Below are 60,084 nucleotides of genomic sequence, written 5' to 3'. Positions count from 1 at the left end.
GCCTGGAATGAGTTGATTAGTTGTTGATCCTACAGTCTGGAACACACCAGCCTGCACATGGTGAGGTGAGCCTGCTGCTGGGCATCAGAAGCAGCTTGGAGGAGTGTGAAGAGAGCAACAGTGGAACCAGCTTCAGCTGCTGTCAGTCAAAGCTCTGCCTTTTGCAACTTCATGATACAACAAAGGTCACACAGAGGTTCCATGACAGAGGCAGTGATGGGTTGAGGAGGTCTGCACAGAGCAGACATGCTGGATGGTGTGGCTCTGACTGGTCACTGGGTTTGATGGTAGCACTCAAATTGTGCATATTGACAGGGTGCTGCTGCCTTGTGTGTCCTCAGATACAACTGTAAAGAGTCAGAGGTTGACACTATAGGCACAGCTGCTTTGCTTATCACATGTTCTGAAGTAATGCTTTTCTCATGGCACTCATCTTTGCCGTTCCCTGAAAAGAAGCTCTCCAGAAAACACTATTTTTAAATGAGCTGCTGGCGGAAAAAATGCATTTTTTCTGCTTAAAAATGGCTTAAATTTTCAAAATCTGCCAATCTCTTGGCTCTCCATGGTGCCAGTAGCTGCACATTTTTGTGTACCCTGCCCTTCAACCTTTTGTTGGGGGTCAACCACAAGCATTTTTCAGAAAAAACTGCCTGTGGACTCACACCCATGCTATCAGGTGTCACCATTAAAGAACACCTCTCTTTGTGGCACTGGTCTGGCTTTTCAGGGGACCTCACCTCCTTTGGTTCTGCCCCTTGGTTTCTGATTGCAGATAGCTGTGAACCAGTGGAGCTGTGATGGTCATGAGGAGACACTGCCAAGGATGTCAGAAGGACTGCTGGGGCTAGAGGTGGTGCCTATGGTTTCTTACCCCAGGAAGAGATCCTGACACTTCCTCACCCATGGGACCTTCTCAGGAATGCAGTGAACATGGGGCTGGTTACTCCAGCCCTCACATTTCACACCATCACATGAGAATCCTTCACCCTGAAGGACAAGTTCTGTTTTGTACCTGCTTGAGGATCCCAGGAAGCTGTGGATGTCCCATCCCTGGAAATGTTCAAGCTCAGGTTGGATGAAGCTTTAAACAACCTGATCGAAGTGAAATGTGCCACAGAATCACAGAAGTTGGAAAAGATCTCCAACATCATCAAGTCCAACCCCTGGCCTATCATCAACCTTTCCAACTAGACCAAGGCAGTAAGTGCTACATCCAGTCGTTTTGAGAACACCTCCAGGGATGGTGACTCCCCCGCTTGACAACCCCTTCCGAAAAGAAAAAATTTTCCTGAATTCCATGGCAGGGGGAAAGGACGGGGGTGTGTGTTGTAACTGAATGATCTTTAAGGTCCTTACAACCCAAACCATTCCATGATTCTATGATCACGGGATCCCGGAAAGAAGGTAGCATCCCCGGAGGAGCGGAGAAGATGGCAGGTGTTGGTGGGGCAGCCTGAGCCACCCTCGCCCACTCGGGCACCAACCCCCCATCCCCGGCGAGCACGGCGGGTTGCGCCGCGCTGGGGGCGGCAGGAGGAGCGCGGCAGCTGCGGGGCCGGCCCGGCAGTGGGGCAGCTCCCGCCCCGCTCCTCCCCGACTGCTCTTATTCTGAAAGGAGCCTCCGCGCAGCCCAGCGCCCTCCCCGCCCGGCCCATCCCGATCCCCGCCTCCCGCTCCCCGCCGGCCCGGCCCCGCCGTGACCCCCGGCCGCTGCCGGGCGGTGGGCGGTGGGCGAGGCTCAAGAAAACACGCTGCTACGTGGGGGCTCGGCTCGCTCAGGTCTTGTTTCTTTAACTTTTTCGCGCTGGGGAGCGCGGGTCCCGTCCGGGCATCTCTGCGGGGAGCGCTCACTTCACTTTCTGGAAAACCTGGACGCAGACCTCATCTTCAGCAGTCATGCGCTGGGAAAAGGGGGGCGAAAGAGGACTTTAGGTTGGATCCCCTCCTGCCTCTGCTCAGTTCTGCCAGCCCTCCCGCTGCTGGCTGGAGCCTCGCAGGCCACACGCTGACGCACAGCCGACCCTCCCAAAGCCCCTGCGGGTCCGGCTGCAGGGCACGGAAGGGACATCGCCTTTGATGAGCTGTTTAACTTTTGAGTTTAACTTTTAAACCCTGCAGGCGGATGTTTGTGTGAAGTGGTCGCTGCCCCCGCAGAGCCGGGGATGGAGTCTGAGAGAAGGTGGAAGGAAACTGCAGGGCTGGCTCAGAGCCCACAGCGCCCGCACTGTGTGTCCTCCCCACTCGCTGTGACTGGGATTTAGCAAGCTGCACCGGACCCCTCCTCACCAGATGCAGCTGGTCACCCTCCAACCAGTGCCTCCAGCCTCGGTTCCTCTTCTCTCCTAGCTGCTCACACACCAGCTGATCCCCTTCCCAGGAGACGGTTGTCTGAAAGAAAGGAGAGGGGAAGACACGGTCCTGAGACAGGAGGATAGTGGCAATACATGTTTCCAGCAATGGCACTGGCTGTTCCTCTCAGACACAATTTCAAATGCAATTCCTGATCTGGAATCTCATTAGTGGTTCCTTGGGACTGATGGTCTTTGTGGGAGGTGAATGACCCTCTGGCTTCCAAGTGCAACAACAGAGTTCTGCCAAGTGGTCTGACATTCTATCTTTTCAGGGCTTTGCTCCAGAGAATAATATCCTCTGGGTCCCACAGTACTGGTTTCTGGCTCATTGCTGCTTATTCTCTTTGCAGTGAGTGATTTACTCATAGAACCACTTACTCCTGGACCTGCAGGGGCATGCCAGCTCTGGGCTGGGTTGTAACCCGGTTTTTGAGTCAAAAGCTGAGCGAGTTCCTGAACTTCCTAGTGCACCCGAGTCCCTTGTGAAACTGCACTGCTTGGGTTTCTCACCTGGCACTTGCGTCCATCCACGGGTCCCAGGTCTTCCTCAAACTGGACTCCCACGTCAAAATCCATAACGTAGTCCCGCAGGGAGGTGATGGTGCGGATGACCATGTGATCTCCCGTATGGATAATCTCTTTGTCGGGCTTCAGTAGGCACACTAACTTTCGCAGGACCACGTTGATATCTGGAGAATGAGAGAGAGGAGATGTGTGGAAGACCTGGGCCCCTCCTCCAGTAGAGCTCCTCAACTCTTTCAGCCAGGGAGCACCAGCCATGGTACCTCTTTTCCCGTACCACCACAGCACAAAAGCGGTGGTAGCAGACAGAAAGACCAGCGGGTTCCCAACTCCCTTCCTATTTTCCTTTTGCGACTTTCCAAACTTTTTGGAGACGCAGAAAGGATCTAAGGGGGAGTAGAACGCGTGATGGGGAGGGTAGCGTTACCTAAAGCCCGCAGGTAATTATCCATGTTCTCCTGGGAGACGAAGCGGTAATAGCCGGTGAGGTTGGGAGGCATCCCGGGGCAGAGGGACGGGGCGGACGGCGCGGAGGAAAGAGTGCAAGGAGCGGGGCAGGCGCTCGCTCCCTGGGACCGAGCTGGCTCGCCGGGCGGGCCGGTCGCTCTCCCGCGGTGCGGGAGCTCTGCGGGGCGGCCCGATCCCCGCGCCCCCCGCCGCAGTAAGAGTCCCTGCGCCGGGACAGCCCCTGCTCCAGCATCTCCGCCTCGGCTGGGCAGGACGTAGGGACGGCGGGTCACCTCCTCACCCCCCGCCCGCCTCGGGCTTCCAACCAGTGGCAAGGAACCCTCCGTCTCCGGGATGGGAACCCTTCCTCACACCGTGAGGTGCCGGTGGCTGCGAGCTTCGTCGGAGCAGTGCCCAGGCCTGCGCTCCCGACGGCGCGGACACCCCGTCGAAGAGAGGCGGCGGCAGGCTGGCAGCTCCGCCCTGCCGAGCCCAAGCCCGGGCTCCGGATGCAGTCTGCAGCCCTTCGCCCCCGCATCCCCCCGATCTCCACACCCTCCGCGTCCCTCAGCAGCCGCCCCGACGTTGTCGAAGCTCCCCACGTCCCCGGGGAGGCTCCCGCAGCCCTCGTCCTGCGCGGACCGCAGTGGGGAGGCGAGGAGCTGCCGGCGCGCCCCGCCCGCATCCCGACCCCGCATCCCGATCCCGCATCCCGCATCCCGATCCCGCATCCCGCATCCCCGTCCCGCAGCACCTGGCGCGGCGGCCGCGCGCATTGGCTGCGCCCCCCGCGGGCCGTGACGTCATGCTGCAGTGCGGGGCGGGGCCGGGCGGGGCGCGGAGCGCTGCCGGAGGTGCTGCCGTGCCTGCGCGCCGCCGCCGCGGGAGCGAGGGCGTGGGTCGCGCCGGGACCCGCCGCCGCCGCCGCCGCCGCGATGGGCGACCCTCGGCCCCGCGCCGCCGTCCTCCTCCCTCTGCTCTGCCTCTGCGCCGCGCTGCCCGGCAGCGCCTCCAACAAAGGTGAGCGGCGGAGCGCCGCGGGCACGGTCCCGGGCGGCGGCGGGCGCTCCGCTGGGACCCCCGGCTGCCCCCGCGGAGGGGCTCTGGAGGGACGCCTTGGCCGCGGCTCGTCCGTCCGCCCCCGCGGTGGCGGTGCGGCTCCGCGCTGCCCGCCGCCTTCGCCCGGCACGTTTTTGTCGGGGCATCTCCGCGGTCCCCGGCGGCCCCGGGTTTCTTCGCCCCTTCGGGCGCCCTCATGCCATCCCATCCCCATTCTCTACTTTGTCCATCTGTCATCCTACCACCGCTTTTTTCTCTCCATTCTTTCGTTTCCTAGGGCTCCCCTCGCATTTTCCCCTTTTCCACCCAGTTGTCTTGCTTTTGTTTAGTTATCGCTGGGTGGATTTATATTCCCATCCCTTCCCTAGCATGCTGAGAGAGAATATGTTGTTTCTCCACAGACCCCTGCAGTTCATAAAACACATTCCCTATCTCCATCTTCCAGCCCTAGTTCATCCATCTACAATCTGTCAATAGAAACTGTTGTACGGTTATGCGTTAACGATGCAGGTTGCTTTTATATGAAAGAGTGTTTTATGTGATGAAGATAAAAAACCCCCAAACGACCCCAGCGCTACAGCTGTAATGTTCTGAATGCAGATGTTCTTTGAGCACACGTAGGGTGAAAGATGCAGGTTTCTAGATCTGTGGCTGTAGCGACAAGTGTGAGATTCATCCGAGGGGAGTCAGCGCATCAGTAACCTGACAGGGTGGGAAAATCTGTAAACATTTGAGGGACTCTGGGGTCATCAGGGAATGTGACACCTTAGGGTGCTTTCCGTGTCTTGGAAGAGTCAGGGCTAGAGGGCGGGTGCACCGCAGAGCTGTGTGTACCCTGACATTGGCAGGGGCATTTATTTGTTCTGCTCTGCTTCCCTGGGGCCTGGTTGGCAAGGAAAGGCCCCTCATGCTCTGGATTCTCCCTTTCCTTTGTGAATTTGCACTCGGAAACACCTACCCACCTTTGGCAAATTATATTAGATTGACGGGAGCTTTCTTGAAGCTGGTAGGAGTCTGTATCCTGGTAGGAGTCTGTATCCTAAAAATATTCCCAAAATGTTTTTCTATTCTCCAACAACTCATTTCCCGAGAAATCAGATTGGTGATTCCCAAGTTGCAGGTGGATGCAGCAAAGGATTTATCTCTCTACCATCAGCTTGTTACCCCAGCAACAGGGCACATTTGGCATTTATAGCTCTGGGTCCCCACCTCGGTGGTGTGGCGCATGGATAGAGCTGTAACAGAATGGAATCTGTGGGGACAATGGAGGGGCAGGGGGAGACGCGGGCACTTGCACACAGGGAGGATTCCACCTGCATACTGAGCAGGGTGGATGTTTCTCTGGGTTTCCTACGCAATGCTTTATAATCTCAATCAATACGGTGGTGGAGAAGTGCCAACCCACGCTCTTCGCTGCCACGCCAGGCTGGGTCTGCCTGCTCTGCCCTGCTGGGACATCCCCTCGCTGACCTGTCACCCTGCCTGCTGGCCCACTAGCCACACCGACAGCACCCCCTGGCCCCGAAATGCACAAGTGCTTGGTTTACACAGGATGCTGCCCATTTTGAGTCAACACATGAGGCCATGCTAGTATGGCCTTTCAGAGGACACTGTGCTGCAGAGGATGGATTCAACATATTGGAAGTAGTGCCCTTGAGGGGAATGGCTCTGTATCCTACTCCCTACCAGCTCTGAGCCATGCTGTGCTCAAAGTGTTGCTGGGTTGTAATAAATCGTGGTCTCCAGGGGGTGGGAGAGTGGGGGATTATCTGGGAATGGGGGTTGTAACTAGGCCATGTAATATAATCTCTGAGGCCCATTTGGCAGGGAGTGGGCATGGGGGAGGGGTTTTTAATTTGTAATGATTTTTTTTCTCTCTCCCCTCCTATCGCCTCCCCTTCCCTCCCCCCCAACCCTTTATTTCTCCCTTTCCCTGCCCCGAAGCCTGTGTGATAAAGATTAATTTGCTATTTCTGGGCCTGTGACATTTTTCAGAGCCTCCTGCTGGCTGCTGCCTCCATGCCAAGCCTGGCTGGGCTCCAGCCAACGGGATTAGCAAGGAGGGGCCAAAGGAACATGGTGCTCACCATGGAGTGGGGAAGGAAGGAGCAAGGGACTCTCAGAATAGGTTGTTACATGCATAGGATGATTATGAAGAGGATGAAGGTGTACCTGGGCATATGTGTTTTGGTCCTGGGCCTTAGTCTAGAGGATGCAAGGCATGAGGGATAATGGCTGCGTGCAAGACCTGTCCACTGGATACACCCCAAGGGAAGATGTAGGCTGGATCCTTTCATTATGGCTTCATTGAGCTAAAGGGTTTAGCATCTGGAATCTGTCTCCAGGGTGAGGCTACTTCTGCCCCTTGAGTTCACTTTTTTTTAACTGCTCCAGCTTTTCTGGGCACCCAGATGTCTCTCCACATATTTCTAATAAGATAGTAATGAGGACACAAGAAGGAACACATTGTTTCTGAGGAGGTTTCCCATGAGTAGAACTAAATAAAGAAAGATAACTTTTTTCTCCCAACCTATTTTAGCCTTCTTTATTTCCAGAGAAGAAGGTGGGGAGGGGTGGTTGTTGCTTGCCAGGGGATGATATTCTTCTCTTTTCCTACTGAATCTGCAGTTGGTGGCTAATACATTCCTGTCCTCCATCCCTTACCCCAAACCCACCTCAGCAAACAAGCACAAACCATGGATTGAAGCCGAGTATCAGGGCATCGTCATGGAGAATGACAACACGGTCCTGCTCAACCCGCCGCTCTTCGCACTGGACAAAGATGCCCCACTGCGCTATGCAGGTAGGTGGGGAGCAGCTCTGGGAAGGGTGGAAGGCAGGGACAGACTTGTGGAGAGGCAGGGACACTGTGACATTCATCCGTGTGCTGGATCCTACCTCTCCTCAGGAAGCGATCGCCTCCAAACCTTGTTCCGGAGGAGGTCCCTAGTGAAGTCTGGAGGCAATTTGGGCACAGCTTGATTTAGGATGCTGTGAGCTGTTTCCTTAGGGAGAGAAACTGAGGGTGGAGTCAGCTACTTTTTGACGCAGTTCTGCTATTTCCAAAGATCACATGCACAGCGCTGTGTCTGTGAGTCCTGGAGAAAGCTGGTAGGGCACACTTCCTTGGCAGTGCTACATCCCCTCACAGTGAGCACAACCCCCAGAACAACAAACGAGACTTTCAAGCGTTGTATCCCTAGTGCTTGCTTAGGCCATGCCTGGAGTTTCCTCATTCCTCATTCCTCCTCAGCTTTGAGACAGTAAACATGGTCCCTGTGAGCTGAATTTTAGGATTTAGGTGACCCTCTCTGCAGTTCCCTGCGGTACTCTGCGCATCCTGCCTGTGTGGGTGGATGAGACATCATGGATCTCCATGCTCTGGTTGTCTATCTGCAGTATATGGCCTGTTTTGCCTCCCTGAGGGATGCGGAGGAGAAATAAGGTGCTCCTCCAGGACTGTGGCTGTGTAGTGCTAATAAATGTAGCTTGAGCCTGGCAACCTCCAATCTTTTGTGATGCTTGTCAGGACTCCTTGCCGTGGGAGTAGTCTCCAGTAGATGGCAATCTGCACCATTAATGGCTATAAGGGATAGCAGGAGGAACTCCTAGGGAACCAAAAACTGCTCAAAATGAAGGATGATAATGAGGGAGAATGAAAAGTGCAAGTTAGAAAGGAAGGAAATATGGGAAAGGAAAGCAAGGGGTGTAATGTGCTCTCCTCAGTCCTTTTCTTTCTCCCCTTCCTCTCTGTTTTTGCATGTACCAGGTGAAATCTGTGGCTTCAGAATCCATGGGTCAGGGGTACCTTTTGAAGCCGTGATACTGGACAAAGCTACAGGAGAGGGGCTGATCCGGGCCAAGGAACCAGTGGATTGTGAAGCACATAAAGAGCACACATTCACCATCCAGGCCTATGACTGTGGAGAGGGACCTGATGGAGCAAATACCAAAAAATCACATAAGTAAGTTCATGCAGGCATTGCTGCGTGCTACAAAATGGTATCTGTCACAAAAATGCAAAGGAAAATTGCTGTGGAAATGCTTCCTTTGGCCAGAAGTATTTTTCTCTAGCCACGATATGGTAACTCAGCATGTTAAGAAGACCCAAAGAGAAATGTTCACTGACTTTCACATGAGTGAATACAGAAATGAGGGCTGTTTGACAGAAGTTTTTAGGAGTGGTGTTTTATGTTGCTACATATAGTTAGGAGGACCAGATTTCATTATTCCGGCTTTTGGTCTTTCTGAGTGGTTGGAAACCATTGTCCAAGCACCTGTGTGACAACATTGCTGCATTGAAATCAAGGTGTCTTTCCTTGTCCTTGCTTTTGACAGCTGAAAATCAGAGCGGTGCACTTGAAAGGAATGACTTACTCTGAAATTTAGGTGGTGCATGGCTCCTAATCAGCCCATCAGTTCTTATTGATGTCTCTCTGCATCAGGGCCACAGTGCACGTTCGTGTAAACGATGTGAATGAGTTTGCTCCTGTCTTTGTGGAGAAGTTGTACCGCGTGGCAGTGACGGAGGGAAAGCTGTACGACCGCATCTTGCGTGTGGAGGCCATTGATGGGGACTGCTCACCACAGTACAGCCAGATCTGCTACTATGAGATCCTGACCCCGAATATTCCCTTTCTCATTGACAATGATGGTAAGAATCCTCATCCACTCTGCACATCACTCCCGTTTTCCTGCTCTGCTCCTTCTCTGCCAGTCCCATTTGTGGGCAGAGCTGTGCTATATGAATTTTCCAGCACTGGTGATCTATCCTGAGGAGAGCAGCAGCATCCATTTTGTGGGATGCTATAACTTGTTCCAGAGTGACACTGGGCAGGGTGACTCAACTCCCTTTTGGTTGTTTTTGTCATTGATCAAAGATACGAGAGATTTTTAGAAGGAGCACCTTAGAGGAGACGGCCTGTCCTCTACCTTGATCTCTTTGTTTTGCAAACCAGGGAACATCGAGAACACGGAGAAGCTGCAGTACAGTGCAGATCGTGTCTACAAATTCACCGTGACAGCCTATGACTGTGGAAAGAAGAGGGCTTCTGATGATGCAGAAGTGGAAATCCAGGTGAAGCCCACCTGCAAGCCCAGCTGGCAGGGTATGTAACCTCCAAACACAGTTACCTCTTCACTTTGCTTTTGCTCAGCTACTGCTCAGTCCTGCTCATCACAAATGTTTGTGTATACACATATAAATTTGTATGCCCATATATATGGATCAGTTTTGGCACCAACCTATCTCCATCAGGGGATGCAGCAGATGTCTAAGTCTGTTGCAAAGCCACTGAAAGGTAAATTCTAACATTGGAAAATCATTCCTTGGATTACTGTGAACTGCCATGTGTTTGATAAGGCTCATAGACTGTATTCAACAAAGATTGTTTTTGGGGCTGCTCTTCTTGAGGATATTTGGCTTTTCCAGTGGTGCTGTGTTCCTGTAGGTTCACCTTAGTCAATTAGAATTAAGGGAAATCAACACAGCTAAATACCTGCTCTGCCTGATAAGAGAAGCTAACCAACCATGGAGTGATGAGACACCAGGATTAGCTGTAGAAGCTGAGAACTTGGACTCTGTGCTTCTAGGAAATCTTCCCATGCATTGATGCCAGCTGCATAAAACTGTCTTTGCAATGTGGAAAGGGCCAAAAATCTGGGCTAGTCTGGAGATGCCACTTGTGTGTGTGCCAAGTGTTCTGGCCCTGTGTCCTTGGCAGTTCCTAACCCCTCTCTTTCACTCCTTTCCATCAGGCTGGAACAAGAGGATTGAGTACACCCCTGGTGCAGGCAGCCTCGCTCTCTTCCCCACCATTCACCTGGAGACCTGTGACGAGCCGCTGTGGAACATCCAGGCCACGGTGGAGCTGCAGACAAACCACGTGGCCAAGGGCTGTGACCGGGATAACTACTCCGAGAAGTCGCTGCGCAAGCTCTGTGGTGAATTGGTTGTTTCCTGGGCTGAGGGCGGCTGTGGCACAGCACCCTGTCCCTCCCTCTGGAGGGGTTCCCAGTGGTAGCTGTGCTTCATACAGCAGAGGTGCTGGGGGACACATTCCTCATGTTTGCTGTGGTCACTGGGGTGGGAGGGCACTGAGCTCATGGGCTGCATTGAGGGGCAATGGCATTCCTGCCCTTATCTCATGGAATCATGGAATGGTTTGGGCTGGAAGGAGCCTTAAAGATCCTCTAGTTCCAACATCCCTGCCAGAGACAGGGACACCTTCCACTAGGCCAGGTTGCTCAGAGTCCCATCGAAGGTGACCTTGAACACTTCCACAACTTTCTAGTTTTATAAGGGACTACCTGTGCTTTCCTTGCTGGGAAGCCAGAGATTTCTGTGCATTGTCCCAGGAGTCTGTGGGACTTCCCTCAGCACTGAGCCAAAAGTGACCATCCCTCTTCAGATAGGAGAAGGTCTATAGGCAACTTCTCCTCTCCCTGTGCACTGAGACATTACAATGAGGCTTCCAGTGCCCTCTTCATCTGTTCTCCAGTTCTCAGGCCCCCAGTTCTCCCATGCCAACGTTCCTGACTCCTTCCCTTCTCCGCAGGTGCTGCCTCAGGAGAGATTGACCTGCTGCCAGTGCCTAGCCCCACAGCAAACTGGACGGCACGGCTCTCAGTGCACTACAGCCAGGACAGCAGCCTCATCTACTGGTTCAATGGCAGCCAGGCTGCCCAGGTGCCTGTGGTGAATGGCCCCAATGGCCACGAGGGGCTGAGTGACCACTTCACCCTGTCGGTGTGGATGAAGCACGCCGTGGTGCCCAGCAAAGGCAGGCGGGAAGAGGAGACAGTGATCTGCAGTACAGTGCAGAGCGGTGAGACTTCTCCTGGGGGGTGACACTTCTGCCCACTGCCTCTAACTTGTTAGAAGGCATTGTCCCTGAAGGGGCAAACCTCTGTTGTTCCAAAGCAGGACTTGGGCGGGGGTTCCTCCTTAGGATCACAGCTCCTTTAGGTGTCCCTTTTTCTGGGAGCACTCAAGCCTGCTGTGAGCACTTGGTGCTGAGTGCCAGTCGTGCATGGCAGTGTGGGCTTCTGGGTTCTGGCTAGTGGGCTGCTTGGAGTGTGACACCTAACTCCCTGTGCTTGTCCCTGGCAGAGGATGGCTACTCACACTACTCTCTGGCTGTGCATGGCTGCCGGATTTCTTTCCTCTACTGGCCCTTGCTGGAAAGTGCAAGGCCTGTGAAATTCCTCTGGAAGCTCGAGCAGGTGAGGAAGGGTTTCCCTCCTCCCCACGTCTCTTCTCCTCCTGCCCTTGGCTGACCCCGTGCTGTGCTGTCTGCCGCAGGTCTGCGATGACGAGTGGCACCATTACGCCCTCAACCTGGAGTTCCCCACGGTCACGCTGTACGTGGATGGCGTTTCCTACGACCCTGCGCTGATCCACGACAACGGCCTCATCCACCCGCCGCGCCCGGAGCCCTCCATCATGATTGGGGCCTGCTGGGCCGGTGAGTGCCCGCTCCCCACACCGTGCTCTTCCCATGTGGGAAAAAAGGGGTGGAGGGAGGCCCAAAAGTGGTGAAACAAACACTACCCAATACTAAATGATGCAAACTGCATTGCAGCCATCTTGTCTCATTGGCACCAAAGCCAGTGTGGCTCCTTCCTTCCTTACAGACCAAGGGAATAAGGGCTCAGGGAAAAGTGTCACTGGCAGCTTCCTGGACAATAACCATGCAATATGCAGTGGATAACCAACTTTCAGGCAGAGGAGAGTTGAAACTCTGTACCTCAGTCAGGCACTGGTATTTCTATCAAAGCCTTTCACCAGAGACCAGGCAGTACTATTTATTCTGCTGATTGTATTGATGGGGATTTCTGTGTCTTGAGGGTCTATATAAAGAAATCAGAAATCTTTCTGTACAGGAATTGGGTTGAAAGACAAAAATCAGGTTAGGAACAACATTAGGCCACTACCAGATTACAACCTGTTTTGTGGAGATGTAAGGCTGCATTTCTCAGATCCTTCAGTTCTTTTGCAAGACTGAAGCAGGACAGAATTAAAGGAATTCACCTACTGCTTGCCTTCACTCTGGTGAAAATTTCTAGCAAGATCAAATCTTTACTGTACTGCTGCTTCTCTGAGGTCAGACATCTTCCCATAGCTCTGTGCTCTCTTGATTGACCTTTTGCAGACAATGAGTATTGATCAGCTTGGGACCCTCTCCTGGATCTATATGAGTTTCTAAGGGTTGTTAACATAGCTTCTTATGAACATGGCTAATTACCAAAATAGATAACATTGGGAAAGGATTAAAAAACTCCAAACACTATAGTTTCTCCCTTAAGTCAGTTACTCGTCCTACAGTCTCACCATCCCCTTCATGAGAGGGATTCTGCCCTCTGTCATCTGTGATGTGCTGCCTCTAGGGCTGAAGGGTGCACTGCTTGGCACAGAGCTGTTCTTGGGGACTGGCCAACACAGGCACTTGTATAGATACTTGCCTGACCCAGTAACTACCATCTTCCAATGCCTTACTGCTTGTCTGGATGTTCTCTTTTTGCAGAGGAGAAAAACAAAGAGAAAATCAAAGGAAGCGAGAACGCCACTGATTCTGTGCAAGGTAGGGAAAAGAAAGAAGATGGGTCTCTTCCCCTCTTGACCATGCATGACTCACTTCTTGCATGGTGCCTTCCTCATCCAGCTTCCCCAGTCCTGTCCTGGCACCTCCCACCGGCTTGGGAGGAAACCCCTTATTTGGCAGCTTGGTCCTTGATACTTTGATACCTGTGGAGCATGAAAAGGCTGATGGAAGGACTGCAGCCTGCTTTGAGAGATGGAGTGTGCTTTTCATGTGGAGAAAGAGTCCTGATAATGCTTGATCATTAAAGCTGGTCTCTGAAGAACACAATAGCCATTAGAGACATCAGGAGATGTCACCTCATCCCTAACTATCTGTGGAATGTGTAGTTTCTTTTACAAGCCCTCACAGGAAGCAGAGTGAGAAGGGGACAAGAAATTGTTTCCATCTGGCATTCAGCAGTTTGACAGAAACTTCTCTACGCTACCCACTGTTCACTTCCCTTGTCTTTCTGTTGGTCTATTTTTCTTGCTTTTCCCCCCTCTGGAATTTCAAAAATTGTCATCTCCTTTCAGCATCCCCTGTCTTCTTCTTGTCTGTGCTTTTCCATATCCTCTGCAATCCTCTGTCCCTCTCTACCTCCCTTAACATCTGTATGTCCCTCACATTGTTGCTTTTGTTGTCTGGGCTTTTCCATGCCCCAATATCCCTCTGTCTCTCTCTACCTCCCTCACATCTGTGTGTCCCTCACACTGCTGCTTTTGTGGTTTTGCTCTCTTCCTCGCCATGTCTCTCACACCCTCCACCTCCCATGTTTCCCTCAGGAGATCCTCTGTCGATACACCACTACTTCCATGGTTACTTGGCTGGCTTCACAGTGCGCCCTGGTAGCTTGGAGAGCCGGGAGGTTATTGAATGCCTGTATGCCTGCCGTGAGGGGCTTGATTACAGTGACTTCGACAGTCTGGGCAAAGGGATGAAGGTATGCCCATCTGCCCAGCATGCATGGGTCTCCTCCACTCTCCTCCCCAGCCTTGCTTCCCTGGACTTTGCCTGCTCCCCCACCTCAGACAGCTCCCCACCTTTCTCCTTTGTGTCGCTCTCAGCCTGGACTCCTGTCATTTGCCAAGGAACCACGAGTATTTTCTTCTCTTCCACCTCTAGGTTCATGTGAACCCCTCTCAGTCCCTGCTCACCTTGGAGGGTGATGACGTGGAAACCTTCAACCATGCGATCCAGCACGTGGCTTACATGAATTCACTGCGCTTTGCAACCCCCGGGGTTCGGCCACTCAGGCTCACCACTGCTGTCAAGTGAGTGAGCAAAGCAGCACCTCTGGCTCAGTTCAGCAAGAGGGTTACCTCTTTTTTGACTGAAGTTACACTGACTCACCTTGTGTTTTAAAATAATTAAATTTTAAGATGGTCTTGAAATTGGTAAAAGTCTCCCTGGAAAAAAACTTTAAATTATCGAATATCTGAATGGATACTGTAGTACTGGTTCCTAGTGCCTATGCAGAACTTCTGCCTTTACTCACAGTGTTCCAGGCATGTGGACTGGTTTTAATTTTCTCCGTGTTTTGTCAATGTGACCAAATCACCAGTGGTGTCACTCCTACCAGACCTGCAGGTGTCTCTGCCTTGCACAGCAGGCTGTAGGGAAGCTATAAGAAGACTGCTGGAAAAACGATATTCCCTTCACTGGAAGTAAAGGGCAGGAGGTGTTCTTTCATAATATTGGAAGCTCGAGCCAACTGATGTTTTCTACTCTCCTTCAGGTGTTTCAGTGAAGAGTCCTGTGTCTCCATTCCTGATGTGGAAGGCTATGTTGTGGTGCTACAGCCTGATGCCCCACAGATCCTGCTGAGTGGCAATGCCCACTTTGCTTATCCTGCGTCAGACTTTGAGGCTCCTGAAGGGATTCCCCTGTTCCCCAGCCTCCAGATCACCTGCTCTATTTCTCACCAGGTGGAGGCCAAGAAGGATGAGAACTGGCACGGTACCGGTGAGTGGAGTACATGGCAAGGTGTAAGAGACAAAGTGGAAAGACCTACAAGGATTGTAGTCTTGCAGAGGAAGTGAAGCCCCTATAATTATACTCGAAAGAGAGAGTTTACAAATTTAGAAGCAAGGCACATTGTCTGTCAATATGTAGGCTAATCGGCTCTTATCCCTTTCTGCTCCTCCCTGTACTTTTTCTATCTACTCAGTTCCTTTGCCTCACTCTCTCCTAATTCTTTCCCAGGCTGCTCATTCCTAATCCCTTTTATATTTTACCTACATTTCCCTTTATTGAATGCAGCACTGGATGGATGTTCTGCCTGTTACTCTCTCTCTACTCCTGCACTTACTTAGTCTCATCCTACTTCTTTCTCTCCTGCTTTCTTTCCTTACTTCTTGCCCCCTTCCTTCTCTTCCTGCATCACTTATTCCTGTGAATCCCCAGTCAGTTTCCTCACACCCTACAGTATCCTGGTCTTCAATTTCTTTCTGTCATGCTCAGATTATTTCCCTGCAGTCTATGCTCTATGTGTCAATTCACTTCTTTCATATCTGTTCTGGTAACGGGACTTTTTGCTCTTACTTTTCTGTTGAGAAGCTTTGCCTTTCCTCATACAATGAATTCCTTGACTTAAGAGCAGATTGTTCTCAATCCTGCTGAAAGCAGTTATTGAATGTGGTTGCCATTTTAAAGAAGATAAGATCTCAACCATGGTAACCAGCAGTGTGAGACAGGGAAAAGCTTTGAAAAGCATGCGGGGCCTGGGAATGTGTGAGCGTTGTTCCTAATTTGCACACTGTCATTGTCAACAATGACAGTGTGCAAATGATGTGTTATCATAAACCAGACTGATAATAGTATGTTGTTCCAAAATAAAGTGACTTTATTATGTGCATAAATAATGTCATTAAGAACCATCCTGCAACAAGTAATTAGACTGACAGTGATTTTACTTAAGGTCAGTGCTAGGTGGAGAAGGAGAAGTAATTACATATGATGGGAGCACTCTTAAGTAAGCAGGTACCCCTCTGAGTAACTCCTCCCTTCCCTGATGACTGTCTGGCTTTCTGACCATATCTTCTTTCTGTTTGCCTGTCAGTGACAGACACACGAATGTCAGATGAGATTGTGCACAACCTGGATGGCTGCGAGATCTCATTGGTAGGAGATGACCTGGACCCAGAGAGGGAGTACCTGCTCCTGGATGGGGCACTGCTGCAGCAGAGGGGCTTGGAGCTTGTTAACACCTCTGCCTACCTGACCATCACAGGTACATCCCCTCCCTGGTCACAGCTGTCCAGTTATGCATCTGTCATTGCCTGTCAGGCATCACTGGGAGAAGCACTTGACATTAGAGAGGTGTTGGTGTACTTTGCGACACTGAGATGTAATTATTTCTCAAGCTCCTGGCTTTTGGAAGTCCCAGACCCCTTTCCTTGGGGAGGTGGCTTTTCCTCCAGCACACAGTACTGGGGCATGGTGTCAGCTCTCACCCAGGCTGGTATCACTCCTCCTGACTTACTCCTTGGGGTTTGCTGTTCTCAGGTGTCAGTAGCATTTTGCATGACATGACTGGGGGACGACACATCCCACAGCTTGTGGACTGGTACAACACTGTTGTACTCTCCAGAACATAACAGGGCTGTTGCTCTTGATCCTTCCTTCCCTTCCACTTGTTTTAGTGATGCAAGCAGGGATTCCATCAGGCCCTTAGCAGCCAGCTCCATCTCCAAGCCCTTCCTAAAATTAACGAACCCAGCATTGCCTTGGATCCCTCTGTGGCTCCTAGTTGCTGCAGGGCTATGATTCCAGATGCCTTTGGAGCAGGAGGTTCCTCACCCCACCTCTCTCTTGTCTCAGGCGTGGAGAGCATTGCGGTTTATGAGGAGATCCTCCGCCAGGTTTCCTACCACATCAACCACGGGGCTGCCCTCTATGAAAGGAAGTTCCACTTGTCCTGCACTGAGATGAACGGACGCTACTCCAGCAATGAGTTCACTGTCGAGGTACGAGACAAATACATGCACACAGAGGTTCTTCTGCATGCATGGAGAGGATGGGGCATGGGAATGCATGGAATGTGCTGCAGGCACTGGGCTGAGTCCTCTCACTCTGGTCTTCCTGCAGGTGAATGTCCTCCACAACATGAACCGAGCTGCTCATCCTAACCATATGCTGAGCTCCCAGCAGTTTGTGCACCGAGGCCATCATTTACCTGCAGAGCTGTCTGGGCACAGTTTGGCAAGCACCCACAACCCAAGTATGTAATGTTATCTTTTGGGTTTATTCCTTTAGATCAGAATGCTAATTTTCTGATATCCTGGCAGAACTTACAGCAGAGCATTCCTCTCAGGCTCCCTGTAGCCATTATCATGTTCTCATTATACTGTCCTGTTCCACTCATCATTAGCCAGTGGACTGCAGTCTTTGTCAAATTGTATTTTAGAGCATGGTGCCATCCTCCTCTTGTGGGATGTTATTTTCTTGATGTAGAAGCAGACTGAAATCTACAGCTCAGAGGGTCTAAAAAGAATAACTGTAAGCAGACTTCATTCATGCATCTTGCAAAGATGCTGTGTGGGCTTGTGCAAAGTAATTTCAAAAAGAAGCTTCAACAGCAGGAGAGAAAAGTGACTCAAGACTGCCACAGCTCTAAAGAAGGAGATGGGACTAGGTGGTGGTCAGCAAGGCAGGAAAAGACAGGAGATGGCATTACACAGACAAGAGGAGACTTCTTGCCCCTAAAACAGAGGAGAGAGAAGCCTGAAAGCTAGGGTAGATGTTTGCTTGTGCTGGTAGCCCTGTGCCACAAGCACAACCACACTCCAATCAGTTCCTTCTGGGCTGTGAAAGCTCTGGGACCTGTTACAGACATTTTTGTGCCCTGTTACAGGAACAAACAAAGCACCTTTGAGCTAGTTTTTGCTGCAGCTTCCTGCAGTAGCTGATCCCAAGCTGGTTCAGCCCTGCAGCTGACACTGCAAGGGCAGCCTGTGTATGTGCCAACCTCTCCCTTTTTGCCTCTCCCTTCTCCAGCTCTGCCTGATAGCAGCAGCAAACTTGTCTCTGATGAACAGAACCATAAATAAATTCATGGAGGGCCTGGTTAGATTTTGCAGGGAAGCTCGTTATCTGGGGAGTTAAGGCTCAGTCTACAGGCCTAGAACAAATAGGTGGGAGTTGGGTTCAGGATCTTAGAGGAATTTCAGGTTTTCTCCTGTGGAGAAGCCAGGCTTTTGCCTTGGCACTAATTAGAAGCACATCATAACATTCACATCTGCTCTGAGTGCAATGAAGGCATCTTTTAGCTTCTTGCTTTCTCTACTGCTTGGACAGAAATCACATCCTCTGAAAATCATCCTCGAGCCCTTAGATGTTGTCCCCAGCACACATTTCTCCCTCCTAAGAACAGGATACAGATATATGCTGTGCAACCTATTTTGGTGGATTCTGCAGATAAAGATGTGCAGAGTCGACACACCAGGCTGACATCACAGGAACTGCCTGTGCCCAGGGGCACAGAAAAGTCATGATATGTTTCTGCCTAGACCAAAAACCCAAGCTCTGCCCAGGAATCTCAGTTCCTGCATGTCAGGTTGGAAATGCATGTTTCTGTGACAGACTCTAGACACACCTTCTCGCTTTCCTTTTTCAAAGTGGTCCCCAGTGCTGCCACTGTCATCATCGTGGTGTGTGTGGGCTTCCTGGCACTGATGGTGATCCTCGGCATCCTGCGCATCCATTCCCTGCACCGGCGGGGAGTGGGGCAAGAGGTCTCTGGGGCTGCTGATTTGGGGCACACCAGCACTGCAGGCAAAGAGAGTGACATGTTCTGGGACGACTCAGCCCTCACCATCATCGTCAACCCCATGGAGGTGAGGAGCAGCCGCCGTGGCCGGGGCTGGGTGGGCAGCTGCGTTGTCAGACCGTTCCCCTTACCTTGTGTCTCACCTCCCCAGTCCTACCAGAGCTGTCAGGAGAGGGCAGCAGGAAGTGTGGAGGGCAGAGCTGGCGAGGGCATGGAGGATGATGAGGACAGCACCGACTCGGAGACCCCCGACTCCCCGGACAGCAGTGACATGAATGACCGGCACATCATCGGCAAAAGTGACGTCTCTCACCGCTACTAGGAGCTTTAAAACACCCGCCCAGTGGATCCCCCCAAAACATATGGCAGGAAGGAGGAGGTGTCTTACTTTCAACTTCCTTCCTCCCCCACCGTGTACACATGTGCTCCTCCCTCATTCATCACTTCTGCCTCCCATGTTCCTTCATCTTCTGCCATTCTCATTGTGGACATTCCCCACATTATTGACCCCCCATCTGGCTCTCTAGAAACATGTGTTAGGGCACTTACACATGAGGGTGGTACAGTTCAAACTGTGATACAGATGTTGGAAAGAATGGAAATCTGACGGGCAGAGCCAGCCATAGGGCTCAGAGTGGGGTTTCTCACAACCCCTCCCCAGATATTATATATATATATTGTATATTTTTTCAATGTTGTCATTTGAGGTTTATTCTCGTTTCATGCAAAAAAAACAAAAAAAAAAAACCAACAAACCACTGCAGCTTTGTGTCGCTTTGTAAAATTGTCAATACTCCTAATACTAAATGAATGAAGGTAAGAAAGATGAGGAAACAAAGTGGATTTTAAAATAAATGGATTTCAAATAAAACATTCAGGACTTCTGCAGTTTTTCACTACAACCAGGGAAAGAAATAGTGTAGCCTCTAATGTGAAACTGGAGCTTGTCCAGTACTGAATGTACTGAAATTACTGATTTATCCTGGGGAAGGGTTACATTTTTTAGCATATGTGATGAAACAAAAATGCATCACTCACGACCCTAGCCCCTGCCTGAGAGTCAAAATACTCTTTGTAAACACAATGTAGCCTTCCCCAGGACACAGGGCTAGGGACCCACAGAGGAACAGAAGGCACCCAAGCCTGTTGCAGGCAAACATAGCACATGCAGCAAAATGAATTCTTGAATACAGGAAAAAAAATAAATAAGGCTCTTTCCATACACTTAGTGTATCAATAGAAACAGGCCAAATCTCCTTAGCTTCATCCATCTTGTCACTAGATCTGCTTTCTTTATCAGTATGATAGAGTATTTTTCATACCAGTGGTTCCAGTTTGGAGAACAGCCCTAGCACTTCTGGGAGAAGGAGGCATCCTCCTCTTTCTGCTGAGAATGGAGGGGATGGAAACAGATACTGGCAAAGCATGGCTCTGAGCCCAGCAGTAGCATGAGCTGTTAGGATAGTGCTTCACAGCAGGTTGTGCTTCTTCCCTGGATCTACTTGGTCTGTTTTTTCAGACCCTGCAAGACAAAAAGGGGCTGTCAGCTGCCTGACACACTGTGGGGCAATGGCTGCAACATGTGAAGGACCCAAAGGAAAATTCTGCAATTTGTTGGCTGCCAAGGTTGAGAAATCCTACTTGGAGCAAGAAGGCAGTACAGTAGGTGAGAGTGGAAGAGCCCCTCTGAGGGCATGAAAGGTTGCAGCACAAGAACTCTGCTTGCTGCAGTTCTCTCAGATGTCTCAGCTCTAGTCTGTCTTCATGCCCAACTGTGCCCATGTATGGTTGTTACTGGGTCCAAAAGAAGTGAACATGCTGGGGTAAGACACTTAAACTTTCTGCTTTGTCTTCTTCCTGGTAAGATCCATACCCTTGTTTCATCAAGGGAGTTTAGAAAAGGCACTGTGAAACCAGTGCCCTGACATCCTGAAGCACTGGAATAATTCAAGTCTCCAGAAAGATAAAAAAGGCTACATTGTGCCTATTGGAGCAAAACACTTGGCACAAAACAGTCATTGTGTCCTGAGAATGCCTGACCCAGTTCTGATCTGTGACAAAAAGCACCACGTCTCAGAACCCTGAAAAACACCAGGTGTCAGGACTGTGACATCCCTGTACCTCCACAGCAGCCTCAGCCAGGTGCTACAGCTTACAAGGTGGAAGAGGCCAAATGCACGATGAGTTCATAGGTAGCCATCGTGATGGCAGCATTTGGGATCTGGCGGATCAGGTGCGCCAGGAGCCCCCGGTACAAAGCCAAGGGTCCCTCTTCGTGGGCCACGAGCTGCAGAGTCTGTGCAAAGGAACGGTATCGGGACCCTTCCTCTCGCAACCGTGTCCGAATGACCTCTGCAGAGACAAGAAGGGAAGGGATGTATTAGATGGATCCTACAGGCATGGCATCTTCCATCAAGGGGAACAGGAGGGAGGAAAGTGGACCCACTCACCGTGTGGATATGCAATGCACGTAGCACATGTTTTGGAGACAGCAGCAGCACCCATTAGAGCAAAGAAATCGTGGTTGTTTGGTGGAAGTGTGAGTGATGGGGAGTGGGAATGCTGGCTGTTTCTCAGCTCCTGTTTCAGTGCTTCGTAGATGACAAAGTGCATGATGGTCTCCGACACTCCGGCATAGGAGGCAGTGACCCCACGGTAAAATCCACGCAGGCCTTCAGTGCGGTACACGTGCATGGCACACTGCAGAGCATTGCTGGCCGTCTCCCCCTTCACCCTGAAAAGGAAGGAGGGGCTTAGGGCAGCACACTGCACCCCTGACCTACAGTGCTGCTGTCAACTCAGCCTCAAGGCTCGTGCCCATCCTATGACTCGCCGTGCTCTGATGGCAAGGCACACACCCCTCCCTAGCCAACGCCACCCCCAAACCAGTCCTGATGTGACACAGAGTGGTTCTGCACTGTTGGCCTGTCTTACCTGTTTTCCAGCTGCATCCTGGTTTTCACTAACCAGATGGGGTTGGTGAGCGTGGCTGAACTAATGCCTGGGGAACAGAAGAGGAAGACAGCTGTGAGTGCCAGGATCACGCTGACAGTTTGTGAAGAGGTGCTGATCTATCAGCTCTCTGAGCTCTGCTTGGCAAGCTGCTGGCATTTGCAATTTGAGAATGACCTTGTGAAGAGATATTTAGGGCAGACTATCTGATTCTCCTCCTCCCCTATTCCAGCCTTTGTCTAGTGGTAATTAGCTCCTCTGCCTCCAACAAAACCCTACTACAGGCCCGGATGTGACAAAGAGGCAGGAAACAGTGGGCTAATTTTGCAAGAGTGAAGGATTCTGTTAGAGAACTGGGATATATCAAGAGAAATGGTTATTTGAGTGGTATAAATTACATGCTGCCTTCTCCATATCACAGCCGAATAGAGCTCCTGATAGCAGCTGAAGGGGTGAAGACTAGAATTCAAGAGATGAGCCTAAGAAGAATGAAGGGTGAGAAAAAATTTTGGTTACCCAAGGAATTCACTTCTCCGGATGTGGAGGGAAAACTTCAGAGCAGTATTGGAGAAGGAATGAAACCCATATACACTTCCAGACAGAAGGACCTCTTGGCTTTGATTTGAGACAGAAAAGGCTTACCTGCACAGGCTGCTGCTAATATGTGTACTTTCTTGGACTCCGGTACCAGGATAGTATTAAGCCTCTCCTTAATACCAGAATAGGCAGCAAAATATATAGCCCTGGTTGGAAAAAAATACAGAAGAGGTTACAGCTCCCCAAAGAGGAGCAGAGACACTGCTGTGGGGTCTCATTCCAACTTTTCTTACTCCCAGCACAGGTTTGTCTAATGTGACATCAGATATCATTTATACCTGGCAATCATCTTACCACTATGACCAGAAGCTCCAGAAAATGTTTGTGTGAAGGGGTCCTGTGGCACATGAGCACAAGGCCCAGAGAGCTTTCAGAAAGTGGAGTAAAAGTTATGACACAGGTCCCTTAAAAGGTGTACAACATGAGGCACTGTAATGGAGCAGTACTCACCGGGAAGGAGCGACACCAGCGAGGTTTGGACCCAGACCTCGGAACAGGGACCGTATGCCTTCCTTCTCAAGGATGGCCCTACAGGAGGAAAAGAGAAATCAGCAGAATAACTAAGCTGGGAGCTCTCCTGTTCCTCCTCCTTCTTTGTTCTTTGCTATTTCTTGTAGCACCCTCTCCTCACCTCCCATGTTATCCTTTTTTTGCCCTACTCTCCTTTTCTTTCCAGCCACTTTTCTCTCCTTCAGGCACAGAATCACAGAATGGCTTGGGTTGGAAGTGACCTTAAAGACCACCTAGTTCTAACTATCCTGCCACAGGCAGGAAAAGTTTTCACTAGTCATTGCATCCTATTCTTGACACCACCATCCCTCTGGGGCTGATCAAACCACCAGCTGAGAAGTTTCTCACAGTCCCCAAAGGTGCCTTGCAGAGCACAGATCACCAGTGAGAAGCAGATGTACCTGTGCTCTGATCAAACTTTCTATTGGACTTGTGGCTTCCAGAGCCTCAGCTCAACTCTCTCTCTCCCCTCACATCCTCCACCTGATGGCCAAACCATCACCTCCCTGGTGCTAACAGGCACACTGCCCTGCCCTACTCACCTCAGCACCTTGAGCACTCCAGGAGATGGTGGGCTGGGATTCATGAGCCTCACACTCATCCCCGGCAGCTGTATCTCTGGGACGCACAGAGGCCGCAGTGCCAGCTGGGATGACTGCAGACGTGTCTTCACCACTTCCAGGGGACAAGTCAGGATGGCTCCAGCTGTGCCTCCACATCTAGGGCACAGCAGCACGTTTAGGAATGACCTCTGTGCCGTAATAGGGCAATAATTCTGACCCTGCTTGTCCACAACTTCTCCCTTCTGGGAGAGGAGGTTAGGTACCATGGCCTGGGTCATACATGACCTCTACTCTGACACTGATTAACGTAACAGCTCAGCTTGGGACATCATCTGGCAGCCTAACTCTGAAACCTTACTCACTGTTTGAGACAAAGAGTCCTAAGTCCATGGGGACTCAGCAGTCCCCCAGAGCAAACATTTCTGCTGCCCAACCTCATTGCAAAGCCTTCTGCTGAGGTCACCAGGCACCGTGGCTCACACCTTGCCACAGACGCACTGCCTCACAGAAGGGCAGCACAGAACTCTCCCACCCCTCAGCCTGCCCATGTTTTTAATCCATAGCTAGGTCAGACCCACAATTGCAAGGCCCTGCAAGGAAAATGTATTTTCTGCCAAGAGCCAGGCTCTCTCCAAGCCTGGCTGGCTTAATGAAAGAGGACCCTGACCTTCAGCAGGCAAAACCTATTTTTGGAACTCATGAACCATCTCCATCCATCGGTCTCGTCACACTGCAGGAATGCTGAAAGGACACATATCCCTTTTTTCCCTTTCTGCCACCCAGGGACAAGTCAGAACTGATACATTTAGTTCTCAGCTTCTGCCCCTCTAAATCCTTTGACTGATAACTCTGCTCTTCTAGAGGATGCTCAGTACCTGAAAGACCATTTTGAGATGAATTTGCATGTAAGTCATGCAAGACGCTTTGACAAATGGACAATAGCTCACATTTGCTACAGCCAAAGTTGCTTTGTTTCACAAGAGATGGAGGCTTAGTAAAAAGCTCACTCTGCTCCAAAGAAAGAAAAGCCAACCAAAGAACTACAAGATATGATGGTATAGGACAGCAAATGGTGAGAGTTCTAAAGAATTATTTTTAAAAAGTCTACACAGCTCAGTGCATTATTCTCCAGCTTTTGCTCTTAGGGCTTCATTTATCATTGCCAACAGGTAGGGGGGTAAGGAAAAAAAAAAGAGAGGCCTGGATGCCTATTGCACTGACATCAAAGAATTGAAGATAACAGCTAGGAGACTATGCAGCTAATGATGCCAGCAAATAGTTACGCTACTCTGTAACACTCATGTTGCTTTGTCAAGCCCTTGGCAGATGTACACAGTGGTGGTGATGACTTGCAGAGCACTCCATCAGCAGTAATTTCCCTCAGGAGGTGTATGATGAGTGGTGTGAGTTTGGGAGGTCGAGAATTTAGCTCCAACTCAGAAGACAACACACAGCAAAGCAGTGAACATCCTGGCTCAGGTTCTCTGGGGGAACAATCTGATCAAGCACAGACACCAAGACACAGCCTACAAAGCAATACAGAGTTGCATGAGGCAGGGTCTCCTTTTACAAAGGCCATGTGGATTCTTCCCATATAGACCATATTTACTTAAGAGACCCAACAGTCCTGTTCTGTACCATAGATTCTACTAATTTGTCTGATATAGGCTCCAGACTTATATGCCTATTGTTTTTTTGACCAGAAGTACAGTCTATAGTTCAGGAGAAGATTGAGTACAGTGGTGACAGATCAAGGTCTAAAAGGTCTGAACAGGGCAGTTTCAGCTCCTTATCTAAAAGCTGAGCAAACAATGCATCAGGAAAACATTTACAGAAGCAATTGCTTGGTATAGTAAAAATTATTCTAATAGTGCATCAGGAGGCAAAAGTTTATGTAATGTTCTCTTAATATCTTGTTTCTTCAAGATGTCCCCCCTGCAATGGCAAGGATATGAGTTTGAACCCATGCTTCCAGTATATATTATAACTTTTCTAAGGTCAAGTTCCTGAAGCTGTTGATGCATACAGATAATAGAAAATCATAATAAAAGCAATAATAACAGTCAAAGAAATTGTTACTCTCTTAGCATGGTGGCAATTTAATCAGCAGAAAGAGAATCTGAGGTGAAGAAGGACCTCTGAGCCACTATAGCTCAATGGCAAGACTGAAGAGGACCAAAGAACACCAATTAAATAAAGCTAAGGAAACAAAATGTACCAGTTGTTCAAAATTAGAAGAAATCTCAACTGTGACGTACTACCGTGCATTACATGATGATACAGCTGCTTACACTGTATGAAAGACATAGGTCTGCAAAATTCTTCTCTTTCAGGAGAAATGGAGAATTATGTGTCATTACTCTAGAAGCAGGAACTAAAGCAATTTCTGCCAAATAGGATGAGGAGCAGCAGTTGAAAATGACTATAACATGTACTCTCAGAGCAAAGCTGCATCAAAAAGTGCTAATTGAAGAAGCCAGCTATTTTTACCTTAGAAAATGGTATTTGCCTCTAGATCTTGCTTTCACATTTTAAAGAGAAGACTGGAAAGTTTTAGGTGACCAAAAAAGAGGATTAGTTGAGAAATACAAAAGACACTGTTAACATTTTTTTAATTATCTAAAAAGTGTATAAACACATGCACAGAGGAGACAAGGTACTGGTAATTCACGTTAGCTCTTACTTAGGCCAGCCAAAAACTGAGAAGGCTTGAAGATCTTAATTTAAGAATAGCAATGCTGGGTCAGACAAACCTGCAGTTATACCAGGATTCAGCCTATGACATGGACAAATAAAGGTCACCTATAGAAGAGTAGGAGAAATACTCACCTCTAGCACACTCTCCTAGCTTCCCACAATTTTCAGCTCAGGGGTTTCCTCAGCCAGAAATGTTGCCTTGCTTTTAATAGCCTTCACACATTCTTTTTCATTCATCTTTTTTAAATGCTTCCTGGACATATAAAAAGCCTTTACCCTCTGCTATCCTGTGCCCAGGAGTCCTACAGTTTAACTGCACACTGTGGTAAGAACTGTGTTCTTGCATTAGTCTTGAACAAACCTCTCTCAAGTTTCATTTGATGGTCCCCAGTTGCTACACTAGAAGATAAATTGAAGAACTGTTCCTCCATGAATGAGGCTCTGTTTTTTTCATTACATAAAACAGTAATATTAAATATAGTGCAGCAATAAACTGAACTTCTCATTCATCTCTTATTCATCCCTGGGGTTTTAATTAACTGTAATTCAGGAGTATTGCTTAATGGATGAGGATGGGATACAAACTGACAAAGTTCCCACTAGTGACATTCTTGTCACTAGCCAAAATTGCAGTTTTTCAGGAACCATGGTAGAAAAAGATGAAGAAAAACTTAAGAAGAAAGCTAAGAAATAAACATATATTAAGAAAATCTAAGATGCAATGATTATATAGTTTAAAGGATAAATTAATAAAAGAGGATAACATACAAAATAACATTAGGAACAGAGAGGACAAGTATATGTATGCAAAGATTGCCATAGCACAAGAACTGCATTAGCTGCGGAAAAGTGGAAATTTACTAATTAAAAGCCATTAAATTATGTGCCTTATTGTACATGATGGATCACAAGCTTTACTGTCACACAGACGCCAACAGGTTGGTGAGATTTGGAAACGGATTAGGAGGCTGCCTAAGCAGAGGACTTCTGCAGTTACTCAGCAAAATCCGGAGGACCACATTACCTTCTGCTTTAGGGCACTCTAAACCTGAAGCTCATTGTTTTGAGACTTTAAAGAGAGGAAGGGGGAAACACCACGTGAGAAATTACTTGCTCAAGGGCACGCCTGGAACGCAGGCAGGCACCTCTGGGATCCAAACACCTGACTCACCAGAATCAGCCGCACTATTTAAAGCCAGAAAAGCCACGCAGGAATCTCAGCCATGCAGTGATGGAGAGAGCTGGCCGCCCTCCCGAACATACGGATGTTCCAACCCTTGCTCCGCCGAAGGGGCCTCGTGGCTCCTCTCGCTTCCTTGCCCCCCATCCCCGGCAAGCTCAGGCTGGGTGAAATTCCATGTGGCACAGCGAGGCTGCCCTCCTTCCCGAGCCGCGCAGCCGGACACTCACCCACAGCGCCGAGCCCCGCTCCCAACGCAGCACAGCCGGGCGAGCGCGGCGGGGCAGGGCGGGGGCAGCTCCCCTCGGCTCCCGCCGGCCCCGCGGCCCGAATCCCGCCCCAGGGTGCCCTCCTGCCCCAGTCTGCCCATCCCGGGGCCACTCACCCTCCGGCGAGCAGGTGGAGCAGCGTGCTGCGCTCCGGCATGGCCCCAGCGCTGCCGCCCGCCGCAGGAGCTCCCGCCCGGAGGAGGAGGAGGAGGTGGCAGAGGGAGGGACGGGCGGGGCGCTGCGAGGGGAGCGAGAGTTGCTTGGTCGCAGATTTACGAGTGGTAGCTCACTCAGCTCTTTTTGCCCGGCCGCTCAAGGCTCTTTCATTAAAAACAAACTAACAACTCCCCCGAGCCCCCAAACCGACCCCCAAACTTAAATGGACTCGTCTTTGTTTTGTAAGTAGGGGAGCCAAGGCACAGGTGCCAAACGGATTGCTGTGGCCACAGGGAAGTGATGGGTCCAAGAGCAGGGCCAAGTCGTTCCTGACTCTCATCCTCCCTCACGGGATCACAGATGCTTCCTTGGATGTTTGGGTTCATTTGAAAGTGCTCTCCATAAAAAAACCCCAACCCTCTGAATAAATTAGACCCGAGACTTTGAAGTTTGGAGGATCAGTGTGAGAAAGACAGGAAGTATTCAGGGACAAAAGATCCTCTCTGTTTCTTTTGCAAACGTGCAGTTTCAGAGGGCAACAGAGTTCGTTGAATATCATCTTCCTTACAAAAAAGCAGAATGTACATCAACATGATGCTGTTGCCAGAAAGGCACACATCATATCAGTTTATGTGTTTAGGAGGATAGCCTGTAGGTCAGATGAAACAAGCTGTCAGAACAGCTCTGTACTGCTCTTCTGACTTCTCTGCTGACTTCACTCACAGCACTGAGTGACACAGGACTGAGTGTCCAGTTTGGGTACCAGGCTGCTATGACAGAGGCAAATGTGAGGAGTGACCCCACTGAGAGGAATAACTACCTTGGCCGTTCAAGCAGGAGGACTGAAAAAAATTGCAGCATTTAGTCTAGAGGAGAAGGAATAGAGTGAGACATGGCAACTGAATCCAATTAAGTACAAACACACTTAAAAAGGAAATGAGTACCTTATCTGTGATGGAAAAGAATAGACCTATCAGCTCATCAGTAGTGCCTGGCACTACCTGGGCAATGAGGGGAAGATAAGTCAAAAGAGTGATTTTTCTGGTCAGTGAAATTGGAAATCGGTCAAAGATATATAGAAGCACCAAGAATTTTTCACTTGTCTTCACTGTGGTGGTGGCTAGGGGGAATATCTTAAATAGCACCAGTTCCAAGTGGGGAAAAAGTCATTCTAGATTTCTAAGCACTTAGGCAAAGTCAATGTTTTCAGACCAATTAAGGTTGATGAACTTCATTCTGTGATGATTGGAGAAATGCCTGAAGCAGCATCAGGTCCACTAGCCATTATCTTTGAGATGTCTAGCCAATGGAGAGGTTTATAAGAGTGGAGAAGGCCAAACATATTGGCTATTAAAAAAAAAATCTGATTAATTACTGGCCAACCAGCATCATTTTACTGCCTTCCCCTGTGATACAGGAACAAGTAAGCATTATGTAGACAAGTCACATTTTCCATTTGCAAAAAAAAGAAGAAATCCAGTCAAACCAATGTTTCATGGCAGACTAACAGGCCTTGTAGACAAGGAAGTAACAATAGACAAATATTTTGACTTCTGTAGGATTTTTACTCTGTTTCATCTAACAGTCTAACAAGCAAGTTAGGAAACATGGGTCTATTGAAATTCCTGTTGGGAGAGTCTGATGCTGATTAGAAAATTCTAAGATTAGTTTTTGATGCTATTCTGTCTGTCTGGAGAAAAGCATCAAGAAGGAGTCCTGCAGAGATCTGTTTTCAGTCTACTATTGACAGTTTTTTTCAGTGATTTATACAGTGGACTAGAAAATGGTGCCTACTAGAATTTGCAGACAACATTAACCTGAGAGGAGTTATAATGTATTTGGTAGAGAAAACTCGTATTCAAATGATCTTGATCAATGGGAGAAATAGCCTGAAAGTGTAGAACACCATTTAATAAATGCATGTGCTAAGTTCTGCACTTGGAAAGAAAAAATGAATTTCACAAAGTTAGGGTGGGGAATAGTTAGACAGAGACCTCCATTTTGTCATCAGGCCCGGGACCTTCAGCAGAGTGTGGGTATTCAGAATGGCTGAAGGATGCAGAACCTGGAATGGCCTTTTCAGGAGCTGTACTATTTGCTTCTCTCATCTCTCCAAGAGTTATTTGGACCCCCTGATATTTTACTTATTGCTGCCAAATTATTTACACTTCCCTTGCAAGAGTCCACTGACTCTGCTTCTTTTCCTGTTGACTTTAGATCAGAGCCTTCGATTTCCGCCTGCAAACAGAAATAGTTGTGGCTTCAGCAGGATACTTATACACCAACAGCTATAGCTGTGGTTGTCCTGAATGCTCTGCCACCACTGCCACTTCTGGTCCTTCCAGTTGCATCACAGTCTTTTGGGACTCTAAGGGATAAAGTGCCATCCAGCTTTTCCTTCTGTCTCCTTTGCTCTGGGTGTCTAAGACCTAGAAAATCTTGATCTGCAAGGTGTCTTTCTGTACCTGCAGGTGGAAGGGGTGCCCATGCCTCACTCTTAAGCAATGGCAAGCCATGACTGAGTCACAGGAGATGCTTTCTGAAGGCCTCCTACAGGCTGTCTCCAGCCTGGTGCAAATGATACCACAATTTTTTCAGCAGAAAAAATTGGGATTGCCCAATGTCGGAACTGGTTCAGCAATGAGCGCCGCTTTGCAAGAGTCTTGGTGAGCCTGAAGGCAGCTCAGAAACAGGGAAAACTAACTGTCTTCCAGAAAAAGAGGGGAAGACAAGAGAGGATACATTTTACTGTAGTGTTTCTTGTCCCTGGAGGAGTCAGCTATGACTGATGGCCATGGGTGCATTCCCTGTGGGGCTGCTCTTGCTGCTCAGCCTCAGAAGGGACACTGTGGGGTTTTTTTCAACAGAGCAGTCTTTCCCTGCCCCTGTCCTGACTCAACAGGCCGAGCTGGTATCATAGGCTGGTGTCATGGGCATACCCCAAAACCTTGTTGCAAATGTTTGTAAACCAAAACTACTTCCTACCTTCTTCACTGCTCAGTCTGTGATGGCTTTTGGATTTCTCTCCATGCCTTCTCTCAATGCCTACATTCCTCTTCTCCGTGTCTTTGTGTGGTCTATTGGTTTTACTTGGGAGCAGCATTGCCCATCTCTTCTTCTTGAAAGTAATTTGTGATTCTGCCCTACAGTCTTCTCCACGTCTGTCTCTTCAAGTGCTCTTGCTAACCTTTGGTCACACTGAGCATATGTAGGATTTGCATTTGCTATTAGCAGGTGAATCTTGTTTTAACCTTCTAGGATGTTTGAAGTGTGCATTCAAAATGAGTCTTCCAGTAATCCCTGCTTGCTGGGCTTGGGTTTGTGCTGCAGGACAGCCTCGGTGTGCAACTGAGATTGCTTTTTGGTGGTGCTAAGCTGTGCACAGGACACACTTCATGCATGTCAACCACTAATTGGTGTGCAGTCCACAGGACCAAGGAAGACGTGATCCAAAGTAAAGCCACCCTAACATGTTTGGTGTGGATGCTGTATTTCCAGCCCCAGTTCTTATAACTTTAAAGATTTGCTCTTGTTGAGCCATACATACTACTTGCTACACAGAACTGGCTGTACATGTCACATGCATTTCAAAGCTGTGAGGAGAGCAGTCAAGAAGACCTGCTCTCAGAGAATTGCGTCTAAAACCAGAGCAGATGTCACATTTTGCACAGGTGATGTGAACCTGCCATATCTGGAGAGGGCCCTGCAGAGGAGTATTTTCCTTTGAAAAGGAGAAGATGGGATTTGATTCTGAAAACAATTTATTTCTAGCACCCTAATGTCACAGGAGGCAGCACACATCATGCAACCTCCTCTTTGTGCTTTTCCCATTCTTTTAGAGCTTATACACAAATGAACTCTGATTTTCCAGGTGGTTTGTCCTTTAGAATCACGGGTGTAGAAGGATCAAGGCTGTGAAGGGGTTGACATTTCTATGGCTTATCTGAAACCATCACATACTTTTCAACAAAATGTTTGCACTTTCAACCTGTGGCTGCCAGCTGCACCATTTTAGTGATCCCAGAGCAAACAGTGAAATATCAGTCCATCAGGACAAACGAGCTGATACAGTATACACTCATCTATGCATATATACGTGTATGCACAATATACATCTCGTTGAATATATATATGAATATATGTATTTATGTATACTCACAAACATGATATATACGATGCGTACATGTCTATATCTCATATATGCCTACACGCATCTATATATACATACCACGCACATCTCGTTGAATATACACAGAAAAATAAAGATATTTATATATATTCGCAAATACAACGGGACGTGTATGGTACACACCTTATAGATAAACACACTTCACGGCCAGCAGAGGGGCACATCCCTCGGGAGCCGGCCCAGGAGCTGCGGGAGCAGGGCGCGGCAGGGCCGGCGGCCGTGCAGCCACCGTGGGGACGGGTCCCGGTGGCAGCGGTGACACGGGCGGTGACACGGGCGGCCCTCGCCCTCTGCCGCTTTAAGGCGCTGGGGCGCCTGTCCCTTTAAGGCTGGCCCCGCCCCGCCGCGCGAGCCGAGGCGGCCCGGCGGCCCCAGGTACGGAGCGGCGGGGGAGCCGAGCGGCCCCTCGGGGCCCGGGGCGGGCGGAGCGGGCGGCGCCGGGGCTGAGCGGGCCGGGGCACGGGCGGCACGGCCGGGCGGGGGCTCGGGGCGGGGGCCGCGGCCTTGCCGTCCCGGCGGGCGGGTGTCCGTCTTCTGTCGGGCCGGGCCCGCGGGGGAGGCGGCGCTGGCGGGTGGCAGCCGGGTCGGGGTCAGGCGGTCGCTCCGCCCGGCGCTCAGCCGCTGTCTGTGCCGCCCCGGCGCCAGGTGCAGGCGCGGCGGGGTTCGGCGCCGACCCTCTCTCCCTCCGTGCCCGGCGCCATGGCCATGAGGGAGCTGGTGGAGCCGGAGTGCGGGGGCTCCAACCCCCTGATGAAGCTGGCGGGGCACTTCACCCAGGACAAAGCCCTGCGGCAGGAGGGACTGCAGGGCCCGCTGGCCTGGCCCCCCGGGACGCCCGAAGCCGCAGCCGTGAGTGTTGCTCCCCTTGCCGGGGTGGGTCGGGCAGCTCGGGCGGGGGGCTGTCGGTGCAGTTGGCGTGTTGTGGATTTTTGCGGCAAGAGGCCCAGGGTCACCCGGCGCAGGGTTGTGGGGTGAGGGTGTGCTTGTGGGCACTCAGGGGATGCTGGCGGCCGTAGTTAGCTGTGTGCCTCGCTGTCACAGGCCTTAAACCAGGCGGTGGTGGGAGCGGGTTGGACAGGATCCCTCAAAGTGTTCCGCCTGCTTTAGCTTTAGCAGGCAGCTAACGCAAGAAAATGTTGACAGTCTAAGCTCAGGGAAGAGGAAGATACAATCTAATTGGGTCATGCTGTGTGTGTGTGGAGAGGGGTATGGGATCAAAACTGTTGACACAAACTGTTGACAGTAGTTGTCCACTATTCCCTGCAGGTATCCAAACCACTGGGAGTAGCCACCGAAGATGAGGTAAGAACTGATTGATTGTCCTTACAGCTTTTGATTAATCTTCTTAAAGCTTTTCTCATCAACACTGTTTGTTATGTTACCCTTTACCTGATGCTAATATTTCCTTCTGACTAGCCCTTCTCTCACACTCCATGGCTCTTCTGTTGATCTTTGGTGCAATGTTTGTAATGCATCTCTGTCTTTGGCAGCTGGTTGGAGAGTTTCTGCAAGCGCAGAATGCCCCTTTGCTGTCCCGTGCCCCCCAGACCTTTAAGATGGATGACCTGTTGGCTGAGATGCAAGAGATTGAGCAGTCAAGCTTCCGACAGGCCCCTCAGCGAGGTGAGGGGAGCTGAAGTAGGTGGAGAACTGGAAAAGATCTTGATGTTATGGTTAAATCCCTAGCAGGGTGGTTCCTATCTATTCAGCACTTCTGAGATTGTATCTGGAGTATTGTTTCCGGATTTGGGCTTCCCAGTACACTGATCTGCTAGAACAAGTTCAGTGGAGATGGATAAAATACTCAGGAACAGGATTACATGTTGTAAGAGGGAAGGCTGAGGGACTGGACATTTTAACTTGGGGAAGAGGAGTCTGAGGGGCAGGTGGTAGAGTGTCTTGTTGCTGTCTTCAGCAGCCATGGTCGGGATCTTCACAGGAATAGTCAGGAGAAGGACAAGGTGTAATGGACGAAACTTGTGGAAAGGGGAATTGACTAGGTATGTGGAAACATTTCTTCCCTTGGAGGAGGCAGTTCAATACTTGGAACAGGTGCCTAGGGATGCTGGGGGATTGCCAGCCATGAACAAATTCAGAAGTTACCTGATGAATGCCCCGAGCAAGCTAATCTCTAGCTTTAATGTTAATCTGCTGTGATAACTCTAGCAACCTCCAGAGACTCTTTCCAAGTGAAATATTTCTGTGATTTTATTCTAACAAAGAGAAAGATCAGATGTGATTAGGGCTAGCCTGGAACAAATAAATGATGCCTTTAAGTGCTTTAATCCTCATTTCTGTGGGGTTTTTTTGGTTTTTTTTTTTGTAGCTCCAGGTGTGGCAGCCCTGGCACTGTCTGAAAACTGGACCCAGGAATTCTTGGCTGCAGCAGATAGTGCTGGTGATGTCTCTTCAGATTACAATGAGGCTGATTGGTCGCAGGAGTTCATTGCTGAAGTGACAGGTAAAGTGTCCTTTTTGGAATTACTGTCAAGATGATGTCCAGTCACGTGCCTGTGTACAGTGAAGAGTGAAATTGGAGTACTGCTTTGGGCCCAGTAGTCAGTGTTGCCTGTAGCAGCTTTAATGGGTTGGAGGGCAGGAAAGCTGCTTTGTGATGGTATTATAATTAAGCCAAATTATGAACAATGTGGTGTGGAAGCTTTTGTTTAAGTGTAAGAGTCTTTTGTTTTTAGCTTAGATTACTTAGAGTATTTAAGAGAAGCATACTATTTAAACTGCTTTAGTAAAAATTATGATTCAACTGATATAGGTTGGAGATGGCCTGGTACTGCTTCTTGCTTACGTTTTCTAATTCCCTCTTGCTAGGCTAAATTTGCCTTTGGTGCAAAGGTAAATACTCCTTAGTGCACTTTGGCCAAATATTGTGTCAGTTGCATGGAGGTAGAGGGATGTTACAGCCTGGAAATATGCAAAGTGAGTGTTTCTGGCCCAAACATTAAGCTTCATTTGAAAAGCCATTCTGTGTATAGAACTGGGTCTGGAATAAGGTGCTGTTACCATCTATACCCTTATCTGGAAGTTATGGAAAAGACTTAAACAGATGCTGTTCTCTTCTTCAGGAGTGGCCACAGTAGAAAAGTGGCTAGTCCCATTCTTTGACCTTCACTCTTTATATTTCTGGGAAAATAAATTAGAGTCTACAAAGGTCTTTGAGAAAGTTCTGATGAAAACCTAGTACTTTGCAGGCTGTGCTTTTGATGGAGACTTGTAATGCATTGCTAATTTTCTTGACCTACATAGTATTCCACAGGGAGCAGATGAATGAGTTGTGATATTAAAGTAGAAAATCACAAGTTTGTTGTCACCACAGTGGCATCTATATTAATTCACTGTGTGAACCTAAGGGTTGATTTTTAGACAGAATAAACAAAGGTAGAAGAAGCAAGCATAAACAGAGGTGTGGTGGTCTGCCTGTCTTACTTTGCTCCCCATTCTTCCTCTGCAGATCCACTGTCTGTGTCTCCTGCCAAGTGGGCAGAAGAATATCTAGAGCAGTCAGAGGAGAAACTGTGGCTTGGGGAATCAGAAGATCAGTCTCTGGCAGATAAGTGGTGAGTCTGACTTCTCAAAACTAGGTGTTGCTGCTTCGGTGGGTGAAGTTTGGAAAGGTGATAGAAATCTGCTATGGCCTCATGCTTTTGGATCATTTAACCTAGACTGATGTTCTCAGGCCTTTGGTTTCAGAGAAAGGAGGAAACAATGCTTGGAAACTGAAGTTTTTAAGAGATTTTAGCTTTTCTGTTCTCTAGTTTCAGGAAGATAACTTCGATCATGTATGCTAACTTAATCTCATGCCTAATGCAAAGCTCCTTAAAATAGTTTCAGGAGTGAGTTCAGGAACTTTTTTTCTGCAACAGATGCTTTTTATGAGACTCTGCTAGTTGTAAACTTTCATTGTGTAATTTTCCCTATCTGACAAACCACTTTCAGCCTTTCCTTGATGTATTTCTAGGTTCAGCCCTCTACATATTATTTTAATGTGTTTTTTGTGGCAGATTAAAGAACAGTCTATGGATCATCTCTCAACTGAACCTGTTGAGTTCAGTCAAGTTTTTTTTGATTAAAGAAGCAAAACACAAGCAGTTTGCGCTTCTTAAGTCTTTCCTTAAAAGAGATTTTGCATATTTAGAATCCCCTTCCTCCTGGCCCTTGCCTTCTCTGATAGCTTTCTGCAAATAATGGACATTCTCAAGTTATTGCCACCAGTTCCAAAGACTTCCCCAAGACTGAATATAGTGGTAACACTTAGAACTGGTCCTATCCTGCTGTAAGCCAATCAAACCATATTGAGTTGTGTCTTTGCTGTGAGCCCTCAGTCCTCTGCAGAGTTGATGCTTTTCCAAGACACTGTTTTCCTCTTCGGTGGGCATGACCTACTTTCTTTGTTCCTGGATATATGACCTTGTTTCTGGTAGTGCTAAAACTTGCAATGTCTGATGGCATGTGAGCTTGGCAAGGAATCCAGACTGCTCTGCAGAACTGTGCTGACACTGTAATTGTTTAATTCTGCTGCTGTTTGTGTCAGTCACTTGCACAGTTAACGTAGTAGTAAATCTGAATTTTTACAGATGGATAATTGTACTGAACCACTTAGGAGAATCCCAGGATCTTTGAGGAGAGGTTGTATCCCTCAAGACAGTTGTCCGGCCCATGGTGTAGACTGTTGTTAGTGAAAGAATTTGCTGTTGCCTGGTATCAGACTCTCTCTTTCCCTTTTACTGCCTTGGAACACAGGTATGAGGAATACCAACCTGAGGATGATCTTAAGAAAACTGTTACTGATTTCCTCTCTAAAGTGGACGATCCGAAACTCAAGAATACTGAGGTGAGAAATCTGACTGGGGCTGAGAGATTATTACTGTGAGTTAGTAATTACATAATTAGTAGTAATTATATTGCTGTGAATAAGGGGTGTGTGGAATTGAGAAGGATGAAGACAGTAAAGGAATAAAGCCTCCTGTTGTCCCATGTTTCCATTTCTTCCCTGATTCCTGGGAGTTGAATCCCACAAATCACTATAGATATTATCCATCTCCACTATTGTGAAGTCTGGTCCTCCCCACCTTTCTTGGCCTTTTGTGCTTGCTCTGCAGAGAGAAGCCCTCTTAGTGAAGGAGGGGGGCATGGGCAGAGGGCTTGTGGGCACAGCATCTGCCCAGCTCCACCCTTGTTTCATTTCTCTGCTGCAGTTCCTAAAGTTTGTCCGCCAGATCGGAGATGGGAGGGTATCGATCGAAGCTAATCAGGTGACCCACAGAGACCAAGATCAGGCAGAGCAATGGGCAGCTGAGTTTATACAGCAGCAGGTAGGAGCCCCAGGCCTGTATGCTCTGAAGGAAGAAAGCATTTTGCCACAGTGCACAGTCTGGGAGCAAAGGAAAATGGCAAGTCCAGCTCTCAGCGATGCTGAGGCAGACAAGGGAGGGGCTGTTGGGCTCTTAGCAGAGTCTAGCCAGAAGCTGGGAATGTACTTGGATAGTTTGAGTTTTCTCATCTTCCACAGCATCTGGGAGGAAGAGGAGATTCCAATGAATTTGTTTCCACTTCATAGGCCATCAGCTCTTACTGATGGGGAAGAAGGGTCATCACAGACCCTCCTACTGTTTTGGGATGTGCCCTGAGGTTGCCAAATTCTGAAAAGAAAGGTGTGTTTCTGTTTCCAAACTCCCAGGGGGCATCCGATGCCTGGGTGGATCAATTTGCGCGATCTGGGAACATGTCAACTCTTGATACGGAATTTGAGCAGGCAAAGGCTGCTGTGGAGGTAAAGCTGGCTGAGAAGGAGGGCTGGGGTGCCAACTGAGAGCCCATGGTAGGGTTACCTCTCTCCTTTGCATGCTTTGAGGAGGGCTGGAAACATTCAAGAGGGACTTCTCTGGCATGTCTATAGACCTGAGTTTATGGCTGAGGTACTCCAGTCACACTTTGTTTTCCCTTCAGTCAGATGTGGACTTCTGGGACAAACTCCAGGCAGAATGTGAGGAGATGGCCAAGAGAGATGCAGAGGCTCACCCTTGGCTCTCTGAATATGAAGACCTCAGCTCCTCATCATATGACAAGGTAGTGGAGAACAGGGTCTCTCAGCCCTAGCACTCTGATGGGCTGCCTTGGGGAGACTTGCAGTGTGTCTGCCTTGCTGTGAGTTCCACAGAGCCTAAATGCTGCTGGGATTCCTTCGCACACTGATGCTTTGCTGTCACTTACACCCTGGTCCCAGATAAACTAGGGGTTAAATACTGCTTTCACTTGGGCTTGTCTGCGAATGTGGTTCTTGTCCAGCACCAAATACCAGTGAATCCAGGGGTTCTCTGCAATGAGTTCAAGTGTTGTGTCCCCTGGCCCATCCCTGCCCCTCTCTTCCTGTTCTCTTCCAAGGTAATAAGATCCCTGCTAAATATTTTGTCTCTCTAGCAACTTATTCATGTCTGGTTTGGGGGATTTTTCCAGCACAGAACAGGCAGGAAGAACCTCCATTGTTCTCTGATCTGCTACAATTTAGCAATGAGGACAGGGTGCTAGCTAGTCTGCCGCTTGAGTGTTCCTGATGCAGCAAGGCTAGACTGTGCTGTGCTGTAGAGAGTGCTCTTCTCCCTAAGCCTGTCTCCTAGCATTAGCCCCTGTCTGTCTGTCTGCCCTGCTAGGGCTACCAGTTTGAGGAAGATAATCCCATGAGGGATCACCCGGATGCATTTGAAGAGGGACGGAAGCGCTTGGAGGAAGGTGACCTCCCCAATGCTGTGCTGCTCTTTGAGGCTGCAGTGCAACAGAAGCCAGATCATATGGAGGTGAGTGACAGCAGAGATAACAGGCTGAGGTGTCGGGATTGGTGTAGAAAACTCACTTCAGTGTTAGGACCTGTGCAGGGTGTTTGAAAACACCTCATTTATTTGTGGCTCTGAGTTTGTAGCTGATGTGTGTGATGTGCTCAGGGGAGCCTGTGGGAGAAGCAAGGAGGTTTCTGACTTAAGATCAGTTACAGGAAGCATAAAGTTGTCTGGCCCAGAGCTGTGTAAAATCTTTGGAGCACATAAGGCTGCATGGAGCCAAGACAGGGGGTTCTCATCCCTTAAGTTGCTTCTGTGAAAGTCTTTATTGGCACTGTAATTTTGGAGAAGCTTATTGCAGATTACTGCTTTCCATATCTGTATTAAATTCTGATTCTGAGAAGCTTGTTAGACCAGGGGTTCTGACTAAGTCTTTCATCTAGGTGCTAGGAGATGTGACCTAAAAGGGTTGAGAGCAATGGCTTGCGTGTTTTCATAGTCTTAATTGAAGTTGGATGCCAAAGAATGATTTTTACACTGAAGACAGAGTTCCAGCTCCTCATTAAGTGACCACTTTTTTCCATAAATCACTTCAGTTTCTGCAGGATGAATTGAGAAGTGGAATAGTCTATATGCCTTTTTCCAGGAGTAGAGGATGTGGATATTCTCAGGAAGAAGAATGCAGATACACCCATGTTGTCCATGTCTGGAGTGCCTGCCACAAGGATCTAAGGCTGCTGAATTTTCAGTGTCTTGTTCAAGCCCTGCTAATTATATATGACTGGATGTACATAATTTGATTACCCTGAGACTTAAATGAGAGTGACATTTTGGAACAGAGATTCTTGGCTTCTGGGAATAGGCATCTTATTTTCATGGGTACTGGTAATAGGTGAAAAGTAAGCAGAATGTCTGAAGATGTGCTTTAGCTTTAAGGTGGTCAAAAGGTGTTGTTAATCCTCTTAGCACTGTTGCTTGCTTCTCATAGCCAGTGTGGGCTGCAGGCTGAGCATGATGGAGAGGTAGTTGAAACCTTAGGGGAGGAAATCTTGGGCCTGTTCTGGCTGGCTGTATTGGAAACATTCTGAATTCTTCTGCTGTGACTGGAAAAAGTACAGGAGAAGTCAAGACTTCACAAATGGTACAGTGATCAAATAGACATGAGCAATTGTTCTGAAGGAAATGTCATGTTTGCTTTGGTCCAAGTCACAACTGTACCTTGAATCTCATCAGCTCTTCTGCTGGCAGAACACTGCAGTTATCACTGGTCAGCTCTAGTTGCAGCTAGCTGTGTATGGTGAGGCATGAGAGATCCGAGAGAGTAGATTGCCTTCTGCTTGTGGTGGCTTGTGCAGGGTTTCTGTGTCTTTGCTAATGAAACAATTTCCATCCTTGAGGCAGCGGGTACTACATTTTGTAACTTACATTCAAAAAGCCTGTGCATCGTGCTGACAGTCCCTCTTTTGGAGCCCAAGGGTGTGGTTATCAACATAAAGTGGAGAGATATTTTGGATTTAGTTAAATATTCCTTATATCAGCTGCTTGGAGATGGAAATAATTTTCATGTACTGGTGTCATGATGATTGGAAATTCAGTAAAATAACAGTGCTTCTACTTTCAGGTCTGACAGTCAACTCTCCAAGGTTACTACTTGCTAGTGGACCACTGCACAAGTACATACAGCTGCCTGCCTCGGGGGTCTCATTATTAGCACTGCTGCTATGCCATTTTGTTCTTGGGAAATAGGAGATCTGCATTTTCCTCCTTCCTCTGCAGTTTGACCACAGTTAGAAGTTAAAAGTGGAGATTCTGTGATTTAGAAGTGTAAAACTGCCAACAGTTGCTTTATGATAGATTTCCAGGTAGACATTCACTTCTGTTCGCTATAACAATGCCAATTTTATTGTCTTAGAGGACCTATGTGCAATGACATCCTTGTATCTTTTGAGAGGAACTCACACCTGTGGCTAATGTGTATACTTTGGTCTATTTGATCTCATTGTAAAACTGTGGGATCATATACTGGATTTAATCTCTGTGTTTGTGGTTTACTGGCTGATTTTTCTCTCAGTAAGTCTGACTTTGTACCTCTATATCTTCCCCAGGCCTGGCAATATCTGGGAACCACCCAAGCAGAGAATGAACAGGAGCTTTTGGCGATCAGTGCCCTCAGACAGTGAGTGTTGCAGCAGCACTGCTGTGTGTGGCTCCTTGTCTAGTGCCTAGTGCCACAAGGACCACGTGGCTGTCACAGGATGCTCTGTCTTGTGTTATCTCCTGTATCTGGGTGTCTCCTATGCTGATTTAATACTTTATTTACTCCTCTTTCTTTGATCTGCAGGTGCCTGGAGCTGCAGCCTGGGAACCTCACAGCACTTATGGCTTTAGCAGTCAGCTTCACCAATGAGTCCCTGCAGAAGCAGGCATGTGAGACCCTGCGGGATTGGCTGCGCCATAAACCAGACTACGCCCACCTGCTGGACAAGAAACCAGAGGAGAGTGTCTCAGGAACAAACCTGGGGCCTTCGAAGCGTGTCCTAAGTTCCCTGCTGTCTGAGTGAGTTATGGTTACAAATTTCAGCCTTTGGCCAAAAGGCTTCTTTGGAGGGCTCAGAAGCAGAGTGAGCAACCCAAGGCCAGCTCTCTCCACAGTGCACCAATATCCTGTTCTGTGCTTTCCCAGCTCGCTGTTCATGGAGGTGAAAGAGCTGTTCTTAGCAGCTGTGCGCAGCAACCCCTCAGCTGTGGATCCTGATGTCCAGTGTGGCCTGGGTGTCCTTTTCAACCTCAGTGGCGAGTACGAGAAGGCTGTGGATTGCTTCAGTGCCGCACTCAGTGTGCGCCCCAATGTAAGAAAGGGGCAGACTGTGGGTGCTGGAGGTACTTGGAGGTTTATGGGTGAAGGTTTGGGTCTAGGTGCTGCATGTATGAGAGATGCATATTTGGAGTGGAGGAATAAGACACATATGGGGAAGGAAGGGTTGGCTTGGAGTGTAAATATCCAGTTCATCTCAGCCCTACCTCTGTGCCCCTTCCTTCAGGACCACCTTCTGTGGAACAAGCTCGGTGCCACCCTGGCCAATGGGAATCGGAGTGAAGAAGCTGTGGCTGCGTATCGTCGGGCCCTGGAGCTCCAGCCGGGATATATCCGCTCTCGCTACAACCTGGGCATCAGCTGCATCAACCTAGGCGCCCATCGGTGAGCATGGGATGGGCAGCTCTGCTGGGACCCGTGAGTTTGTGTGTCTTAGTGGGAGAGAGACTGCCACGGGTTATGAGGGCAGGGCCACACTGCCTGCAGCCTTCTCTTGGCATAGCAGAGCAGAGCGAGTGTGTGGACTCTGCTCAGAGATCCAAGTGCCATGCAGTTCCAGGTGGAGCAGAGGCCATCTGGACTTCTGATTCTTTTAGCGGGAAAAGGAGGACCTCTGGTTCTGGAGCTGGGCAGGATCTGGTGAAGAGGAGGAAACTGTTTTGGAGGGGAAATACTTTGGAAGCAAATGGGGAAGGGAGTATGAGATGTACCATCTTTTCCACTGAGCATGTGTATGTTCTCCCGTTGACAGTGAGGCTGTGGAGCACTTCTTAGAGGCTTTGCACATGCAGCAGAAGAGCCGAGGCCCACGGGGGCAACAAGGAGCCATGTCTGACAACATCTGGAGCACCCTGCGCATGGCCCTCTCCATGCTGGGGCAGAGTGACCTCTATGGGGCAGCTGATGCCCGTGACCTGCCCACACTGCTTCAGGCATTTGGCCTCCAGCAGTGACTCTGGGATGGGCTCCCCTGCGAGTGCAGTGGTTGCCTAGCCCAGCAATGAGTGACCTTTCTTAGGGATAAAACGTTCACAAGGGTTCACACACATCTTTGCCCTGGTAGGGCAGATCATTGGCAACTGTTTATTTTCAAGTACCCCCCTGGTGAAGTGTGCAACTTCCCCGACCTGTCTGTTGTGGCCTGAGCATCTCTGAATGGTTCACGTTATCACCTTCATGACGACTAACGCTGCTGGTTCACAGATGATCAAAGTGGGGAGGACAGCAGCATCCCACCCTCTTGCCAGACTGCCTTTGCAGTAGTGCCCAGCTTGGCTGTGAGACCTTGGCTATGAGAGCCATTCTGCAGAGACTGTCTGCAAGGGTGTTGGAGACAGTTGCTTTGGAGAGGTGGGATTGCTGTTCCATCCAAAAGGGTGAAAAATTCTGGGGTTTGAGCATGCTTCCCCATGTGTGTGCTTGCATGTGTGTATATGTGGGTTGCTAGGGAAAACTGGGGCAGTAGTCCCCTTTTCCGCCACTGGTAACTTCATGGTACAGCCAGATGCTGCTTTCTCAGTGTCTGTTCATGAACCTTTTAAGACAAGAGTATTGTACTGATGCTGGGGACATGGGTGGAGGCCCTTACCCTGTAAGGATAAGGGGAGATCCCAGAGTTCAGGCATGAGAGAAGGTGATAGGAATAAAAGTCTAAAATGTAACCTCTCCCAAAATATGGTGGGGAAAGGGGTAAAGTCTTAATTTTCTCTTGCTCATCTGTCACTGTTTTCCTTTGTGCGAAAGTCCCCATCTTGTGTGTAACTGAATCTTGTTAATTTTAAATATCTGTATATGATTCTATCGGGGAAAATGTTTTTTAATTGTAAAGTATTTTGTATAATAAAGGTATAAGCCCACTGCTTTTCAAAAGATAGATTAGAATCTTTCTCTGTTTCTGTCTCCCCTTTTGACCCAGGTTTTGCTTTATTGATAGCTTGCATGCAGATGAAGCTTAAAGGACCTCATTTTGCTGTAGCCCCAGGCTTTGGTTCAGTGAGCCAGCAGAAGTGCTTCCCTGTGCCAAAAGCTCACTTTTCCCTTGCTTAGGTTTAGAGGTCAGTGATGCACTTTTTTTCATCTTCTGGCTCTCTGCAGTGAGGGAAGTTGTGTTACATTTTATCAGCTCTTCAAAGAATGTGACTGCTGCAGTAGTCAAGGCTGGGGGCTTTGGCAGGGAGCACTACCCCTTCCTCTTCCATCAGGCACCTATTTTTTCATACCTCAGCCTCACAGGCTTGTTTTCCTCTTGCTACTGGAGCCGAAGGTGTGTGCAGAGAATAATATTTGCTGTATGTTTTCTGAGCTTTGTTTTCCTCTGTGTCTCCCATCCAGCCCTGTGGCACTGAGACCTACATGCGCTGTTCTGAGATTGCTGTAGTGCATACAAAACAACTCGCTGCTTTTGCTGTCTGGAAGGAAGGGAAATGCTGCTTCTGTGTCCTGCTAACCCACACTGCTAGTCAGATATGTCTTTTGGTTTTTACTAATCTTGGTCCTTCTGTCATGTTCTTTGCTCAGTGAAAGAAAACATTAGTGCCTATGCTGTGCCTCACCTGCTGTCCAGGTGTTTTCCCTTCCCCAGTCTCTGCTGTTGCTCTCACCATTGATTTCCTTTGCCTCTTTGGTGCACCACATCCCCCTCTCTTCATACTCCCATTACTATTGCTTGGCCTTCCCTTTTTGTCATCCTCTGCTTTCATTAATGCTTCTCCTCTCCTGGTTTTTCTAGTTGCCTCAATGTCCCTTGCCATTTGTCCTAACCTCTTGACTTTGTGCTTGGTGTCCTTCCCTATCACACATTTCCCGCTGTCCCTGCAGGCAGAGTGGGCTGTTACTCTTTGTTCACTTTCCCTGTAAATTGTTCTCACTTTCTTCCCCCCAGCCCTGTTAAATCATCTCACAGCCTCGGTGCTACCTTTGCTGAGGCTGAATTTTCACCTAAGCACTGCTCCCTGTTTAGGCTCCCAGGGCTGAGTAAAGATTGAACTGCTTCTGTCCAGATCTTGTCTGACTGTGTCCTGTTAAGAGCTGCCTTTGGAAATGCAGTGTTGATGCAGTGAACACCAGCTGACTTGATTGGATCAGCATTCTGGTTCCAGTTCACAGTTTTTGTCTACCCTCTGCAACCCTGTCTCTGGTGTCCAAACCCAGCTTGTGCTGGTGCTCTGTATGTATCATGATCCTAGTTTGCATTTCCAGCCTCATCCACTGTTACAAATCCCAGTTGTACAGCAGGGCTGGGTAGCAGGTACCAAGCATTTTAGATTCACAGGAGGGTAAGGCAGTGAGGGATGTTTGGATGTCCCTAAGCCGACCTCCTGCTCACAGCAGGCCTAACCCTAATGGTAGATCAGGCAGCTGAGGGCCTTATAAATGATTGTGCTCTCCAATTTTTGTACTTTTCCCAATGCACAGAGCAGTGGCAGGGCCTATCACCACTGAAGATTTGTAAGAGATCCCAGCATGTCCTGTACCAAATTCTTGGGGCATTACAGAACACCATCTAATCCTTCACAGAGCCATGAGTGAGTGGTAAAGAAAATAGTTCAGCATATGGTTTTCCATCCACACTTCTTGATATGTTTCTGCTATACTTCTTTGTCAGTGTTTTATTTATTTGCTGCTCAAGACCACAAGAAGTCATAGAATCTCTTTGTGAAGGCTTTAACAGCCAGCTAGAAAATGAAAATATGCTTTGAGCTCTATATACCTCTGGCCACAGTGCTCCTCATTAGCTTCCATCCTTGCCAGGGAGGTGGTTGTGCTGTCATTGTTTATTCTGCTTCACCACTGCAGTTTCCTCTATTGAGCTGCTAAGCCTCATTATGATTCTGAGTTTTCTCAAGTTGCAGCCCTCTGAGCTGATGTTTTGGGTTCCAGGCTCCTACTTGTGCCTGTGTGTGCTGAAGCCTTTCCAGGCTTGAAGGTGCTCAGAGGAGTCCTGCTCCAGAGGAATGCTCTAGGGGTGGTGACCTGAAGTGGGTCTTCATGGAACAAGCATAAGGGCAAGCAGATAGTAGCTACTCATATTCTCTACAAATCTGCTGTTTGAAATATTGCCTGACCCAGAAGTTGCATCAGTATGTTTAAGAGCCTTTGGTGAATTTATTCTCTGCCTGTGACTTGCTGATTTTTAAACCACATGGTGCCTTTACAATGTCTTGTGGATGCGCCCAAGAACTGTGTTTAAATACCTAAATTACTTTCTTCTGATTTTTAAGCTTGCTGTCTCTTCCTTTGTGATCTCCTACTTCAGGTCCTGTAAGACATTAAATGAAATGGTCCTACTACCATTTTTTTACTCCACATGTCCCCAGGGGGCACCCTTTTCCTTACCTCTGCGCCTCACACTTCTGTATCTTTTCTATTTTTACTGTATTCTTGCCAGTATTTCCTTCATGCCCTAGCCTGCCTCAGAGCCCTGACCACAAACATTTCCTTTCCACTTTCTCTCCTCTGAGTCGGCCCCTGATGCTCAGAAGTCTTTTGGCAGGCAAGGAAGGACTGAAAGTAGCACAGCAGCTCTCTTACCTGCAGCAGCAAAGTGGCATCAGAGACAGGCTCGCCAGACAGGTCTCTTTGCCAGAGCAGACTCTGGCAGCTTCTCCAGGTGGTGGTCCCTTGTTCATGTAAGAAAGTGTTCCTTTGCACTCACAAGAGAAAAGAGAAACTTTTCTGTCACTGCCATGCTGAGTATGGCAAAGCATTGTCTAGTATTTTCTGATGTTTTTTACATGCCTAGTTTGAGACGTAAAATTTTAAAACTCCGTAGCTGTCCACGACTTTAGAAAGACTTATAGGTACGAAGATCCCCTGAAAAATCTGCTGCGGGGTGGGCTGGATGTTTTTTTAATGTTTCTATTGCTCTGGTGCATTTCTGAAGCAGAAGTGACACCTAGTGTTGATTGAGTCGAGAGCAGGTCTGCGTCTGTCACTTGTGCTTGGACCGGGACATGAAAGGGTGTAGGAGCACAACTTGCTAATTAAACACGAAAGGAATGAAATGCTGGTGCAGCTGGAGACTCAAATAGTGGTGCAGTGAAGCTAGGACCTTTTGAGGGTCTGTGATTGCTTCCCCCGGCTTCTCCCCAGTACTGAGCATGGGTCTCTATGGAGTCTAGCTTAGCAATTATTTTGTGGAAACCCATTTGTACATTTATTAAAAAAACCAGAAAACAACCCAGCTGGGTTTCTGTCATTTTGAACTAACAGTTATTCACAGATAACCTGTTGCCTTTTCCTTTATCTGGGAAGAAGAGACTTGGAAAACGAAATAATGGTTTGAAAAGATCATCACTTTGCTTTCTGACGTCTGTGTGTTGTCAAGTGGGATTTATAAGGCTTTTGTCAGTCTGTATGTGCTGTGCCTCTCTTTCCAGCACAATTTCTGTGGAGCTCACTCTCAGTGCTGTGTCTGAATATTCAGTACTCATCCAATAGGGTGCTATTATCTCTTTGCTGAAAAAGTGGTGTTCAGTTTGCTTTACAGAACAGTAGTAATTGGGAAGTGCAGCAAACAGACAAAAGAAGAAAAGGGGAGTTTGTGTGAGGTACATGCTAGGCAAAAAAAGAGGCCTTTTTTTCTCCCCCTGAAGGGTTTGGTAGTGAATGCATTTATTAGTGTGCAGGCTGTTCACAGCTTCAGGTTCTATGGTCCAGTTGCATGTTCCTATATTGCATTTTTGAGGGCTGTTTTCCTTGAGAAACAGAAGTTTGAGAGCTAAAAGTAGGAAAGAAATTTTATCTTTGTGATGAAGAATTACATTACTAGCCCTAACAACTGCTAAGTGAGTAAAACCCAAACCTCCACCCTCTCCAACCACAAAAACCCCTCCAAAACAAAGGAACCAGCACTCTGCTGCCTTGAGTCCAAACTACCAGACAAAAATAGTAAACAGAAGCTGGGGAGGTGTAGTTCATGTGTGATTTTGTTGTTTTTTTAATTCTCTTGTTTTAAAGTAACAAATAAAAACAGATGAGTAATTACTGAGATACAATCTAAGGTATCCACTGTGGTAGAGCAGGATGGGAACCCAAGAGGTCCTGGGGAAGGAGTTTGTTGTTAATTTTTCTACCATATTACCTTTTCCAGCACTGTGAAATGGGTGCATATATGACATCAGCAGCTTTAAGTGAAATTGTTTTATCACCCTGCAATCTAGTTGTAAAACAGTCTATAAACAAAGAAAGAAAAACATAAAAACCCCAGAAAACTCATTTTATGAAAAATAGAAAAATATTTTAGTCTTTGTTCTTCACTTGTTGAAGAAGTGTTTTTATGCATAAATGCCCATTTTCAAAGAATCAGAATGATGAATCATGTTCATCATTCATCTTGCTCCTTCTGTTGCTTTTTGTCTGCTGAGGGCAATAGAGGAAGAGGCATTTATCCTCCTTTTCATATTTTTCACTTTCATCACACACTTTCTTTTTCAGATAAAGAAGCTGTTTCTTAAGAAGTGGGATAAGACAAAGTTTGGGAAACTTTATTTCCCATAAATTTAGTCCACTGGGAGTATTGTGTCCAGCTCTGGGGATCTCAGCACAAGTCTCCGGGACATGGACTTGTTGGAATGAGTCGAGAGGAGAGACATGAAGATGATCAGAGGGCTGGAGCACCTCTCCTGTGAGGAAAGGCTGAGAGAGTTGTGGTTGTTCAGCCAGGAGGGGGCTTTGGGGTGACCCTTATTGGGGCCTTCTAGTGCCTGAACAGGCTGAAAGAGAGCTGGAGAGGGATTTTTTGACAAGGACACACAGTGGGAGGATAAGGGGGAACAACTTCAAGCTGAAAGAGGGTAGATTTAGATTAGATATTAGGAAGAATTCTTTACTGTGAGGGTGGTGAGGCACAGGAACAGATTGCCCAGAGAAGTTGGGAATTCCCTGTCCCTGGAAGAGTTCAAGGCCAGGTTGGATGGGACTTTGAGCACCTTGTCTAGTGGAAGGTGTCCCTGCCCATGCTGGGGGGGTTGAACTGGATGATCTTTAAGGTCCCTTCCAACCCAAACCATTCTGTGATCCATGAGGTGAAAAAGCAAACAAATCCAACCCACAAAGAAAACTCCATAAATATTTCCAATATCTACCCCCTAACCCCACCCTGTGGTGTTTTTCTTTGTTCAGTGACTTATTTCCTTGTGCATAAAACACCATATAGGTGAGGCTATTGACATTAAAATCGATTTAGTTTTCAATCCAGTAACTCTAGGACAGATGACAGTTAGACAGATGACAATTAGAACTAGGAACTAATTTCTTTCAGTGAACCTGGGAGTATTTGTACACAGATCCTTTACCGTGGTTTTGTAGCAGCACATCCCATCGTATGTTGCCTTCTGATTTTCTTCAAAGCCATGAAAAGCCCCACTGCCAGCTTTGGTGCTCTGCAGGAGTATGTGGAGGAGTTAGGAGTTCACTGGTGGCTGCATCACTGTGTAACATTATGGAGATAGACTCAGTCTTTGTGACGTCTTCATGGCTCTTGCACTTGGCCAAAGGGCTTTTCTGAGTCTGCAGGTGCTGAAAAAGATGGGATATTTTGTTCATGATTAATTATGTCATTACATGTAACTTTTTCTCAGAAATACAATAATTTCATGTGTATAACATACTAACAAGCTGAGAATGAATGTTGTTCAATGGCAGCATAAATCCATCCTATTCTGGGCTGTTTTAGTCCCTCTTTCAAGCATCCCTCACATTGGTGTGCTCATTTTTCCTCCCTTCTCTTACCAGACAGCAGACACAAGGGGGAGGTTCAGGAGGGGAACGGAGCTTTTCTCTTTCCAGCAGCCCTGAGCTGTAGGCTGAGGTCACTGCAACACACAAAAACATGCCCTGAAGTTGTGATTTGCCTGTACAGAGAACGGACTTCACATCTAGCTGTTGCTGTAAAGTGAGGGCCTGTTTCTCTTCAAAACCCCAAAAATGCAACTTTCAATTGCTGTGCTTCCAGCCTCTGCAGAGCAGCAAAACAGTGGGCCACTTGAAAAAAAAAACCCAAAACCTCAATTATTTTTATGATGGCTTAGTTTTGTGATCTGGCACACAGATTGGTTCAGCCAAGCACCAGTGAAAGAGATACAGCAAGAGGATTTGGCTGGACCTGGTGTACAGGCTGCTTGTTTTGCAGGGATGAACTATCTCCCTTCCCAGCTCCCCATCTTCTCCAGTTACCTCCTACCTGACAGAGCAGGGGTGCCTCAAGTGAACTAACAAAGATCCTATTGTTTCCTCCTGCTGCAGAACAGCCTTCTGGCATGCTAGCCAATGAACCTGTCTGAAAACATATTACAGATTGAACCTGCAATGAGGAAAAAAAAGAAAAAAAAATATTGCCACTGCAGCTCTAACAAGAGCTTCCTGGCCCTGCTTTAGCAGTTCTGCATCCCTGCTGCTGCTCAAATGGCCACACAGGTGAGAATGAGGAAGAGAATTTAATAAAACCCTACTTAAATGCCACCTCTGTCAAATGGACATCTCCCAACAAAGCCCTTTGGAAAATTAAAATTGTTTATTACAGTTGCTTCACAGGTAAACTGCAACAGGTAGAAAAATTCTACAGCCTGTGTGTCACAAAGTACTTTGATAAGTTTTTATTACTGTGATTCATCTGGCTTCTGGAGGAGAAGGACAAACAAAAACCAAAGTTCTAAGGTTTTATCAAGGGCTTATGCTTCAACAGACTTTTGACCCAGAGTAATAATACAGCTGGCTGTAGAAAGATCAAAATGAAAAGAATATAGTTAATGATTTTTGTTCACTTATTGGCCATCTCTCAGTTCTGTTGACTGGGGTGTTTCACAAGACTTCTGAGCAAGCTATAAATGAAGGCAGGTGAGATGCCCTTCACAAAGAGCAGCCCTGCAGTGGAGGATTTGCCCTCAGCTCTCCCCAGCCCTGCAGCTGACGCCAAGGTGAGAGGCACACTTTGTACAGGAGAAGGGAAATGGGTTTCTTGGGCAGCTGCTGGGGAATGCAGGGGAATGCAGGGGAAGGGAAGGGAAGGGAAGGGAAGGGAAGGGAAGGGAAGGGAAGGGAAGGGAAGGGAAGGGAAGGGAAGGGAAGGGAAGGGAAGGGAAGGGAAGGGAAGGGAAGGGAAGGGAAGGGAAGGGAAGGGAAGGGAAGGGAAGGGAAGGGAAGGGAAGGGAAGGGAAGGGAAGGGAAGGGAAGGGAAAGGAAAGGAAAGGAAGGGAAGGAGGCTTTAGTGTTGGCATGGGAGGTGCAGCATGGACAGGAGGCTCTGCTGTGTGCATGTGCAGAGACTGAACTCATCTTTCAGGGGATGAGGAAATGGCTGCTGCAGCAGAAACAAACCTTACCAAGGGAGAGGGTGGAGAGACATAATTCTGAGAGGCAAAAGTGAAAATATTTTACAAATTTATCTTGGTCATGGGATCTTTACATTGTACCAGCAAAATTAAATGGGTCTCTATTAATACTTTTTCTACAAGTAAAAAGTCTTTATAGTAGTGCTTAATCAGTCAGTGAGTCCAAGTTCAGATTCCCTCAGCTTTTATAGATGCTTTTATAACTGTGAAAAAATACATTTTTAATAACGTAATGTTTTTTTTTGTTTTTCTTTTATTTTCTTTTCATTTTTTTAAGTAAGGTTTAAGTGATTCAGATTTTTTATAATGCACATATCTTGCAATATTAATATGGCTTTTAATCTTACAGGGCATATCTGTCTTCTCCCCTCCCTTCTCAGAATCAGCTAGAGGAATGGCTTTTTTGGTCCCATATATATTCGTCCTGAAATCTAAATCTTTGCTTCAGTAACTGTTACATGATTTAAAGAGGGAGCTGTTATCACAACTGACTGTGCATTGCTTTTCCTGCAGCTGTTACTAATAAACACTGTGGCTTTTTATCTGAACACAGATGACTGTGTGGAATTAGATATGTGTATTGGTAATAGTGTTAGAAAAAGACATTTACAAGCTGAAATTTAGTCTGATTTAAAGAGCTTATGCTTAGAACTTGATTGTTTCTCAGAGTATGTCAAAGAGCAGGAATCTCTTGATTTCAGTAAAATTTCATATAAACAGAGAAATAAGTTATTTAAGTGAAATTAAAGTTCATTTCTGCCCTTAAAAATAGCCCCCCCCATTTTAAGTTTAAAATGCACTTTCTTTTAGAAATTAATTGTATGTCTCACTACTTTTGTATTGCATTCTATGTGGATCATGAAACCTAGTCCAAACAATGAATGCCACTTTCTGAAATAATTCTCAATTGCAGCGTCAATTATCAACTGAAAGATTTATCACTTCTTGTATATTTTATTTCATTTCTATTTAGGTTATACCAATAAGATGTTAAACAAAATGCTGAGGTGTCCCTCACATGTATACATAAGCTCAATATATGCAACTAAATAAAACTAGATGGTTGTGGTGTACATATCTCATTTTACATTTTTCCTGCAAATTCAAATTTCTATGTCATGTCCTCACTCCTTCACAGCTGCTGCTATGTTTATCCTCTGCTAAAAATGTTTTACATTTTTACCTTTTGTCCCCTCTGATCTCCAGCATTTTGTGTCTGGTGTGTAAAGGCCTCTTACAATCATTGTTTTCTGTTTTCATTTTCTGCAGGCTGTCATCTAACTCCTACAGCAGAAAATCCAAATTCCAGAAGTTCTACTGAGATGGGAAAAATCATCATTTATGAGCATGCCAACTTTGAGGGCATGTCCAAGGAGTTCCACACCAATATTGCCAATCTAAAAGATGTAGATTGGAATGATTGTATCTCCTCAGTGAGAGTAATTGGCCAGCCTTGGGTGGCTTATCAGCATGCAGATTATAAAGGACAGTTACTGGTATTTGAGGAGGGAGATCATGACTTTGTTGGTAAAAAGATGAATGATAGGATCAGCTCTCTGCAGGTGATCACTGAAAATCTGCACCATCCCCAGATCACTCTCTATGAACATGCTGATTATCAAGGGAAGAGCAGAATAATAAGAGAAGAAACCAACCTGGCTAGGGGACATGACAATAACACCATATCTTCACACAAAGTCCAGAAAGGTGCCTGGCTGCTGTGTGAAAACAGCGATGGAAGTGGATTTCAGTACATTGCAAGAGAACATGAACACCTTCCAAATTACAAGGCAATCAAGTTCAATGACAAGCTTTCCTTCCTGCGTCCCCTTCGCCCAGGCTGTGGCTGTTAAAATGCAAATCCTGCAACGCTGAGAAAAGATGCAGCCCCAGCAAGAATTGTGAGACCTTCTTCTCTGCCTCTGCTTGTGTCACTTTTCCCCAGTGTCACAGGACCACCAAATGTGAGAGCTGCACTGCAGATCTGTGCATCTCTATCCCACCTTGTACTGTTCTCCTGCCCCATGAATGGCCTCTGCCATTGCCTGTAATCCATTTTGTGTTGGTGCCAATAAAGAATCTTCTGCAATCAGCAGTTTGTTTTATGCATTTTTAGAATAGATAAATATTGCCCTTTCATGGAGGGATGTCTCTGTGTAATCCAGAGAACAGTTCACGCAGTCACTTGCAAACATTTTCCCTGGATGTCTCTTGTAGAATTTTATCTCCTTCCAGTTTCATTGGTCAGTAACCAATTGCAACCAGACTAAAGATCTTGGTGAGTGTTTTGATTGTTGCTGTGATGCTGGCCCAACTCTCACCTGTAACCTGTATTTATCAATCACATGATTGATTGTATCTCAAGGATTGATCATAGAATCATAGAATCCTATTAAGTCTGGGGTTGGGAGGCACCTAAAAGATCACCCCATTCCAACCCTCCTGCCATGGGCAGTGACACCTTCCACTACATCATGTTGCTCAGAGTCCCATCAAGTCTGGCCGTGAACACTGACAGGCATGGGGCATCCACAACCTCGCTGGACAACTTGTTTCAGTGCCTCATCACCCTCAGAATAAAGAACTTCTTCCTAACATCTGATCTAAATCTCTCTTATTTTAATTCAAAACAATTCCATCCTCGTCCTCTCACTATCTGCCCACTTAAAAAGTTGCTCCTGTTTTTTCTTGTAAGTCCCCTTCTAGAACTGGAAGGCCTCAATGAGGTCTCCCTGGAGCCTTCTCTTCTCCAGGATGAACAACCCCAGATTTTTCAGCCTGTCTTTGTAGGAGAGGTTCTCCCATCCCACAACCATCTCCCAGTCTGTGCTCATGTCTGGGGTTGCCCTGACCCAGGTGCAGCACCTTGCACTTGGACTTGTTGAACTTCATGAGGTAACTATGGAACCACTACTCAAGTTTGTCCAGGTCTCTCTGGTTGGAATCCCATCCTTTTGTTGTGCCAACTGCACCCCTCAGCTTTGTGTCATCTGCAAACTTGCTGAGAGTGTCAGCATATTGATAAAGATATTAAAATTAAAATATTGATAAAGATATTAAAAAGCACTGGTCCCAGGACAGAGCCCTGATGGACACCAGTTATCACTGGCTTCCCCCTGGACATAGAGCTATTGACCACAACTCTCTGGCTGTGTGGCTATTTCCCAAAGAGTTCACCCTGCAAACCCATGTATCTCCAGTTTGGAGGTAAGGATGCCTTGTGGGACCATGCCAAAGGTCTTAAGAAGTGGAGGTATGTGACATTGGTTGGTCTCCCCTTGCTGATGGCTGCAATCTGCAGGCTGTGCTGATGTATCAGCCACTTGTGCTCCTCTGCTTGGCTCAGGTGGGCCAAGACTTTTGGAAGTCTTATTGGAGTGCCTTGGTCATGTCTAGGAGATCCCTTTCAATATCTCAGCATGATAATGATGTTACATAGGCACTGTTAATAGGAGACAGGTTATTTCAGATGTCTCTAATTATCTTTCCTAGGAAATACACTTAATGATATTTGCTTTGAGAAAACCACCATTTCTTAAGAGAGGAAAGAAGGTATTCTCTTATTTTCTTGGCATATGTAACTGAGAAGTTCCTTACAGCCAGGAGGTCTCTGAAGCAGATATCTCTGAGTTTTCCCTCTGTTTCCCTTGGGAAAAGAAAATATAACTATAACCTGATTTTAATCAGTTGACATACCTGTCTGGCTCTGTCTCTCCTGATCACTGGAGGGGATTTTCTTCACTTTGGGGGTTTTGAGAAGGTGGTCTAGTTGCTCTTGGGGTGCAGTGGACTGCAGACCAGCTGACAATTTCTACATTGCTCAAATAGCAGTACTCTTGGAATCACATTCTCTGGTCATCCTCACCCCTCGCCCTCATGGCAGACATTAAGAGGCCTCTCAGAAGGATTCACCACCAACCATGACATTCTCTACTGTAGTTCTCACATGATATTTATCCCTATAAAAGTACACTGTGCAACACTCTTGCTCAGGAAAGACTAGAGCATCATCACCTCAGTCTGCCTGCCAACCCAGGGATAAACAGTACCTGGAGGTCCCAAACCCTGCTGAACTACACAGGGTACTAAAAAGAGTAAAATGACTGCTTGCAAAATCAACAGTCAGTAAAAAAAAAGTCACCTTCACAGAGGGATTATTAATCCACAGTGCAAATGGACATTTGAAGAGACTGCTGTGTAAGGAAGGTTTGTAACTAGTGATATGCCAAAAGGAGATGTCTAGAGGAGAAAGTTCAGACACTATGGCTGTAACAGAGAGGTGATACACACACAGACTCAACTTTCCTTGGCTTGATCAAAAACATGGGAAGAACAGGTTCAGGTGTGTTTGGGTAAACACGGAATATAAAACTTGGGCTTCAAGTCAGATCTTGTATTCCCAGAAAAAGGTGATGTTATACATTAACCACTTACCTTATTTCTTAATGATGCCTTTGTTTCCATGCTTCAGAGCTCTGGTGCAGCTCCTTCAGATCAGCTTTGCAAATGAGCCACAGTGACTCTTCACCTGTAGTGGCAGCTCCATCGCCCAAGCAGCCCACCCTCAGAGGAGTGGAGGGAAACAAGGAGACAGAATATTCTGATGCACATGCTTCAATCTGTGTTTTTTTGGCTGGATGACTTAACAATCACTTGGGGAAATTCAAGCTGTTTTTCAAGTACAGAATTCTCAAACTTGCTGTTTGCAAGCCTGCAAGTTTTCATGGTGGCTTTCTGCCCTGCTCATTTCATCTGGTACTGGAATTCCCACAGCATGAATTTACAGCATCTTTTAATGCATCCAACACTGAAAAGCCATTGTGGAAATCAGGGCTGAAGCAATGGGTTTTTTTCCCATATGCATTTTCAAACACATCTTCTCTTTACCCAACAACACAGCTGCCCCACTTTCAATTCAGTTGCTGATGCTGACTTTAATTTCTTCTTGGTTTTCTTTGTCAGAATATTCCTCCCCCTTATGCTGCCATGTTTTCTTGGCAATGCCTTTTTGCCTCTGTGTTAATTGGAGCAATACTGTGGCAAAGCTTAAATGAGATTCTCCATCCTTGTAAATCAAACCTCAAAAAATGCAAAGCATGCTGCTGACAAAAGCAGTAATGAGACACTTTCCTTCAGAGATCCATAGAGATCATCAAGAAAATAACTGTGACACAGTGAAATGTGTGCAGCTGGTTGTTCCTATAAGGAATTCCCCTCTTTGGAGCAAACTTGGTTTTGTCATTTATATGCTCTCAAAGCCCAATCCACCAAAAAGTCTCCCCATAAAACTTATATGTTTCCAATTTAGAGAGAAGGATGTTGGAGGGGGGGACCATGTCAAAGGCCTTGCAGAAATCCAGATGGATGACATCTCTAGCCCTTCCCTTTTCCACTGAAGGAGTAACTTCATTATAGAAGGTCCATAGGCTACTCAGACTGGACTTCCCTTTGCTGAAGCTGTGCTGGCTGTCTCAAATCACTTCCTTGTCATTCATGTGCCTACAAATACAAATACAGAAAGAGATAACAAGCAGGAAGTAGTTTGAGTTTTTTAATTGTTAACACACCTCCTTGCTGAATCACCCTTACTGAGAAAGTCAATGGTTAAGTGAGTGGGTGAAAATTCTGATAAAAGATAAGAAATCTTTATAGATCTCTTCTCCCTCGAGGAAGTACCATCCCTTGGAGCAGTAGTGCTCTGCTGCTGGCACATTAATGCCTGTGCTGTCATGCACACGGTGAGTACAGGACAAACCTTATCAGGATCAATGGAAACCATGAACAACTAATGGTGACCCCCAAGGGTCCATACTGATGCCAGTGCTATTAAAGATCTTCCTTGATGTCACAGTCCCAGGGTCAGGCACGCCCTCAGCAAGTTTGCAGATGACACCGAGCTGAGTGGTGCATTGTTCTGCTGGAGGAAGGAACTATTCAGAAGGATATTGAGAAGCCTGAGAAATGACCCAATGTGAACCCTGAAAATTTCAGCAAGGCCAAGTGCAAGGCCCTGCAACTGGTGTTAGGGCAATCACCAGGAGTAGTGTAGGCTGGGGAATGAATGGGCTAAAGGCAGCCCTGTGGAGAAGGAGCTGAGACACTGGTGGATGAAAAACTGAACATGACCTGACAATATGCACTTGACACCTAGAAAGCCAACTGTATCCTTGGCTGCACAAACTGTAGTCAGCAGGCTGAGGGAAGTGATTCTTCCCTTCTAATCTGCTGTGGTGAGACTACACCTGGAGTGCTGCATGCTTCCCAAAAAAGAGAGACTGCAGGGCTTCCCAAAGAAGAGAGAGACAGACCTGTTACAGCAGGTCTAGAGGTGGGCTATGAAAATGGTCAGAAGGCTGGAGAAACTCCTACAAAGAAAGGCAGAGATACTTGGAGTTGTTCAGCTTATAAAAGACAATGCTTCTGATAGACCTTCTTGAGGCATTTCAAAATATAAAGGGAGCTTATAAGAAAAGCGCAGAGAGAGAGAGAGAGAGACTTTTTACTATAGCCTTTCAAGCTGAAAGAGCATTGGTTTAGCTTAGACATCAGGAAGAAATTCTTCACTGGTGAGGCACTGGAAAATGTTGTCTAGAGAAGATGTGGGTGCTCCCTTCTTGGATCTCCCATCACAGTCAGTGTGTAGGCAGCACCAATTTGGGCATGAGTGTTGATGTGCTAGAGGAATCAATGGGCTGAGCCCAATTGTATGGAGTTCAAAAGAGCCAAGGGCCAAGTCCTGCCCTGCTGTCCCAAACCCCCATGCAATGGTAGACAGCAGCTGAGCAAGATCCACCTGTGCCCAGATGGCCAAGAAGGCCAATGGCATCCTGGCCTGTGTCAGCAATAATGTGTATGGCAGAATCAGGGCAGAGGTTGTCTCCCTGTACTCGCCACTGGTGAGGCCACACCCTGAATTGTGTGTCCAGTTCTGGGCCCCTCACTGCAAGAAAACACTGAGGGGCTGGAGCGAGTGTAGAGAAGGGAAATGAGCTGCTGAAGGATCTGGAGCACGAGTCTGATAAGGAGCAGCTAATGGAACTGGGGTTGTTCCAATTAATGTGTTCCAACTGATGGCCTCTGAAAGAGAAGGACAAACATGAAATCAAGTTCTAAGATTTATCAAGTGACTCACACTTCAATGGACTTTTCAAGAAGAGCAACGAGATGTCTGGTTGTAGGAACATCTAAATTAGGATAGGATAGTTAATGAGTTTTGATCCCTGACCATGATATCGACCACTTCCCAGTTCCTTGGAATAGGGTGTTGCACAAGACATCTCTGTGCAAGATATAAATGGAGGCAGGCGGGACATCTTTCACAAGAGCAGCCCTGCAGTGGAGGATTTGCCCTCAGCTCTCCCCAGCCCTGCAGCTGACACCAAGGTGAGAGGCACACTTTGTAGAGGAGAAGGGGAATGGGTTTCTTGGGCAGCTGCTGGGGAATGCAGGGGAAGGGAAGGGAAGGGAAGGAGGCTTTAGTGTTGGCATGAGAGGTGCAGCACGGACAGGAGGCTCTGCTGTGTGCATGTGCAGAGAGCAAAACCATCTTTCAGGGGATGAGGAGATGGCTGCTGCAGGAGAAACAAACCTTACCAAGGGAGAGGGTGGAGAGGGCCAGTGACACACAATTGTGAGGAGTGAACGCGAGAGTTTTACCCAAGTTACTCTTGGGCATATCCCTAAACCAGCACATACAACTAATGAGAACGGGGCACTTGCGTGTACATACCTCATTTTATGATTTCCCTCCAAATGAAAATTATTATGTCATGCCCTCACTCCTTTCCAGCTGCTGCTATGTTTATCCTCTGATAAAAATCTTCTCCTTTTCCTTTTCTCCCCTAAACTTCCCATCATTTTGTGTCTGGTGTGTAAAGGCTTCCTATAAGCATTGCTTGTTTTCTGTCTTCCTTTCATGCAGGCTGTCATCCAGCTCCTACAGCAAGGAATCCAAACTCCACAAGTCCTGCTGAGATGGGAAAGATCATTGTTTATGAGCATGCCAACTTCCAGGGTTTGTCTAAAGAATTCACCAGTGACATTTCCAATCTAAAAGACGCAGATTGGAATGATATTGTCTCCTCAGTGAAAGTAATTGGCCAGCCTTGGGTGGCTTATAGGCATGCCAATTATGAAGGCGAATTTCTGATATTTGAGGAGGGAGAATATAAGTCCATTGGTGATGAAATGAATGACAACATCAGTTCTCTGCAGGTGATCAATGAAAGCCTCTACAATCCCCAGATCACTCTCTATGAACACGCTGATTATCAAGGGAAGAGCAGGATAATAAAAGAAGCAACCATTCTTGCTGCAGGACATGACAACAACATCATGTCGTCTCACAAAGTGCAGAGAGGTGTCTGGCTGCTGTGTGAAAACCGCGATGGAAGTGGAATGCAATACCTTGCTCGAAATCGTGAAAACCTTCCAAATTACAATGCAATCAACTTCAATGACAAGCTTTCTTTCCTGCGTCCCCTTCGCCCTGGCTGTGGATGTTAGAGAAAAGATGCAGCCCCAGCAAGAAATGTGAGACCTAGATCACTGCCCCTGCTTGTGTTGCCTTTCCCCTCAGTGTCCCAGGAGTACTGAACCTGAGAGCTCTCTGCTCTGCTGCACTGCCCATCTCCACTTCCCTACCCTGCCTTGCACTCTTCACCCACCCCACAAATGCAAGAATCATCACGCTTGATCATATGAAAGGGTGTCCAAGCTCAGAGGCATGCCAGATGTGTGGAACCTATGACACCCTCAGCTGGCATTGCACAGTCCTGGGCTATGGAATCTAGAAGCATTGCTTGTTGTCTCTGTTGCTGAGTGCAACAGAAGATGGGAGTACAGAACCAGCATCACTTCCTTTGTGATTTGCTTTGCAATGCCCTGGCCTCTGCCATTGTCTGTATTCCAGTTTGCATCTGTGCCATTAAAGACTCTTTTGCAATCAGCAGTGGCTCTGTTTGTTGCATCTTTAGAATAGATAAGTATTACTCTTTCATGGTGAGATGTCTCTGTGTATCCAGAGAATGGTTCAGGCAGTCACTTGCAAACACTTTTCCTGCATGTCTCCTGGAGAATTTTGCCTCCTTTCACTTTCACTGGTCAGCTACAGTGGGTTCAGGCTTGACTCAAAAGGTCTTGGTGAGCATGGAGATTATTGCTGATCCTGGCCAAATTCTCACCTGCAGATTGTTCCTAACTGTCACACACTTGGTTGTGTCTCAAGGAAGTGATTGCAGTGATGATAGAGTCTTCTAGTGGTCTTAATCTTCTAATCAAACAGATTGTTTTCACTAATTTGCATTCAATGACCC

At 47.6% G+C, this 60,084-nt stretch overlaps 4 protein-coding genes and 3 long non-coding RNA genes across 16 annotated transcripts; 4 read left to right on the top strand and 3 right to left on the bottom strand.

Moving 5' to 3' along the window:
* Positions 1–1,766: 1,766 nt before the first annotated feature.
* On the bottom strand, positions 1,767–4,164 carry RBP5 (retinol binding protein 5). Of its 2 annotated transcripts, none has more exons than XM_085068361.1 (4): positions 4,075–4,164; positions 2,862–3,040; positions 2,287–2,388; positions 1,767–1,901 (listed from the first exon to the last, which is right to left on the bottom strand). In XM_085068361.1, exons 1-4 carry the CDS (start codon positions 4,094–4,096, stop codon positions 1,848–1,850), a joined length of 357 nt encoding a protein of 118 aa, XP_084924487.1. In that variant the 5' UTR covers positions 4,097–4,164; the 3' UTR covers positions 1,767–1,847. The 2 variants fall into 2 exon arrangements, with proteins under 2 accessions (XP_084924487.1, XP_084924479.1); XM_085068353.1 differs by lacking the exon at positions 4,075–4,164 and adding an exon at positions 3,301–3,535.
* On the top strand, positions 1,815–2,511 carry LOC146445155 (uncharacterized). The gene is made up of 2 exons (XR_014853832.1): positions 1,815–1,932; positions 2,119–2,511. It is a non-coding gene; the product is annotated as an uncharacterized LOC146445155 (long non-coding RNA).
* A 10-nt stretch (positions 4,165–4,174) lies between the features above and the next one.
* CLSTN3 (calsyntenin 3) lies at positions 4,175–19,599 on the top strand. Its single transcript, XM_085068294.1, has 18 exons — positions 4,175–4,340; positions 7,060–7,182; positions 8,149–8,344; positions 8,825–9,033; positions 9,338–9,487; positions 10,137–10,322; positions 10,937–11,206; positions 11,491–11,603; positions 11,683–11,845; positions 12,905–12,961; positions 13,744–13,901; positions 14,084–14,232; positions 14,697–14,923; positions 16,020–16,190; positions 16,781–16,926; positions 17,048–17,180; positions 18,578–18,795; positions 18,880–19,599. Exons 1-18 carry the CDS (start codon positions 4,256–4,258, stop codon positions 19,048–19,050), a joined length of 2,925 nt encoding a protein of 974 aa, XP_084924420.1. The 5' UTR covers positions 4,175–4,255; the 3' UTR covers positions 19,051–19,599.
* LOC146445152 (solute carrier family 25 member 33-like) lies at positions 19,422–27,720 on the bottom strand. 5 transcript variants are annotated; one of them, XM_085068324.1, is made up of 7 exons: positions 27,613–27,720; positions 23,330–23,506; positions 22,728–22,805; positions 22,323–22,423; positions 21,663–21,729; positions 21,179–21,462; positions 19,422–21,080 (listed from the first exon to the last, which is right to left on the bottom strand). In XM_085068324.1, exons 1-7 carry the CDS (start codon positions 27,651–27,653, stop codon positions 20,881–20,883), a joined length of 948 nt encoding a protein of 315 aa, XP_084924450.1. In that variant the 5' UTR covers positions 27,654–27,720; the 3' UTR covers positions 19,422–20,880. The 5 variants fall into 5 exon arrangements, with proteins under 5 accessions (XP_084924450.1, XP_084924434.1, XP_084924457.1 ...); XM_085068308.1 differs by lacking the exon at positions 27,613–27,720 and adding an exon at positions 27,458–27,606; XM_085068331.1 differs by lacking the exon at positions 27,613–27,720 and adding an exon at positions 27,219–27,443.
* A 4,372-nt stretch (positions 27,721–32,092) lies between these two features.
* PEX5 (peroxisomal biogenesis factor 5) lies at positions 32,093–43,314 on the top strand. 4 transcript variants are annotated; one of them, XM_085068249.1, is made up of 16 exons: positions 32,093–32,216; positions 32,487–32,690; positions 33,108–33,143; positions 33,332–33,464; positions 34,168–34,302; positions 35,308–35,413; positions 36,597–36,687; positions 37,052–37,168; positions 37,534–37,626; positions 37,803–37,922; positions 38,504–38,647; positions 40,732–40,802; positions 40,968–41,183; positions 41,310–41,475; positions 41,668–41,825; positions 42,193–43,314. In XM_085068249.1, exons 2-16 carry the CDS (start codon positions 32,541–32,543, stop codon positions 42,392–42,394), a joined length of 1,938 nt encoding a protein of 645 aa, XP_084924375.1. In that variant the 5' UTR covers positions 32,093–32,216; positions 32,487–32,540; the 3' UTR covers positions 42,395–43,314. The 4 variants fall into 4 exon arrangements, with proteins under 4 accessions (XP_084924375.1, XP_084924384.1, XP_084924370.1 ...); XM_085068244.1 differs by lacking the exon at positions 32,093–32,216 and having other exon boundaries at positions 32,339–32,690; XM_085068258.1 differs by lacking the exons at positions 32,093–32,216; positions 37,534–37,626 and having other exon boundaries at positions 32,338–32,690.
* A 3,267-nt stretch (positions 43,315–46,581) lies between these two features.
* Positions 46,582–58,694, bottom strand: LOC146445149 (uncharacterized). 2 transcript variants are annotated; one of them, XR_014853796.1, is made up of 6 exons: positions 58,500–58,694; positions 55,205–56,269; positions 49,624–49,719; positions 49,056–49,255; positions 48,737–48,959; positions 46,582–47,160 (listed from the first exon to the last, which is right to left on the bottom strand). It is a non-coding gene; the product is annotated as an uncharacterized LOC146445149 (long non-coding RNA). The 2 variants fall into 2 exon arrangements; XR_014853802.1 differs by lacking the exons at positions 46,582–47,160; positions 55,205–56,269; positions 58,500–58,694 and adding an exon at positions 51,954–52,079 and having other exon boundaries at positions 47,351–48,959.
* On the top strand, positions 50,043–52,862 carry LOC146445150 (uncharacterized). Its single transcript, XR_014853787.1, has 2 exons — positions 50,043–50,356; positions 52,040–52,862. It is a non-coding gene; the product is annotated as an uncharacterized LOC146445150 (long non-coding RNA).
* Positions 58,695–60,084: the final 1,390 nt, after the last annotated feature.

This window comes from Lichenostomus cassidix, chromosome 1 (genome assembly GCF_008360975.1).
Source record: "Lichenostomus cassidix isolate B80296 chromosome 1, HeHo_3.0, whole genome shotgun sequence".
Classification (NCBI taxonomy): Eukaryota; Metazoa; Chordata; class Aves; order Passeriformes; family Meliphagidae; genus Lichenostomus; species Lichenostomus cassidix.
The sequence above is the reverse complement of the archived record's forward strand: the minus strand, read 5'-3'. Positions and strand labels throughout refer to the sequence as shown.

Excerpts from the sequence above, each read along its gene's own strand:
- RBP5 (XM_085068353.1), bottom strand. The coding sequence starts at position 3,373 with ATGCCTCCCAACCTCACCGGCTATTACCGCTTCGTCTCCCAGGAGAAC. Across the intron at positions 3,041-3,300 it reads TAATTACCTGCGGGCTTTAG|ATATCAACGTGGTCCTGCGA; the intron begins GTAACGCTACCC and ends CTCATTCTCCAG. Across the intron at positions 1,902-2,286 it reads AGGGTGACCAGCTGCATCTG|CGCATGACTGCTGAAGATGA; the intron begins GTGAGGAGGGGT and ends CCCTTTTCCCAG.
- CLSTN3 (XM_085068294.1), top strand. The coding sequence starts at position 4,256 with ATGGGCGACCCTCGGCCCCGCGCCGCCGTCCTCCTCCCTCTGCTCTGC. Across the intron at positions 13,902-14,083 it reads GTCTGGGCAAAGGGATGAAG|GTTCATGTGAACCCCTCTCA; the intron begins GTATGCCCATCT and ends TTCCACCTCTAG. Across the intron at positions 18,796-18,879 it reads TCATCGTCAACCCCATGGAG|TCCTACCAGAGCTGTCAGGA; the intron begins GTGAGGAGCAGC and ends TCACCTCCCCAG.
- LOC146445152 (XM_085068308.1), bottom strand. The coding sequence starts at position 27,597 with ATGGGCAGACTGGGGCAGGAGGGCACCCTGGGGCGGGATTCGGGCCGC. Across the intron at positions 23,507-27,457 it reads AGCGGGGCTCGGCGCTGTGG|ATGTGGAGGCACAGCTGGAG; the intron begins GTGAGTGTCCGG and ends GCTGTGCCCTAG. Across the intron at positions 22,424-22,727 it reads GCTGGTGTCGCTCCTTCCCG|GGCTATATATTTTGCTGCCT; the intron begins GTGAGTACTGCT and ends TTTTCCAACCAG.
- PEX5 (XM_085068249.1), top strand. The coding sequence starts at position 32,541 with ATGGCCATGAGGGAGCTGGTGGAGCCGGAGTGCGGGGGCTCCAACCCC. Across the intron at positions 38,648-40,731 it reads AGAAGCCAGATCATATGGAG|GCCTGGCAATATCTGGGAAC; the intron begins GTGAGTGACAGC and ends TATCTTCCCCAG. Across the intron at positions 41,826-42,192 it reads ATCAACCTAGGCGCCCATCG|TGAGGCTGTGGAGCACTTCT; the intron begins GTGAGCATGGGA and ends TCCCGTTGACAG.